Below are 60,064 nucleotides of genomic sequence, written 5' to 3' on the forward strand. Positions count from 1 at the left end.
TCCACCGTAGATTTGTAAGTGATCTAACGGCTAAAAAAATATCATTAAATGCTATTACTTTCCATCTCATTCATAATTAATACTAGTATTTTTTTTCTCTATCCTAATTTATTGTTTTTTGCTTGATAAAAGGGCACACTACCATTTTTAACCACTTGCATTTCTATACTTGAAAAAAAATAAAATAAAGTTATTAAAGGGCAGCAATGAATAGTTGCTGCCCCAGAAACTGATTCTGAAAAGTGATGCAAGATTGGCGCCTTTTGAATTCCAACCATTCGGGCTAGTTCTCTAGCAGTGGTAATGTAATAATCCTACAGAAAGGTGAAATGAACACCACAGTTTAGTGATGCACCATTGTAAGAAACATGAAATTTTTTAAAGATTAAAAGAAAATGATGCGTGCAGCATATATTTGTAAGAGTATTGTTAGATAAAACATGTATAGTCTTTTTCATTAAGAATTACATGAAGTGTGATGCTTTGGTACGTTTTCTTTCGAAACATATTTAGCTTTTATCATGGTGAAGCTGTCAAAATGCAAAATAAAATTTTAAAACAGGATTTGTTCTTCACTCGACCGATTTCTGTCTCTTCTTCTTGAGTTCTTGCTGTAAGTTTTCCATTATCGATGTTAGCTTCAAAATTTTCTTCTATAACTTCTATCTGATTTATCTTACAGGGTTTACTAGAAAAACAATAAATAAGGAGAGAGAGAAAATACTAGTATTAATTATAAATGAGATGGAAAGTAATAGCATTTAATGATATTTTTTTTAGCCGTTAGATTACTTACAAATCTACGGTGTAAAAAATGTGTAACTTAACAAGAGTTACACCAGGTGTAACTTGAACCCATCTCTATATATATATATTGAATATTGATTTGACATTTGCATAAATTACATGTTAACTAAAAATAAGTTCTGATGTTAGATAAACCACATAAAATTTTACTACATAATCTCTATAAACTTATATATATATATATATATATATATATACATATCAAATTTACTTATTTAGTTATTGACATGATATTCACTTCAATATGTCGTTTTTACCGAGCTCGATCTAGCGAGTGGGTTAGGCCAATTTTGGCATAGAATCAATTACTTTTTGAGTGAAAAGGCGTAGTTAACTTTTCACTCATTTTTTTTTAAAAAAAAAAAAAATTATATTATAAATATATAAAATAAATTGTAAAATAGTCGGCTTCCTTGTTTGGTATATATCGGCATTTAAAAAAGGAAAACTAATGTATGTCTTGGGAAATATGTTAGTAAAAAATTTTGAGAAATTTATAATGAAAAAAGAAAATATAACTTTTTTAATAATTTTTTCAATTTTTTATTAACAATTTATTAAAATAGACTATTAATGTAACCCCGTTAACCGAACTCTTAAAAAAATGCAATTGATGCCTTTTGAGGGTTATTTATTTATTTATTTATGTTTTAAGGTGGGAATTGATGCCTTTTGAGTTGGTCTTTAACAAACGACATCAACGGTCAACCACGTCATGAATTAGTATCTACTGTCGGTCAGTTAGGCTTGACGAGGTTCCTCCTGCAAAGCCCAACAATTGTCATATATAAAAAATAATAAATAAAAAACAATTGTCATATAAAACTTAATTAATATTAACTTTTACTAATAAAATAAAATTGATTGTACTTTTAGTATTCTCTCGTCCCCACATCATATATATCAATTTGTAAACTTGAAAAAAAAAAAAAAAAAAAAAAAATCAACAGTACAGTATTTATCTTGTGCCAACATGTAAAGACAAAGCCACTATGGGACACCCCCACCAATTTTTTTTCTTAATAACACATATACTAGCAAGGTTTCTTTTTAATTAATTAATTACTTTTATTATTTTAAAATAGAAACTAAAATATTAATTTTTAGCATACTTACTTAAACTTTAAGTTTAAATTGGTATGCTAAAAATTTGGTGGAGATCTCACCAGATTTGATGAGATTTCACAAGATTAAGTGAAACATCTATTGGATTTGAAGATATTTTTAGTTGTTTCTTCGCTGTTGACGGTTTTTACCAGTTTGATTTGATTCTCTCTCCGGCCGTTGGCATGTTTGAAGTTTCTCCACCCTATTTGGTCAAGTTGGTTGCAGGTTGGGCACAAATCTAACTTATGGACACCCTTAGTGTTAAGCATCCCAAGAAGTATAGTCAACTCATTCTTAAACCACTATACCTAGAGATCCTTAATGTTATTGATAATATTGGTTCCTCCTCCTCTCTCTCTCTCTCTTTTTGAAATTAATTTTTTAATAGAATGAAGAATATTTTTTGGATCACCCTTAGTAATATTTTTGTGTTCTTGATTTGATTGAAAACGCTTAAACTTTAGGATTTAAAAAAATAGACTAATCATGTTTATACATTATGGGTGTTGATATAACAAAGAGAATGGAGAACATATTATGTTTTGTAAATCATCTTTTCTTTTTCTTTTTTCGTATGCCTTTCTTTCATGTCAAATTGTTTGGTTTTTGCATCTTCTCAAAAGTTAGATTTTTTTTTTTTTTTCTTATAGTCATATTATTAATTTCTCTTTTTTTTTTTTTATGGTTCTTAAAGTTAATTTTTTTTTTTTTTATTTCTCAAAACTATTTTCTTTTTTATTTCTAAAAAAAAAAAAAATTGGTATATCATACGTATGAAATTATCGAAATACATTAAAAAGTATGTGAGAAAATTTGTTGAAAAATAAAATGCACTTTCTGGTTGATCCACCTTTCCCGCTATGCTTCGTACAAACTTCCCTCACCCTTAAAAGAATCCGGTTTTTCTTCGCCCCTAGGAAGCTATGATAGCAGTATTAATATGTATACGAGTCAAGATATGAACTCGACCTACCGAAAGGAAAAACTCTATTATGCACCCAAACCTTTATACGTGGAAGTTGCTTTTAGCTTTGCATTAATTTTTCTAGGAAATTTCTTTGCAAGTTCGAAGATGTCAACAAACAACTGTGATAACTTTAACTCTATAGTCTTGTTCCTCTCTCTTTTATGCTATTCTTTTCTTTTATTATGATCCATCCAGTCCATTTCTTTAGTCTTTGCAGTGAAGACTTATTAGTGGTACAGAAAAGTACTAGACTTGTTATACATAATATATTATTTATCAAAGACTTTGCCATGTTTATGTTTTCAGCTTTTCATTAGCAAAAGCTCAAGCTCAACATAGAAGGCCACACAGTCTTGTTTGAGAGAGAGAGAGAGAGAGAGAGAGAGAGAGAGCTCATCATGGAAGTGATCCATGAGAGCAGAAGAGAGAATTTGGTGCCACAAGATGTTGAATCAGCATCGAGAAGTGAAATGTCATCTGGGTCTTGGAGGCTGAGTGTGCGAGAGTTTCCAGCACTTAGTGAAAGTAGAGGTGGTGATCATCAGCATGGTTTCTTCACTCTCAGCAGTTTTCTTCATGCCCCAAGTAAGTATTCTTTCATGAACATACATATATTGCATATACACAATTCTTTACTCATATAATTTAGCTCAATCATGTGGTTGTTTTGACCAATTAGCCATATAATTGAATTTAATGGTACTTGAAAAAAGAAAAAAAAGATAAAGATAAAACCTTATCTATCAATGATTCAATATATATGTATGTACGGATGTAAGCATGAATTATATTATATAATATGATATTATGTTAAAGTTATATGCACCTACAGTTTAATAATGACCAGGAAATGCCAATACTAGAATGAATTTTTTTTTTTTAATTCCATAAATCTTTCTTTTCTTAGCAAGATTCAAGAACTATTTACCATAAAAATAAAAAAGGACAGATGTTCTTTGTTAATGTAAAATATGTAATCTGATTTTGCGCTTCATATCTGAGTTGACTCGCTCAGCTGAGTTACTACACAGACGTTGGCTTGATAACTGAGTTGACTCAGACGAGTTACTAATTTCTTTGTACAAAGTACAAACTTCAAAGATGTGCTTTTATTTTCGGTGTATAATTTGATTTTTAGCTTGGTAACTGAGTTGACTCGGCCAAGTTACTGATTTCTTTCTACAAATTTCAAAGCTTTTTTTTTTTTTATTATTTTTTTTTTTTTTCAAGCTTATAATCTGATTTTGGGCTTAACAACTAAGTTGACTCAACTGAGTTATTGATCCAATGGTTCGTTATTTTATTTTGTGAAAAAAAAGGGGCAATTATTGACATTCTATTGATGCATATGAATTGATTGTTGAATTTTGACATCCCAACTTTGTTACCGCAACAACCAAACAAGAAATAAATAGCTGGAGAAAAAATATAATCCATTGATCTTTTGGCATTGAATTTTGAAGAGAATTTATTCTTGTTAGATGCTTTTTGGAAACTTTCAATTACCAGCAAGGGGCATCTTATAATTCTTGCACTTAAAATTTGTGAATTATGGAGTCATAAGGCTTTAAGGAATAAACTCCTTTCACATTCTTTGCAGATGATACATAAAGGGAGTAACTATAGACTTCACATATATATGGCCTTTCATGTTATGCTTGGAGTTCTTATAGCATAATTATCCGACGGATTGTTACTCTTTTACATACTTGAATGATATTAGGTTCTTTTGGAAAATGAAACATCAATATTTGATGACTTTGAATGCTTTCAATTACCTTCTTATTCATGACTAGTGATGAACATAATGCGAAAGTTGGTACTTTTGACTGTATAGGGAAACGAAGAAAGGTTTCTGATTATTATAAGAAACAAGAAAGACTCCTTGAAGGGTTTACTGAGATTGAGACCATGGCTGAAAATGGTGGTATGCCTGGAAGTCTAACAGAGGTTGGTTGTGTTCAACTTGATGATTTTGAATGACAACTTGTGGAACAAAGTAGGAGAATAATTTCTCATTTTTGACCATATGAATAGTTAATGAAAAGTTCAATCTTCCATTATATACCACCTGGTGAACAAGCACCCCCCCCCCCCCCCAACATACACACAAACCAAAAAGAAAAAGAAAAAGAAAAACCCATACTATTTTCATTGTTAATCGTTTTGCAAATTATTATTCTCAGGATGAGATGCAGCAGCTTGCGAAGAGTGAGAGGATGGCTATCTATTTGTCAAACATAGCTAACATTGTGCTCTTTGCGACAAAACTCTATGTTTCTATTCAAAGCAGATCATTGGCGGTTATTGCCTCAACATTGGATTCACTCTTAGATCTCTTGTCAGGGTTTATATTGTGGTTCACAGCCCATGCCATGAGAAACCCAAACCAGTATCGTTATCCAATTGGAAAAAACCGTATGCAGCCAGTGGTAAGTCATCCAATCAAATAATTCTTTGAAAACTCAGATTCTGATGGATTGAAGTTGTTGAAGCTGATAATCAGCATTCATATGTGTACTTGGTTTGTGTTGCATCTGTGGATCATTTGGTTGCTCAGAAGTTGGTGGAGTGAAAATTATTCAACTTATACTAATTAAAAAAGTTAACCCCAAAGAAGTCCGGATTTTATGTTTTTACTTTCCATTTCATGATTTCATCAATCCTTTCTGCAATCAATGAGAGAAATGAACTGAAATGCTATTCCATCATTGCTTCTATTGGCTCAGCTATGTCTTATTCCACAAATGCTAGAGGCAAAGGCAATAGATAGACATTTCATGATGTCATGCCACAATTTATTCTATTACAAGAAGTTTGATGTTAATGCAATACAAGACTAAATATTTCATCAGGTCCATGCTTTAGGCTCTCATTTTGTTATCGAAATGTTGAGCTTAGGGTCTACTGAGTTTATAAACAAGTAGCATTGGTTTTGGGAAAAAAATTTTAATTAGAAACTGCATTGAATAGACACAATCTAGTCTTAGGAATAAAAAACTTCAGGGATCAAATGGAAAAGTAATCAAACAATCTACTCTTGGGAATAAATAGTATTGGTTTTGACTCTTGAGCATAGAATTTTGAGTGTAGTTTCAAGAGTGATTATGACTTACAGGGATGTGGACCCAACTTATTCTTTAATGCAACAAATGTTTTACTAATTTAGCTTGAGATTGCAGGGAATCATTGTTTTTGCTTCGGTAATGGCAACTCTTGGATTACAAATTCTGCTTGAGTCTGGTCGACAATTCATGGCGAAGGTATGCGGTTTTTATTTCACATGCTCCAATCTAAGTTAAGGATGTAGATGGCAGTGAGCGTGGCTAGACACAGACATATTTTAGTCAAATTTTGCTTTGAGAAGGATTTCAAATCAGCTCCCTTCTTAATGTCTGAGGTTCAGTGTGACCTTGGTTCTTGGTACTTCATGAAAAGCTACTACCTAAATGTATGAGATCCTTGTTAGATCACATTCTGAGTTGGTGGATGCAAAATTTGAAAATGACTGTTCTAAATTTTCATTTTCTGTAGTCATTTACCGTATCAGCGAGTCCTTTAATATTGTTTTTCGTTTTTTGTGTTGATTACAGATCCAGCCTGAAAGGGATCCTGAGAAGGAGAAATGGATGATTGGGATAATGGTCTGTGTAACCATAGTGAAGTTTATGCTGGTGGTCTATTGTCGAAGGTTTAAAAATGATATCATTAGAGCCTATGCTCAAGATCATTTTTTCGACGTTATTACTAATTCAATTGGTTTGGCAGCAGCCATCTTGGCCATTCGATATTATTGGTGGATTGATCCTACTGGAGCTGTTATGGTGAGTTCATAAGCAGCTCTTTTTTCTTCTTCTTGTTTACTATACTTTCGATAATTGGGTTCATTTGTTGTTTTTATCCATCCAAAAGTAATAATGATAATTGAATTCAGCTACTTTGCAAGTCATTAGTTTCCTTTCTTTTCCTAAAATTATCAAAATAACTAGCAGCCATGTTTTGCGTGTCCAAATATTGGCATTCACTCTATATCTCTCATGTTTTAAGTGAAATGCCCACTATTTGTGATTGGCTTCTTGGAGTTGGTCTTAATCTATCTTTTCATAATGATTTGTTGAACCTGTGATGCAGATAGCACTATATACAATGAATACATGGACGAAGATAGTCATTGAGAATGTCTGGGCACTGATTGGAAGGACAGCACCGCCTGAATTTTTGGCAAAGCTAACATATCTGATATGGAACCACCATGAAGATATCAAGCACATTGACACAGTAAGAGCATACACTTTTGGTTCAAATTATTTTGTGGAGGTTGATATAGTTTTGCCACAAGACATGCTTTTGAACAAAGCTCATGATATTGGTGAGTCGCTGCAAGAAAAACTTGAGCAACTCCCTGAAATTGAGCGAGCTTTTGTACATATAGATTTTGAGTATTCTCATAGGCCTGAACACAAGATTGGGGTTTGATGACAATGATGATGATGACAGTAGTAACGATCAGAGCAAAGCCTTTCCAGAGTAAAAGGGTGAGTTGCTGATTTAGTTAATATGTGATGTGATTCTATTGTAACCAGTTGCGAACCTGCGCAATGTGCGAGTAAGTACCAACTTAAAAAATAGATTTTAACAAACTTTATCTTTTGAAGTTTTCATTATCTTACCGGTTGTGTTAGTGAAACTCTCCTGTATTAAAACAAAAACAAAAAGAAATAAACATACCATTCTATTCAGAAAAAAAGGTAATCTTATTACTCTCAAGTTTTACAAATGAGACACTTCATCAAATACATGTTAAATAGTGATGACATAAGCACATTCAACAAATAAGTGAATATTTCCCAAAATTCACTTCCAAAAACACTCCTTGCTGTTTTTAGATGAAACATGCCTACAAGTATCATTATTGGTTTCTTCTTTCTAGAAGAAATTTCAAGAATCGGCAGATACATAACTTCCAATAGCAGCACGCAACTAATTATTCTATCCTCTTCTTGTTAAGTACCATTTGAGTGGATGCTCTTCTTACTCTATGCAATCGGTTTGAATCCAATATCTAATGGGTATTTGTGACCTGAAAAAGCATCAAAGTATGTTCAAGGTCACAATGTTGACATTATATTCGGCATATCAACAGACTAAAACTTGATGTCGCAATAGAACCCCCTAGATAAAGAAACTTCCAAGTTTCGAAAAAAAAATTTATTTATTATTTATAGTAACTTCAAGTTCGAAACATTGAGAATCAAATCATTATTATCTTCTTTTTCCAGAGAATCAAGAACAAATCCTTAAGATTGACAATTCAATATATATATATATGAATATTGAAATACAAAAAACTTTAGTACTACTACCATAAATATAAAGTTGTTGCAGGTCAATGTCACAAAATAATTCATATAAAAACTTTAGCTCAACCACGAAAGAACAGCAAACACCTGCAACCACATGATGTAAAACACGTGAAAGACCCACAAAAGCCTTATTTGATCTCCTAAGAACTTTTGGGGGAATAAAAATGAAGCTTTTCTTGAAAACTTCATATAAAGCAACTATTTGATCATACTTAAGCACCCTAGTCTTGGTCCTCTAGGATACTAACTCCAATGCATTTAGGAATGTGCAGCCAACCCGCTAAAACCGACCCGACCCGACCCGACCCAACCCACCGGGTTGGGTTGGGTTATAAAAAAAATTTGATGGCGGGTCGGGTTGGGTTCGGGTCATAAAATTCCAAACCCGTCAAACCCGACCTGACCTGACCCACCCATATATTTAATATATATTTAAAATATATTATATAATTAATAATTTTTAAAAAAAATAATTATCTCTTCCTATCCTATATAAAAGCCAATTAGTTCACACAAACCCTAGTAAATTACTATTGCTGTTTAGTCATTAGTGTTGTTTGCCTTTAACATGACTCATGTGGGTTGAGTTGGTTTGGATTGGACTTATGTGATGGGTTAGGTTGGGTTGAATTTTTTTTAACCCGCCATGGTGGATTGGGTCAAAAAATCCCCTTAATCCGTCCAACCCAACCCATACACACCCCTAAATGCATTTTACTATTCATTGAATTAAATTAAAACAAAAACAACCACTAAAGAAATGATTAGCAGAAGCACACCATCACCAAATTCATATGACCATCCAAAAATATAATTCAAATTCCTTTGTAGGGAAGGTGATTTGAGTGGCCGTGGACGGCATTGATGGAAGCAGCGGGAAAGCATGAGGCTTCTGAAGCAGATGGTGTGAGGATAGAGGAAGAATAACGTGAACAAATTGAAGAATGTTACTCAACCAATAGGTACAAAAGCGAAGAATTAATAAGCCTCTCCAACTAAACCAGAAAAGATATTGCAAGTTTAATTCCAGAAATACACTTTTTATAATAAGTATATCCCAAGAAATATATTAAGTATTATCTAAAATTTGAATTTCATTGCATTATTATTGTTAAATATTAGCATTGATACATCATGTTGAATATGCTAGTATAGATGCGGAAGCGAAAGCATAAAGTATAAAACACAATAACACATGAGGGTTACATGGTTCAGCCTAACGGCTTACATCCACGGAGGAAACCCTAAAGGGCTGCATCAATAATATATTATAGTGTAATACAAATTCTGTGTTACAATAAATTATAACATGTGTATATATAGTAGACTAAACCCTAGACTAATAGACTTCTAGTACAAGTAGGAAACTTGACTTGCACACAAAGTAGAATTAGGCTTGGGCTTATGCTAATGGGTTAATATATCTCTAACAATTATTATTATTATTATTATGTGCATGGCTCTAATGCAATACGTAGGATTATTATTGATAACTAAATTATACCATATAATAAAATGTAAAAAGTTAATAGTATTGATTTAATTGTTTGTTTAAATTGAATGATATGTAAAATTATATATATACCACGAAACTTTGTCAGTATTTTTCTGTATTAAATTATAGTTCAACAACTTTTAAAATATATAATTAAATAATATTTCTATATTTGATGACCTTCATATGACAGATTTTTTCAATACTTCTAAAATTCTTAAATCTGCAAAAGGAGCCCTTAAAAATTAGAGAGCAACTCTAAAATACTTCTAATTTTCTTTTGCATAATATCTAAAATTGAACATTAGGAAATTACATTCCAATTCAATATCTTAATCTATCAAATGTACATTAGAAAATATTAGACCATTCATTTACATATAGCTTCAACAAATTAACAATCCATGAAAAGGAAAGAACCATCTTATATTAAGTGGCCTCCCATATTGCTCTGAATAAAAATATTAATGTTGGCAGATTTTACCTGATCCCGGTGTGTATAAAAGATTAGTTGGCAGATTATTGTACCTCACAATCACTAGACTTGATATAGCTTCCTCAGTCCATAAGCTCAGCCAATATATGGATAAGCCAATGAAACCTCATCTAGGTGCAGCTCACAAAGTTCTACAGTACATAAAAGGCAATCCAGGTCAAGGTGTTTTACTATCTTCTAAGTCAGATCTTCATCTAAAGGCTTACACAGACTCAGATTGGGCAGCTTGTGTGGACACTAGAAGGTCCACTACTGGTTACTGCATTTTCTTGGGAGATTCATTGATCTCATTGAAGTCTAAGAAGCAGTCCATTGTATCAAGGTCATCTGCAGAGGCAGAATATAGAGCTATGGTAGCGACTGTGTGTGATGTGGTTTGGTTCCTAGCTATGCTCAAAGATTTAGAGGTTTCTCATTCTAGACCAGTGTTGTTTTCTGTGATAATCAAGCAGCAATGCACATAGGTGAAAATCTTATGTTTCATGAGAGAACTAAGCATATAGAGGTAGATTGTCATGTGGTTCAAGATCGAGTACAAGACAATACGATCAAACTATTCTACACATCAACACATTCACAACTAGCAGACTTGTTCACTAAGGCTCTTAGCTTTCACCAATTTTCTTCTTTACTTTCCAAGATGAGTGTTATTAACATACACAGATCTGGTCCTCATCTTGAGGGGGGTGTCAAAGCTCTAAACATTAGAATAAGAGAAGAGAAGAAGATCAGAAAAAAAGAACTGATGTTGAAGACTGTATCAGAGCCTAAACGACACACGCAGCAACTAAACAACAGGAGTAGTGCAGCAGCTGATGTAAACTACACCTAGCTTAGTGCTCGAGTATTTCACACATGTACATACAAGTGGAATGAGTTCACACGTGTTATAACTAATTGGTTTTTTTTTTTTTTGAGACACCAGTAAGAAAATTTATTAATGCAAATCAAACTGGAAAATATCCTTCAAATCACGTGGTAGCTCTTCTAACCACACATCAAAATCAGCAAATGCAACTGTTCTACGAGCGAGAGCATGAGCGAGTTTATTTCCCTCTCTCTTAACATGATAAAAACTACAATCAACATTAGAAACTAAACTATGTATATCAGCAATAACATTACCAAACATAGTCCTCGAAGGCCTATCATCAATTAAAGCTTGAATAACCCGTAAGGAATCACCCTCCACCACCATAGACTGAAGACACAGCTCCTTGGCAAAAACAACGGCCCGACTAGCAGCAAGAGCCTCCACCATGTCCACGGAACCTGGGTATCTAATTGGTTTAAGTTAGTTAGTTAGCTTTGTATAAATACCGTTAGTGTTAATGCATACATAATCAATTCAATACACAAGATTCAGATATTTTCTCCAATCAATTTCTCTCTCTGAAACCCTACAAATGAGAGATGTAACAAATCAAATCCTATTGTTCTATAAATATTCAAGTAAACGCTATTCTTTTTTTTTCTTTTCTTTTCTTTTAATGTTAAAATTTTGATGATTGAGTTGATTGGAACTCGCGATTGCATAAGTCAAATTATGTTCCTTTACTACCTACATTTCTTTGTTCCTATATATGTAGGTGCTGTGTATGATGAGTACTAGTGGTTGAACCTTTATATCTAGAATTATTTCGTCTTAGAATTATTCTAGAATTATTCTTAAGTCCCTTAACTTTCACGTCAATTGTCAAATTAATCCTTAATGGTTGATTTTTGTTAATTTAGTCCTTCACTTTGATTAAATTAAGCAGGTATGGTTCTTCTATCCAAATCATTTAGCAAATACAATTAATGTTTCAACTTTTTTTTAATAGAAATAATATTCATCACAGAAGAACCAGATTGACTTCATTTTGACTGAGGCTAAATTGATAAAAATTAAAATTTTGAAACGAATTTGAGAACTAAAGTAAAATTCAAGGGAGTGAATCAAATTTTAACCAAAAACTAAGCAAAAGACTTGTTGTAGCTAGTTACAAATATTACGTTCTTATCTGTGTATTGGAGGAGTACTATGAACAACAAAAGACAAGCCTTATGAGTAACCAAGTTTTGCTAGGAAATCAGTTGTTTGATTTTTTTCATGGTAGGAATGAAGTAGCCCTAGATAAGATATCAAGCTCATGAGAGATTTGCAATCTATAACAATAGAAGCATAGAAATCATAAGTAGACAAGATGCCTTTTCCATTTCACTTGAAATGGAAATAGTCTTTTTTTTTTTTTTTTTTTTCCTTACAATTAAAAACCGTACCAAATGTCACGTCATTTAAAATTTTAAATGATGTTAATCTTAAATAAGATGACACTGGATACACCATCTTATTTATAATAGTTAATCGATCTGAACCATGAAATGGATCCATTTCAAATTTAGAGGATCCTATAGACTGGCACTATTAGTCAAAAAGTGTATAACAAGTTTAGCATAGGTTCAACTAACAAATGGCGAGAAAGCTAATTGAAAATCATCTATAATTGCTCACAAGTCCATAATGCAACTAAAACACTGATTGCCCAAGTAATTGGGTCTGGAGAACCTACTACCAACGTCCATTGTGATCATGAATTAAGCTCCTCACTACTTGCTGACTCTGGAATTTGGATTAATTTCTTCAGGAAGAACCATCAATAATTAAATATTTAAGCATTTAACTAAGTTAACTTGGACATGACTCTAATTGATTTTAAAAAGTTTAACCTTCAGATATAAGGTTTGTGATAAATTAACCATTCCATTAGATTAAAAACAAAGGGTTTAATGGATATAATCACATGATATACGTATGATTTTTTGCTAAATGATTGATATTTTCTAAATTAACCCCTAGACATAAACGGTTTATTTATTTATTTATATATTTTAATATTGATAATTTTATTTTAAAATCAAAAAGTTTAAAAGAAGTTTTATGAAAAAAAAAAAAAAAAAGAGACGAAGATCTAATTATAATTGATAAAATCCTAATTAAAATAAAGTATGTTATAAGAAATATTAAGCGAATTAATAATGTTATGTATTGAAAGGAAGATGTAAGCCAAACTTAAATACAAAGAATAACTTGCTTTAAAGCTGTTGTCTTAAGCCTCAAATGATCTAATCGAGCTGGTGCTGCACGCTTTCTCTATCAATAGTGACTCAGATACGCAATAAGATGTTGAATTGCAGACTTTTTGTGTCTTCCCTATTAAAATTCGTCAGCAAAGCAAAAGGCATGATTTTCTTTTTTTGAGGAACATGCAAAAGGCATGATGATGAAGGTACTTATGTGATAATTCAACAATTATTGACGTGTTATGGGATGTTATTGACACCTCAATATTTGTTTTTTGTTTTTTGCTTTCGCTTTTGCCTTTTTTTTTTTTTTTTTTTTGAGTGGAAATATTTGTTGTTCCTTAGTACAAAAATGAATTTTTTATCAATTTTTACACAATTAGTTGGATTCCAACTTCAATACATACTTAGTACTTACTCTTTCAAAAATATGCTATCCTTGCAATTCAAACTCACACCCTTCCCAGCTCCCCCGCACGCTAAGGCTTGGAGAAGTATCAACTCATCCAAATGATATAGTGGTGTATTGAGTGCAGCAATTAATATCGGCACAGCTGATTATTATATTAATGATAAAATTCTAGACATAACAATAATTTCACAATATTTTTAAATTAGCCTATCACTTCACACATAATGGAGTCACTATAATCTGTAATTTAAAAAAATTTAATAGTCCATGTGTGATATAATAGGCTAATTTAGAATTATTGTGAATGTTTGTTGTATCACTAGAAAGACTATTTCTAATCAGATAATTTCTGGACATATTTTTAATCTCTTTTTTTTTCTTCTTCTTATATATATAGAGGCATCCCTCCAACCTCTACAACCCGGGGTTCCCTACTCTTTTCTATTAATGTAGTGATTAGGAACTTATATCTTGCGCTTAGTAATCCCAAACACTTGCATATATTTTGTTAGAAATAGTGGCTCATATGCAGTGATTAGGAACATATATCTTGAGCTTATTAATCCCAAGCACTTGCAAATATCTTGTTAGAGATAGTGTCTTAAATTAAAATCGTAGTTGCCTTTGTAAAAGCTACTTAATTATGTAACTTTTCTGATATATTTTATTTCCCTTTGCACCAAAACACTTTATTTTCTTATTTCTTATTACTTGGATACCTAATTGACTGCCTTAAGCTATCATCCTTGACTGGATAGGACTTTTGTCGTCCTCACTTTTCTTCATGAACAAGACTTAAAAGTTTAGCTAATTGTAGGATGTATCTGAAAGAGTAAAGCACTTGATTTGGTTAGAGATGCCTTGCATGCCACAATACATACCCCATCAAATCTTATTTACATTAATATATCCTCCAAGGCGACTAGTGGGTTGACCATGTTTGAGCAAGTATAAGTGAACAAACTGATATTTCTATAATTTAATCTTGTTTGAACGATTAAAAATTTAAAAGTGGCTTTTCCTGTCTTGTGATGTAGGTGAGATAAGGATCAAGGTATAGTATATTAGCTGCACTTTACTAAATCCCTACTTTTCCCTAAGGTGGAAGATTTCTTTGTTTATGAATATCTGTTGCATGATATTTCCATTTTAGCTTAGGCGACTGTCTTTATCATTATCAAAGTTTCATCCATGTCACATGGGTTCCAGTAGCTCAATTGGTAAAGTCTTTTAATAAAATACAATTATTATGTTGTAGACACCATAAGTTTGAATTACTATCGTATAATCAACAAAATTTTCCAGGACTTGGCTCTCTCATATGACCCAGTTTTTACTGTCGAAAACTTGAAATCTCCTGTATGTTTCTTTCATTTAGGTTTAGAACCATTAAGACATTAAATACCTAAATCGCTTCACTTTTAAACAATAAATAAAAGACTATTGGACTCTTAAATTATATAAAAAAACATGCCTCAGAGGTGCGGAATTGGTAAAAGGAAATTGTACACTCAGACTCAGATCAATATCCATGCGTCTCCAATGGAGTCACCATACAAAGTAGCATGCCTCAGCGAAACTAAAGCTCCATTCACTATTATGTCTTAAAATTGGTATATTTTGATGCATGCTTATATTGTATCACATCTAAACGCCTCCAACTTATACAGTTAATTTTATGCTTCATCTGAACCACAAAGTGTACCACCATACTTTCTTGTGTAGTATTGCCAAGATTTTCCCTAAAACTACAGCCATATGCCATGCCTAATAATTAGCTATTGTTGAAGTTTTTTTTCTTATTCAATACTACTCTTCTTCTTCTTCTTCTTCTTCTTCTTCTTCTTCTTTTTTTTTTTTTTCTCTTTCTTTAAGAATACTAAATATTTTTAACACACAAGGGGAAAGAGAAGAAAGTCTTACCTTTCTAGAATAAAGCGCATATGTAAGTAGCACATCCTCCAATCATGATTAATGGTATTAGAGTTAAGGTTCATGAGTCATGACACTAAAATATTACATTAACACAGGCTCTGGATTAAGAGCCTAGCTAGCTAATAATGCCATCATCTTTGAGTCAAAGCAATTTTGTTGCCATTGGAAACTTGTGAGAAACAACCTAATAAAGCCATTGTTGGAGTCGTGAGAACTTTGTTCCCATTGGAAATTACAAACAAATATAATAAACCTTTCCTGTTTTTGAATATTTGATTGAAGTTATTTAGGTAGTCGTTGGTTTCATCACCATTCGATGCTGTATGTACAAAGCGTGTAAGATAATGACTGACGTCCTGGTCATTTTTTCATAAAAATGATCGTGAGATGCCAACAATACAAGAACTATAGCTATTTTTTTATGACACAATCAAACTTCTACAAAATTGAGTATGATATACAAAGATGCTTTTCTTTAATCTTTAATATCTTATGTTGGTCCCTAGACAAAGGTTTCACTTTCACCCATTACTAAATCTAATGAAAAATCGACACAATCGGAGGAAGCATAAAATAAACAATAGTAAAAGGAATGTAAATTGCAAGAAAAAGGAGGCAGGCAGCTTCACATTAATAGCATATACAAATTCAAAGATGCTTAAAATATGTTGCAACAAGTTCTGGAATCAACCACTTACCCAAAACAAATATAAATAACAACAAAATTTAGCTACGAATTTAGCTAAACTTTGTCCCTGCTTATAGGATAAATATAAGTAATTAAAAAAAAACCATGACCATAAATAAATTTTTCAATAAAATCAATTCATTAGGTTTTTTTCTATATTAATTATCCAAAAAAAAGGTTTTTCTTTTAATGAGTGAGTAGAAATTTTTTTTTCTATATAAATAAATGGTAATTTGTGATTTTTTGTCCTTCGAATATAGGGTTTATTTGATTTTTGTCCCTCAATTGTAAATCGTTCAATTTTGATATTTCAAATTTTAAAATATAATAATTTAATATATTTGTATATTTTCGTCTATTTGCTACTTGTTTGTTTGTTTGTTTTTTTTTTTTTTTTGGTTTTAGTCCCATAAATATAGGGTCAGTTCAGTTTTGATCCCTCGAAGAGTTGAATGTTTGAAGCTTTATTGTTATGTTTAGAGTGTGGATTTTCAGAGATATAGTTGTTGAATCAATGTACGTACTTGCAGTGAGCTTGTGGCAATATACTGACTTCGAACTAGACATATCCTCTGGAACTCGCTTGGATTCTAGAGAATGTTTCAATAATATGTGAAAGTTTTAGACTTTTTTTTAAATAATAAGAAAGTTATAACTTTTATTAAGAAGATTCAATCGTATTAGGATTTTCCTCTATCTAAGTTACATGGTCAAAAACATCATTGGCATGTTGTGCCAAGTTGTGTGCTGGACGATTACCTTCCCGCTTGACATGGTTCACTTACATGCTTTTGAAGTCTTGTAGCTTTTGCTGAATCCCCTTAATGATATTGCAAATTGTAGTAAGTGCTTTTAGACTTTTTTTTTTTTTTAATAATAAGAAAGTTATAACTTTTATTAAGAAGATTCAATCATATTAGGATTTTCCTCTATCTAAGTTACATAGTCAAAAACATCATTGGCGTGTTGTGCCAAGTTGTGTGCTAGACAATTGCCTTCCCGCTTGACATATGGTTCACTTGCATGCTTTTGAAGTCTTGTAGCTTTTGCTAAATCCCCTTGATGATATTGCAAATTGTAGTAAGTGCTTCACTGACTTCCCATAAAGCATCAATGATTATCTTTGAGTCACTTTTAAAGACTACCTCCCTTACCCCCACAGCCCAAGCAAAGAGGACTCCCTCCTCTAATGCTTTGGCTTTGGATTCCAAAGTTCCCAAAGAAATAAGGAGCCTTTTAGACATAGCTGCTTCCACTTGACCTACAATGTCCCGAATAATAACCCCTTTCCGGATGACTGAGAATTAGTAAAAGTTGCACTATCGACACTAACCTTATACCTAGGACTAAGCGAAGCCACCTAGTGGGTCACCTCGTCGGACACAAAGTGAGGCATACTGAAGTTGGCTATTTGAAATTCTTCTAACAAAACTCGTGCTTTGTGTAATATTGGCCTGCTAAGTTGTCAAGCTTTGCCATGTCATACCTGGTTACGGTTATACCAAATATTCCATGCTATCATGAGTACTAATTCCAGAGTATCATCCCCCACACGTTGTGAAAATTTCAGGTGCCACAACTAGTCCACAAACTCATGGAAGACCAAAACATGGGTATCAAATATGAGTCCAAAAAGTTGCCAGACCTCATAAGCCTTATCACATTCCCAAAAGAGATGTGCACTATTTTCAATTCCAGTGTCACAGGCCTCACAAACTGGATTAACCAGAACTTTCCTTCAACATAGATTCGCCTTTGTAGGCAATATATTCTTACTTGCTTTCCATGCAAAGGACTTAACTTTGTTTGAGATATTTAGCCTCCATTTTGTCTTCCAAAATATTTTTCCATTCTCTTCATTCGATGCTCCCCCAAAGGTGTTACCTATTCTCGAAGCCACTACCAATCTATATGCTCTGCGAACTATGAAATTACCCTTTAGTGTATAGGCCCACACCAATCGGTCGCCAGGCAGTTTAGTACTTAAAGGGATGCTTAATATAGCTTTAGCGTCATCTGGGGAAAAAAATTGATGGATCATATCAAACTACCAAGCTCGAGTACATCGATCAATGAGAAGAGTGACCTTCGCATCTGTGGGTATTTCGGGATGTCTAGAAGTAAGTTTGAAAGTAGAGGGCTTGGGGATCCATTTATCCTTTACTATGGTGATGGCTTGGCCGTTCTCCACCTGCCACCGGTAGCCTTGTTGAACAATATGTTGTGCCGCCATGATCCTTCGCCATGCATAAGAAAGGCGATTGCCCATTTAAGCTGATAAGAAATCCCCATCTAGAAAATAATGAGCTTTGAAGACCCTGTGCACTAAAGAGTTTGATTCATTCTGAAGTCTCCACCCTTGCTTTGCTAATAATGCTAAGTTGAAAGCCTTTAAATCACGAAACCCCAAGCCTCCTTCCTCTTTAGGCATACACATCTTATCCCAGCTTAGCAATGCCATCTTTTTTTTTCATTAGCTTGACCCTACCAAAAGCAACGCACCATGCTCGTCATTTCATCGCAAAGAGTATTAGGTAATTTAAAAACACTTGTAGTGTATGTTGGAATTGCCTGTGCAACAGTCTTTATAAGAATCTCCTTTCCGACATTGGATAACAATTTTTCCTTCCATCTAGACAATTTATTGTTCAATCGCTCGAGTGATTTGTGGAAAGTATTATGTTTATTTTTTCCAACCAAAGATGGTAGTCTAAGACTCTTCTCGTGTTACTTTATTATTTCTGCTCCAAACCTAATTTTGACATCATCTTAAATAGCTTGAGGAGTATTTTAACTGAAGAAGAGGGAAATTTTCTCACGATTTAGTTGATGCCCAAAGGCTTGTTCATACTTCTCCAAAATTGTTATTAAAGTAGAACACTCTTCTTTTGTGGCTCCACAGAAAATAAGAATGTCATCATTAGCAAAAAATAAATGCGAAACTTTAGGTTTTAGACTTTTTTATTTTGTTAGTGTTCCTAGCTAGTATATGTATTAGAGCTAATTTAGCTTCTAAATAGAATGAGTAATTAAACCAATGTTTGGTTTAAAGAATGGTCCATCCTTTCTCTTTCTCTTTGTAAATCGTGACATTGAATAAAATTAATTCTCTATCGTACATTTTCATTTCAAAAAAAAAAAGAAAAAAAAAAGAGAGGATGCATCTATATTCTATTAGTCACATAAAAAAGGAAAAATAGACATGACTAAGTGGGTATATTTTAAATCATGAAGGGGCAAGAGAGTGAAAAATACATTTTTCCCTTATGAAGTTATTCAAGAAAGATAATACTATTGCCGTATGATCAAAAGGAATATATTACATAGAAGAAAAGAGGCAGGAGGGGCGGTTCCATTAATTCCATTCCATTAAACATAAAAATTCAAAGGTGCTAAAAATGCATTGCTGCAAGCTGTGGAATCTACCTACTTATTATTCTAGAAAAGAATAAAAGCTCTACAATCAACAACATATGGGGCATGTGGGTTAATATGTCACTTAAACAACCCATAAAATAAAATTAAAAACCAATGATCATAAAGCTTTTTTTAATAAAAATCAAGGAAAAAAAAATTGTATTTGACTTTCCAAATTAGCATGATTAAGTCATTAAAGGATAGAAGTCAATTAAGATTTAACTAAATCTTTGATTTGTAATAAACAATAACAATGGCTTTTGATGCTTTCTTTGGGTTCTTGGCTCTTTACTATCTTGTTCTTATATCTATTATGTAAAATTATTCAACACGGAGATATTTATTTTTTTATTTTTAGGGGATGAACTAGACTTTTTTCTATATGAATTGAATTATATAAATTAACTATTTGGGAAATTAAGGTAGTACCATAACCGCATGATCAAAAGGAATATTATTTACATGAAAGGAGGCAATAAGGAGGTCCACATTCAGAATATAAATCCAAAGATGCTCAAAATTCATTGTTGCAAACTCTGGAATCAGCCACCCCACCAAAAAAAAACAAAAAAAACAAAAAAAAAGGTGATTATAAAGCAATTATGGAATAAAAATCAAGAAAAAGAAATGTTATATAGTTTGTTAACTTTTTGCTAAAAAAATAAAATAACTGTACACTTTTTTTATTATTATTTTTTAAAATTTATGAATCAAAAAATGGTTCTATATGTGTAATATTATATTTACTAGTTACTATTCCTGAAAAGGTAGTATTATTGCCGTATGATTAAAAGCAAAGGTCAAATTTTAAAGAAAAAAAAAAAAAAAAAAACTGATGGTAAGACAACCATGCATAAAGAAAACAACCCCAAAAATAAAACTAAAAATAAATTGACTATTAGTTAGAAAAACATCGCTAAAAAAATTAATAGGTAATAGTTTTAACTTATAGTACTCATCTTAAATCTTAATATCAGTTGCTGACTGCTTCTACGACCTTGTAACCTTGTTGAATGAGGAGACAATATACACTTGTTCAAATCCAATATGAAACAAAGACGTTACTTGTTTTTATCGATTACAATTAATATAATGTGGCTAACATTTGTTGAACGTTAAACAACAATGGTATGAACACACCAAATCTCACGACGTTGATGTAGTCGATTGTAAGTAATTGACAAAAAGTGATGAGTTTGTGTAAACAGGAGTGGATGGAAAGTGTCATCCACTCAAATTCGACATGTTGTGAAATTTACTAATTTAGTGTGTATTTAGAATTCTTGATGTTCAAAAGAGCTATTCTAAGACCAAATTCTTTCCTGCAACTATCTTATATGGCATACTATAATTGGCTGTTTTAACACTATATGGACCCACCACTTTTTTTTTTTTTTTCACCAAGTTGAGGTAAAGTTGTGGCCAAAAAGGTTAGTTGTGGTCCTAGATTTTCTGTCCTAAACCACATAATGCCATGCAAAATGGTATAAGTATATACAGTGATTCATCTGTCTCTGTCCCTCCACATATTAAGCAAGGGCAGTTACAAACTTTGCAGCAGTAGTTGTAGTAGTTGCTTGTGCTCTATATATAAGGAAACTTTGCAAGGCATTATTGGTTCAGAAAATGCTCAAATACAAATAAGAGAGTTTTTGAGAGAGATTTAATGGGTGAGAGTGGAACTGTGATAGGTGAAAATGGCAGAATTGAGCCTTTTTGGTCATCAGAAGTTGACACAAGTACCAAAGTGTCAAGCCAGACAACATCTTCATGGAGACTCAATATTAAGGAGTTTTGTCTGCCACAGCAAAACGTAGATGATGATGACCATCATCATAGTACTTTCCCACAGCTTTTTCGTGCTAGTAAGCCTTCTCTTCTTCATTCTCATCGCCTTGTGTTTTTGTTTCTATCTCAAACAAACTCTTTCTAACTTAGTTCCTTGTTATCATTGGCTGTAGAGCTATTAATATGTTTATCACTAAATGAAACAAACTTTTGGTAATCGGATATAGCAAATTGAAGACCAAAGAATGTGAGGATGAAACTCATATTATACATATACACTATAGAGGACTATCACCATGATTGTCAAAACTCAGATATAGCAGAACCCTTATGAAAACATGGCTTGTGTGACCAGAAATATAAAGTGAACAATTGTATAAAATTAACTAGGATTAATTTAGAGGGGCTTTCCACTGTATACAAAATCACTGGAAATTTATTATAGGGGTGAGGCATAAAAGAATTGAAGTAAGAAAATTAACAAAGTGATAAGCTTTCTATGATGCAGATGATATATTTGAAAGACTTATAGACTGTTTGATACAGCTTAATTTTCAGCTTTTTTGAAAACTAGGTAGCTTGAAAAATTGTACCTTGGAAAAAATCGAATTTAAAAAATTGTACTTTGAAAAAGTGTGGTTTGAAACCGTTTCACCAAACGGGTAAGGGACACACAGAAAACAGCTTCACAATTAAAGGAAGTGACTGTGTTCATGTAAATTGTTATGCTTTACAAAAAGACTTGTATCAATAACTACTAACATTGCCATGGCATTTTTGTTTCCCCTGAAAAACTCCCACCCCTGCCTCCTAGTCCCAAAGAAAAGTTGTACCATCAACAATAACCTCTGGTCCCAAATATTAGAGTTTGCTAAATGATGTCATTATTTGTTATTCATTATTTTTAGGTCCTTTAAATGCTTCCCTTTAATGGAAATTTCAAATAAGGGAGTGCTAGATAGATTTTGCACATATAATTGCTGGTATAATTTTAGCTATTTTCACTTTTTAATTCATTTGTCAATGATATTTGTATAGACATGATTCTTCTTTTTTTGTCCTTTCCATGGCTGGTACCGTATCATTCAATGTGATTTTGATTTTAGCTCAGGTGACTTAGTTTGACATCAACAAGTATGTTCCCAGAAATGCTTTCCATTTTTTGTAATTTTTTTTTAAACAATTGGATTTGAACTCTAGCATCTGGTCCATAGTGGCTAAAACTATCCATTCGGTCCAGGCTTTAAAATATCTAAGGTGAGTTTTAAATATCCATAGATGAGGTCATTAACAAGATTCCCTTGGAATTTGAGTTGGGTTTGATTCAGCTGTGTAAAAGTTGATTACAAAATAAACACATATTAGGAATGGAAAGTGCATACATGAACATATACCCTTCCAGAAAAAATTATTATTATTATTATTATTATTATTATTTTATTTATTATTATATGATCAAAAGTTAAGAAAGAGGGTATACAATTTTAGAGTGATGCACTTTCTACTCATATTTGGTAAAGATGGAATAATGAGAAGAAAGAGTAGTGATGCAAGGCCTGTTATGAGTTATGACAAGGTTTTTCTAGTCAAGCTTTTTGTTTATCTCAGAAAATGAGAAATGCCAGTTGTTAAAAGTTTTTGTCTTTGAATTTTTTGTCACAAAGTTCAACTTGGTGAACAATCTTCAAGGTTGTTTACATCTAGTATTCTAATCTATTTTCCTTTGATCCGAAATGGTCTAAGAATGGAATTGTGTCTCATCTACCACAGAAGCATACAAAATTGGTAGTTTATTTAATTTAATGAAGAAACTCTCGGTGACATTATTGCCATTAAGATTGCTGTAAAAAGAAGTATGATTTCCATTGTATCCAATGCTTTCAGCCTTGAATGGCTAGCGTGATCCTGAGGTAGCAGAGCCTTAAATGAAAAACTGATTGGATATTCATTATTTTATTGCTAGAAGAAAGATCATTTCCAACTTGTTTTGTATTGCATATATCAGTTGGATCACTATAGTCTATATGCTTGCATTGCTCTTCTGCCCTTAAGAGAATATTTTCTTCTTAAGACAGCAGTTTGAAATTAATTTGTTAATGCTCTTAATTTTTCCTAATGCTTTTCTTGCCTGATGTTTAATTTATTTATAAAAATGGCTTCATAAATGATAATTTGGGTCATTTCCATCTGTCTGTGAGCCTTGCTGAAGAATCTCCCAACTAATCTCGTTCATTGATTTACTTATTTTTTCATTTATTCTTGATCTCAGGGAAACGATCCAGGGTTACAGAGTACTATAAGAAGCAAAAAGAGCTCTTTGAAGGGTTCAGCGAAATGGAGGCCATGACTGAAACAGGTGGTTGTCCTGGAAGTCTCACAGAGGTTGGTTGACACGGTTGTTTTGTTTATTCTCCATAACTTTGTATGAAGTTTCAATGTTCGATGTGTTTTGGACAATCTTAATATAAACATGGTTGGCTTCCTAATTGGGCAAAAAGTTAGTTCTGAACTAGCTCAAGTTTAAGAGGGCATATTTACAAGTAGTTCCTGCTCAGATTTTAACTTGTGGGAAAACAAAGGAATGCATTTTTTTTAATTCAATTATGCAAAATAAAGGCAATATTTTTTGAATTACTACTATTCTAGTCAAAGTGTTTTGTATCAGTAGTGACTTAGAACCAAGTATTAACATGATCAATAAAAAGGTTCAAGAACTTATGTTTACCAAAAGTATGATACTTCTGACTACTACATACCTTTCTTAACTGAATACTTGTGTGGCATTGAACACTGCTTTATCAGAATGAAATGAAGCAGCTTGCTCGGAGTGAGAGGATGGCAATTCATGCATCAAATATAGCTAATTTGGTGCTTTTTGGAACAAAGGTTTTTGCTTCTATTGAGAGCAGATCATTGGCAGTTATTGCATCTACCTTGGATTCCCTCTTGGATCTCTTGTCAGGGTTTATTTTGTGGTTCACCACATATTCCATGAGAAACCCAAACCAGTATCACTATCCAATTGGAAAAAGACGGATGCAGCCAGTGGTAAGGCATCAAACTTTCATTTTTTGGATGAGTGAATTTCAGTCCCAGCACTATGTCTAAGAAGTGATTCAAACCAGAGACCTACTCTTCATAAGGCATGATCTCCAACCTATTGTGCTACCCTCCCCCCCCGCCCCTTGGGGTTTAAGGCATCAAACTTCCTAGTTGTTTCAATCCAATATTTCGTGCATGTGTTACAAAACAGTCAAACACTTAAAGGTTCATCTGAGTTAGATCAATGACAGCTTAGTTTTGGAACTGTAAGTTCAAGAATGAACATGTTTTTTGTTATGTAGACCTAAGGCTTGCCAGCAATCCTCATAACACAGGCAAACCTGCGACTGAAAAGTCATACCATCTGTCTTGGCCTTTTAAATTTTTCCTTAAAGTTTGCTTTTGTTTTAATTACTACAAGCCTTTACTAACCAAGCTTGAGTATGCAGGGTATCATTGTTTTTGCATCGGTAATGGCAACTCTTGGATTGCAAATCTTGCTAGAGTCTGTTCAACAATTATTGAGTAAGGTATGCAATTTCAATCTTATTGGCCGTTCACCGTTAAAGGCTGCCTAGACAGTCTACAACTGGTTTCAGGCACCAAGTAAATGTATCACTTCTTCGTAATAGCCCAAGCATGGTTTTTTTTTCTCTTCAATCTCATATGAGTAAGTGGATGCAACATGTGAGCATGTATGGCTATTGTCCTCTCTATAATTAGGCAGATGTTCATGTCTAACAAAGAAAGAAAAAAATCATTTAGTAGTTTTATAGAAATTTTCTTAGAGAGGAGGGGGGAGGGGAAGAGAGTTTGGTAGAAATTCCAGGATAGTTTCTCAATTTATTCCTATGTTATATGGATTCCTTTTAATGATTTTACATGCTACGCTATATGGTAGGTCACTTCAATTAAATGGTGTAGACATTTTTTGACACTTCAACAATTCATACCTGTTTTCCTCACTAATTTTTGGAGTGATTTACACATCCATTTGATACATGTAGCCTACTCCCTCTAATGTAGTGATGCTGTCTGACGTGGATGTTGTCAACTATGACCATCAGTAATAAAAAATAATGTTCATTTACTGACAGTATTTAGTCAGTTTTCTCAGGAATCAATAGATTTTAGATTTGAACCTCTTTTTTTCAGTTCAAAATTCCACTTTATGAGAGAATAGTTGTCTCCTGTCATTTATATATTGGATGTAGGAAACTGTTTTTGTCTAGATACAGTTAAGTTTGTTTAACTTGATGCCTGTTTAATTACTAATATTGCTTTCATCTTTTATATGACAATCTTGATTACAGTCCCACCCTGAAATGGATGAAGAACAGGAGAAATGGGTAATTGGGATTATGGTTTCTGTTACAGTTGTGAAGTTTGTGCTCATGGTTTACTGTCGAAGATTTAAAAACAAAATTGTTAGAGCATATGCACAAGATCATTTTTTTGATGTTATTACTAATTCAATTGGTTTAGCAGCAGCTGTTTTAGCCAACAAATATTACTGGTGGATTGATCCCACTGGAGCTATTATGGTGAGTTCAAAATAAGACAAACTTTTTTTTTTCCTCCCAAAGCTTTTCACTACCCCACATTAAAGCTTTCAAAAAATCTAGTCATAACATATTTTATAACTGTCAAGATGGAAAATTGTTAATGGTTGTTAATAAAGTGATATCAGTAGTGAATTATAATGAGGATAAATAACAATTTTCCAACTCAACAGTTGTAAAAATGTTGTGGTAATTGCATTATTCTAAAGCTTGAATATTCCTACAATTTTACACTTATCGGCAAACATGACCTGCGAAAGAAAAGAAGGAAACTTTGAGGTTTTATGCTTCAAATGCCTTTATGTGCCTTGAAATAACACACTATTAAATTGGAGACACGATCGAATTTCCAATCTTCCAGCGAGCTAACCTTAGTTTATCCACTAATGATGAGTTCTTGAACTAATAATGCAGATAGCATTATATACAATAAATACATGGGCAAAGACAGTCATTGAGAATGTATGTTCCCTAATTGGAAGAACCGCACCTCCTGATTTCTTGGCGAAGATAACATATCTGATATGGAACCACCATGAAGAAATCAAGCACATTGACACAGTTAGAGCATACACTTTTGGTTCTCACTACTTTGTGGAGGTTGACATAGTATTGCCAGAAGACATGTTTCTGAACAAAGCTCATAATATTGGTGAGACACTCCAAGAGAAGCTTGAGCTACTCCCTGAAGTTGAACGAGCTTTTGTACATATAGATTTTGAGTTTACACACAGGCCTGAACACAAGGCCAAGCTATAATATCACCAAATTCCCTAGGATGATAACAAGTTGTCATAAGCTAAGAGTTCAGTCTTCATTTTTTGAAAAGACTTTTAAGAACTAACAATCTTCAAGTTGTTGAATCTCCTATGTAAATCTCCTACCTACATTATTATTTTGGCTGTGCCTTGCAAGTGAAACAATTCTAGCACTGTGCTTGAGTTTCTCCATGCATTAATCAGGGTTCTGGTTTCACTGTACTACAAATTATTTGATGATAGCCATCTTGATTTTCCTTGTCATAACAAAATAATCCATTTTGTTTCTTCAGTGATTTTAAGCATTCTTACTTTCTGGTCTTGACACAATTAAATGAACTAGACATCAGAATGGTCAGGGAGTGAGTAATTGAGATTTTGCAAACTATATATATAGACCTGACTTTTCTTGTTTGGGTGTTCTGCATCTCCAAATTGCACCTATAGGACATAACAAAATGTTACAACAATCTTGTTTTTTAGCTGTGGTTGGTCCAGTATAATAAATGTTACAACAATCTTGTTTTTTAGCTGTGGTTAGTCCAGTATAATATTTTATTATTTTATTTCAACTTATGATGGGCTGACACTTCAGTTGTTGTGAAAATGTTGTGAGACTTTGTTGCGGCTGTAAAACAAATCTTTGCGTTATTGATCTTCAACCAATCGAATGAAAAGGTACGATATGAGTTGCAAGTTGAAAGATATATGCATAAGATAACACCCTGAAGGTCCTTCAATACAAAAGGTAGTCACTTTGCTATCTCAGGCCAACAGAGATATAGTCTTATAGACGCCATTAATCTCTATTATGGGTTGGGAGAGTTGGTTATCTGAGGGCAGTATATTATGACAATCGTCAGGTGCCTTGAAGGATTGGTTTTGGTTTAATTTAAAGCTTAAAATTCTGTTACAGCTAAAAGTTTGTCACTTGGAAACCAAGGATGACTTTCGAGATAAAGAAGAAGAAAAAGATAATAGAATTACTGAACGCTTGAAATAACAATACATATCCTTCAATTATCCCACACTGACAAAATACAAGCAAATTTTTTTATTTATAATTTGTTCCGATAGGCTTTACAAGTGCCGAGCTTAGTAACGTAAGCTTATAACTCAATGGGGCATTAAAATAGTTGAATGTATGTTGGAATTGCTAGGTGGATTTGGTGAAGTGTTGGTTTGTTATTTCTAGCATGCCCCCCTAATCCTTGGGTTAAAGGACCTCCCCTAACCACCATGGTTGGGTAGCAATCTAACTTTGTTGAAATCGATGATTGGACATCTCACAAATACAACTCAACACAGCCCTTCCTAGCATGCTACCCTAGGTTCTTCCCCATACAAACAACCACTTTTTATAATTACCTTTATCTACTTTTCTTTTAATCAATCTTGGTAAATAAACTAAAAATTCATTGTTTTTTTTTTTTAACGTTTTCCAATGATGTGTATTAATCTGTGTTTACTTTTTTTAATTATTCTCTTCTCAAACACGGTAAAAAAAAATTTATTTTTTATTATTTTTAATCACTCTGTTTTTACTTTTTTTTAAAAATAAAATTGTTTTGCCATTTTCTTTTAATAAACTTTTTAATTACCTTTATCTACTTTTTTTAAATCGATTTTGGTAAAAAATTTAAAATTTGTTGTTGTTTTTTATTTTAACTTTTTCCAATGACATGCATCAATCTGGGTTTACTTCTTTTAATTATTATTTTCTCAAACATGGTAAATTTAAAAAAAAAAAAAATTATCAAATTGTTTTTACTTTAAAAAAAAAAAAAAATTGTTTTCCCTTTTTCTTTTAATTACCTTTATCTTCTTCTTTTCTTATAATCAATTTTGGTATAAAAAAACTAAAAATTCGTTGAATTTCTGTTTTGTTTTTGTGTTTTTGTGTGTGTGTGTTTTTTTTTTTTTAATAACTTTCTTCAATGACATGTATCAACCTGTGTTTACCTTTTTCTAATTATTATTTTCTCAAACATGGTAAAAATTTGTATTTTAGAAAGATGTAAAATGAAAAAAAAAAAAAAAATGTTAAACTGGAATGGAATTGGTAGTTGAGGCGGTATAAAAAATAGAATTTTAATATTAATGTTAGTTATGTTAGTTTTTTCTATTCGAAGAATTATTTTATCACAATATCAAAAATATTGGGGAACTAAATAGACGCATTTGAAACATTAGATACCGTCTTAACATAATATTATGGACCAAGTGGTAATTAGCAAAAATTATTTGGTGATGAAAGAATATTGCCTAAACAAATTAAATTATATTTATAAAGTAAAGAGTTATTGTTTTGCATTTATAAATATACAAATAATAGGTGTGTGTATATATATATACATACCAATATCAGTTCAATTAAGCAGAGGAGAACACACAAATTTTAAAATATTAACTTCGATACTTAAAAATCTAAAGTATATTGAACAAAGGCAATAACCATCACACGATAGTAAAAAGTTATAGCAAGTCTTGTAGCTACTTGTACTGAAAAGGGAAGAACAGTTCTAAAATTTTCAAACCTTCTTAAAAGTAGAGGAAAAAAAAGTACACCTCATCCTTTTTTTAAAAAAAAAAATATGTATTACCCCTTTTGGGGGCTTTTCTCGGATCCTAGGTCATGGCCTAAGTGACCTAAACCTAAAGCCGGACCTATATTTTAGATGTTGTGAAAATGTAGTGATATTTTGTTGTAGCCTTAGACCAACTCTTTGCGCTATTGATCTTCAACCAATCCAATGTAAAGGTAATTCTATAACTTGCAAGTTGGAAGATAAATGCAATTGATAACAACTTGAAAAATCCTAAAATCCTAAATACAAAAAATAGTCACTTGGCTATCTCGGGCCAACATAATTAATAGACTCAGTGAATATCTATTTTGGGCTGTGTGAGTTTTGGGGCAGTATCTTATAATAATTATCAGGCCAGGTGATTCGAAGGATCAGTTTTTGTTTAATTTTCCGCCAACACATGCACGAATTTGTCACTTGCAAACCATGGTGACTTTCAAGATATGGACAAAGAAAAAGGTAAGCGAAGTATTGAACACTTAAAATAACAAGACATATCCCTCATTATCCCACGCTGACAAAATACAAGTAAATTGTTTTATTTATAATTTGCTGCAATGTTTTATGAGTGCTGAGCTTAGTAACGCATGCTTATAGTAAGGAGAGGGCATTAAGATGTTGAATGTACGTTGGAATTGCTAGGGTGGAATATGGCCTCTAGTGTGCCCCCTCCTTTGGGTTACAGGACTTCCCTAGCCCTTAGGTATGATAACCCTGCTACCACACTCACCAACTCTCAGATTCTCTCCAATCGTGGCCACATCTCTTCAAGAAACCTGAAATCTCCCTCATCTACTCTTTCTTCACCTTCTTCTCAATGTGGGGGGATGTGAGAATTGAGATTATTGAGATTTGTGCTAACATAAAAACAGTGCCATGGAAACAAAGCAAAACCATATTTATGTTCAATTTATGATTTCTTGAAGCTTACACAATATCTTTATCAAATTCGGACTTTATTGAAATTTATAGATATCCCAATAAACAAATGACTACATACAAAATTTAAAATTTTAATTTAGATGCTTAAAAATCTAAAGTATATTATACAGAGGCAAAAGCCTTAATAATCGTGGCAGTTATTTGATTTTTAAATGACACATGTCTTACATCTAAATAAAAATTAGATGTGATCTTATCCTGTACTAAAAAAACAAGTGTAATTTTGCCTAAAAAATAAAGTATGTTAACACGAGGAGGGACGTATTTGCCAATTATATCATTGAAAATTGCTTGAATCTCAAGACATTTTTATAACGAATTATAAACTTCATAAAAATATAACTCCCCACCTCCCCCCCCCCCCCACGCGGGGGCCGAGGATCGCATATGAGGATTTTATCTTGTTCAGTTCAAACATAATCAACCAAATATTTGCTAGAACTAACTCAATTAGAAATCAACTCCAACAAATCTAAAGCATGTTGTAACATTCGTAGCATTTATAATAAGCTCCCCTGTTTAGTGGCATACCTTTCAATTGCATATACTAATCTAGATGCTAGTGGACTCATCGAGTAACCGATGAAGTGAATAGAAGTATAAATATAGGCAAAGGTGGGACTTGGGACGGATGAGAGAGCAAGCAAAAGTGGGGGCAAAGGCATTAACATTCCACCAAAGCAAGCCTTAGAAACTTGTAGGGTATGAATTTGTCTATTTCGGTATAGACTATCCAAATTTGTCTATTTCGGTATAGACTATCCTATCTCATTGGGTCCCAATAATCTTATATGAAATTTGTTAATCCAAACAATCAGAATTAATATTAGAATCCTGTCAAAAGAAGTCCATGGGGAAATAGGCCACCTTATCCAGGGAATCATCAATCTCCTCGAGTCTTTTAGAAGCTGGAACTTCAGATATCTAAAAAGGGAATATAACATGGTTGCGCATGAGCTTGCTCACTTTGCTAGATGTAATGAGACATATAAGGTATGGAAAGGAGTGTCTCCTCCAACGGTGAGACACCTCATCCACCCTGATGGTCTATAATGCTGTATACATTCTCTTAACCTTGTTGTACTCCAATTTCAGCTAATATATTTCAACCTTCCCATCAAAAAATAAATAATAATAAGAATATTAGAATCCAATAATTAACTCCCAAATCTAACACACGCATCATCTCCCTCCCAATGTAGGACTAATCATATATATATCAAATCATATATAAAGTCAAAGCTAAGAGAAAATACAATAAAGTTTTCAATTGGAGTCTATTTTTGCCACGTGTCTCATCTAATTTTTAAATTTTTTGTACCAAGTGAGTTAATCTAGTAAAAAAATATACAAAGAGTTCAATATAAAATTTCAATGAAAAATTTAATCATGATCTCTTTTTTTTTTTTTTTTTATCGAAAGGAATTTCATTAAAAGACTAACGAGAAAACAAAGGATCAGGACAACGCCTATTTACAACCATCCCCTGGCAATCAACCGCAACAAGAGGCAGCAAGTCCACAGGCGGACAAGAATAAGAAATGAAATCAACTGCTTGACAGCTACCTAAATAAGCTAAGTGATCAGCACATCTATTAGCTTCACGATAGATATGCTTAATACAAAGATGAGGAATCTAAGCAACTAGATGTCTGCAATCATCAAAAAGCGAGGAGACTATAGTATTAGCATAAGAAGGATTCTGAAGAGCATCGACCAGAGCTTTGGCATCAAGTTCAACCATGACAGCATTAAGATTAAGCAGATTACACAGGAGGAGACCATCATGCAAAGCCCAAGTTTCAGCTAGGAAGCTGTCCGTTTTACCAATTTTTCTAGTGAAACCCATGATCCAGCTGCCTCGATCATCTCTAATTAACCCTCCTCCTCCAGCAGTCCCTGCTGTAATATCCGCAGACCCATCGGTATTGAGCTTGACCCATCCCGTGTTTGGCTTTTCCCATTTGATTTGTCTGATAATCATTCGACTACTGCATCTTGGCTAGATAACACAATGAACAAATTCCATTGCTTGTCTAAGAATCAGAATGGAGATATTTGGGTTGACTTTTTTGTTATTGAAGACAGCTTGATTCCTCTGCTTCCATAGAGACCATATGGCAAAAGAGAAAAGGGAGTGCTAGGGAATTCCTTTGACAAGGTGAGAAGACTTATAGTTAGAAGACAGCCAAAGATTTAAATCTTGAGAGAAGAAATTAGGATTGCAGCTATGAGACCCCAGCTGTTGCCACACCGGTTTCACAAGGCGACAGTCACGAAGGGCATGGGAGATAGATTCAGGTTGCTCTAAGCATAAGGGACATGAAATGTCTAAAGAGATACCTCTTTTTGCTAAGCACTCCTTAACACCAATGTTGTTGTGCATACACCTCCAAATGAACATTTGGATTCTAGGCAAGGCCTTGAGATTCCAAATCCAAGAACCCGAGAAGGAGTCAGCTTCCATTTGATCTGTGGCAAGCAGATAAGCACTCTTCATATCAAAACTTCCTTTAGCAAAGAACTTCCATGCCAGTTTATCACTACTTCTAGCAACTATCGGCATAGGAACCGCTTGAATGTCAGCTTTAATTTCTGGGGGAATGTCAAAAGGGATGGCAGCCCAATTCCACCCATAAGAAGCACGAAGATCCTTTAAAGTAAGACTGGCCGAACCTTGAGGGAGGGGGCCTTGAATGTTAGATCTGATGGTACCGCTATTAAGCCAACAATCCTCCCAAAAATTGATATTACTCTCATAGCCTGGCACCCATTTAACCCTTCTTTTGAAGATAGCTTCCCCTTTTTTCAACCCCTTCCAAGTAGAGGAGCTAGGAAGCCTTGACTCATTTCTAGAATTTATCTGCTGCCTAGAGCCATACTTGAATCTAAGAACTTTGGCCCATTGCGCTTCCTTCTCAATATGAAATCTCCAGTTGAGTTTAGCTAGGAGAGCCGTGTTTCTCCCTCTTGCAGATTGAAGCCCCAAACCACCTAACTCTTTGGCCTTAGTTACTGTGTTCCAGTTAACCCAATGCATTTTCTTTTTGTGTTCTGAAGACCCCCACAGGAAATTTCTATTGACTCTGTCTATCTCGCTAAGAATTTTGTTGGGTAACAAATTACTTTGTAGAACATAGCTCGGGATAGCTGAAGTTGAAGCTTGAATAAGAACCATTCTTCCTGCCATAAAGAGCATGTTGGCCTTCCAACCAGCAAGCTACTTTTTAATCCTGTCCAAAATGGCTCCAAAATCATGCCTTTGTCTCCCTGGATGCTTTAAAGGAAACCCCAAATATTTGCCGAGATTGGTGGTTGCACTGAAGCCCAACAAGCTAGATAAAGCATCTCTTTGATCCATGTCAACATTGGGAGAAAAGAAAACACGGCACTTTGCTTCACTAACTTTTTGCCCAGATTTAATACAAAATTCTTGGAGCACAGAACTGATAATAGTACAGTTTTCTGGAGTTGCACTGGCAAAAAGAACCAAATCATCTGCAAAGAAGAGATGGGAGAAAGCCAGACCACTTCGGGAAGCTTTAACAGGGGTCCATAACTTAGCAGCACATTTTTCCTCAATTAGGTGGCCTAGAAACTCCATGCACAATATGAAAAGGTAGGGAGAGAGGGGGTCGCCTTGCCTAATACCTCTTGAGGGTAGGAAAGGTTCGAGACTGCCACCATTCAAGAGAAGGGAAGTGGACATTGAGGAAACACAGCTCATGATAAGCTTAATGAGGTTCTCCGAGAAATTAAATAAAGTGAGCATTTCTCTGATAAAGCTCCATTCAATTCTGTCATAGGCTTTTTCTAGATCAATCTTGATGGCCATGGTCCCTTTACTACCTTTGGTTTTGCCAATGGTGTGAATTAATTCTTGGATAATGATTGCATTATCAACACCTCTCCTGCCTGGAACGAAAGCAGTTTGGTAAGGGGAGACAAGCTTGTCCAAGTGAGGTCTGATCCTGGAAACTAAAATCTTGGTGATGATTTTGTAAACTGAATTACATAAGCTGATTGGTCGGTAGTTCCCAATAGTTTCTAGGCCTTGAATCTTGGGAATGAGAACAATATGAGTGTTATTGAGATACTCGGGAGCTTTCCTATCTAAGAAAACTTTTTCGACCTCTTTCATCACTGAGTCCCCAACTATGAGCCAAAACCTTTGAAAGAACCTAGCATGTAACCCATCCGGAAAATAAATTTATTACTTAACAAGAACAAAATTAAGTTAAAAATAAATTTTTTTTTTTTTTAAATCTAAAACAAAACTATCAAGAATGGACATTTTTTTATAGGTCAAATCAAGAATTAATAATTAGAATAAAAATAATCATAAGTAATATTAAACTTAGGCAAACATGTTAATATGCATCTAATTACATTTATTTTTTAATAATTCAATTAGTTATGTATAATTTTATGATAAAAAATTGTATTTATTTTTAAATACAACTATGCGTATATATAAATTACAAGCTAGTAAGAAATAAGTATTTAAGTCCTACATAAGAACTTTTTTCTTTTGAAAGCAAATCCTACATAAGAACTTATAATGTAAGATTCACGCGATATGAAAAAAAATAATGTCTATACATATACATCCTCCTTCTCATATTATGTGGATCTACATTGATGTATTTTCGATCCACACCATGTGAAAGTGATGCTGCAAATATTGAACCCTAGAATGGTCTCACTGCAACCATATAAATATTAAGGGCATATCAATGCAATTTTTTTTTTTAAATAATAATAATAATGATTTCAACTTTGAGGGTAGTTTGGTAAATTCAAATCACGAGTAAGATTAGGGTTTCATCTGCATCACCACTCTACTATATAAACCCCTCTAAGACCAAAACCTCTTCGACAACCCTCACCCAAAACCTCAAAATTTTCATTCGGCTTCTCTCTCTCTCTCTCTCTCTCTCTCTCTCTCTCTCTCTCTCTCTGTGTTTGTGTTCATTGTAAATATCGTATAGTGTGTGGCCTGTGAAGCACCAATATTGTCCGTACCATCTGAGATACCCTCTTTGATGTATACAACTTTTTCAATTCTGAGGCCTCGGATAAATTTTTTTTTTTTTTTTCCATTTTTCACAGCTTTTGAATTCTGGGTTTCGTTTTATTTTATATATTATGTTGCAATATAGGCTATGAAGACTTAATTTTATACCATCAAACTATGAAAGCTCTATGAGGCTTGTTGATGTTACTATAAATCATTGCTGAGCCTTTTATTTCATATACATTGCTAATTAGTGTTTTTATTGAATTTTCTTTGAGTTTTCCTTGATGGGTATTTTTTGTTTTGGGTGTATTTGATGTTATGTAAGAGATTATGTGAAAAAAAGGCAACAAATTAGAGTCTCTGATGCGCTTTCTTGATAGCGTTTTTAGCGCTGTACGTTGCCGACAGTGATCTGGGAGCTGAGATTCTGGCAATTGCTTCATGTTTTCTGTAAGGCTTTTGCATTCAGATGTTCCTACATTTATTAATATGATCTGTTTCTATTGATAAAGTGTCAAGTATTAGCTCAATCATGAATAGGATTGTTACCCAATTGTTAAAACTAAAACTACACCACACTTTAGTTTGTAGAAATAATTTTATGTAATTAGTTTGAGGTAATGTTCTACTTACATATGAATTGTAGTTATGTAGAGTTTTATGGATGTACTTTTTATTGAAAGTTCACCTGCGTAGTTGTTGAAGTTTAAGGTAAACTTACACAGACCGTGTTTAAAATGTGAGTCATTTTGCACATGGTATGTATGGAATGTGGAGATTCTTGATGTGTGACAATCATGGTCCTAAAATTCGTTTGTCAAAAAAATTCACTCTCACTCATACACCCTTCCTTTTGGAAATTAGACTTAAATAATAATGCTTGGACTACAACTAAAGCCACAACTTTGCCACAAGCTGTGCCAAAAAATTGTATCTTTTGTTGTGGTTCTAGCATTTTTGTTGTATAAAAAGCTGTACATGTGCATAAAAAGTGATGTTAAGTAGATACTCATTTTCACAAATAAATACCATTACTCATTATATGGATTTGTTATTTTGTTTAATATATTACTTGCAATATTTTCCCACATGGGTTGGACCTCACAAATGTCCTCTATCCATGTGAGGTGATGTTGCATGTAACATGTTTCACATCATATCACTTCTATTGTATGAGTTTTAGTAGATTAATATACTAAAATATGACTAATGGCTTGGTAAGGTTGTTATGTATGTTGATTTATTCATGCTTAACAATGGGGTAGTAGTTATACACGTTGATTTATTAATGCTTAACATGTGATTCAGTTAATTTTGTGGTTTTAGTGTCATGTCCATTGATCTACTGATGGTAGAATTCAAATTGAATTTAAGTAGTTATTAGTTTTTTTGTTTTTCCTAGATTGGGTCAATTTCAATTTTGAGTTCCACCTTATTTTGTTATATAGCTAGGCGAGCTTCTCCTGAAAACTCAAGTAAAAGGCAACTGCAAATAGAAGTTGTGCTTTTTAAATTTCTTTGCCTCTCATCTTCTCATTCTTGTTTTTTTGAGGTGTGGAAGATGTAATCTGAGCGTGTGGTTTAAAGGAATTATACTTGTTTTGTAATATTGTTATTAACCTTCATGCTATATCGTTCTTTAATTAGATTTAGTAGAATTTTGTTTAGGCTGAGAATGCTTGGCAAGAAATAAAATTCTTTAATCTTTAGTGTATGCTCTTAAATTTACCCATTTATCTTTCTTAAAAAATAAGTTGTTTAAAGTAAGCTGTACCCCAAAAAAGTCCTGCTTTAAAATGCTGTACATAAAAATAGGCCTAGTGAGTGGCTAATGGACTATAAACATATTGTTTATATTGAAATTGTGTGCTAAATGTGATCTCTTCATCATCTGGCTTTTACTGCTGTGTTGATATCTTATATAATTCTTTTCTGATAGTGGCCTGTGATGATTCAAATTGTCCGTACCATCTGAGATACATTATCTTTGATGTATTAAACTTTCGCCTTTTCTGAGGCCTTAGGCACTTCTCTATGTTGCTTTATAAGCCTTTTTTTTAATGAGGTTTGTATATTAGTTTTTTGTACCTATAGTTTTGATATTGTTATGGTTTATTTGTTTGCTTGGTTGAAAACTATAAGATCGTGTTATGTGTTTAGTAACGTGGAAGGCAACAAATTAGAGTCTCTGATGCACTTTTTTGATAGTGTTTTCGGTGCTGTACGTTGCCAATAGTGAAACTGGAGCTGAGAATTTTGCATTTGCTTTTTTCCAAAAAGGCTCATGCTTTCCGATGTTCCAACATAAGTTTATTGTTATTATCTTTTTGCTTAAATATATTATTGCTGAATTTGTGGACATGATTTATGATGAAGATCTATTACAATACTTTTGAGTGCAAATGGTATGTGGCATTTGGGAACAGACTTCTTAATACCTTGATGCATGAATGTGAGTTATAGAATGCTAGTCTATTGAGACATCGTGATGTCATGTGCACATGTTGTTATGTGTTGTTTGGTCCATGTATAACAGAGTGGTGTTGCTTGCTTGTAACCTGGCTAGTGTAAGTGGCTTCTTTTCTGTCTTGTGCTGATTGAATGATATGGCTGTTGGCAATGCATGTTGATTGTTGTAGTGATATCTTTTGAGTTTTTTTGCATCTGAATTTGTAGTTAGTTTCCACCGAGTATACCTTTAGCATGTCTTTTTTAAGACATTTTTTGTTGGAATTTATCGTGATAGCCAATTAATTCAATAAGATTTGGTGGAAAGCTTAATTGTTTATATGATCGTATCTTTGGTAACAATTCTTTGTTGTCACTATTCTGATACGGAGTGGTAATCATTTTTACTTCTCCACCACTCACAGTTGACCACAACAGAGTTGTGGTAAAAGTTGTGGCACGATAATTGTCTCTACAATCCTTCTTCTGTAAGAAGAATTCTAGTATGACCTTTTGTGTCACAGCTTTGCTACAACTTTGATGTGATAAATTGTGAATAGTGAAGAAAAAATGATTAGTTATTTTGTAATGGTTGCTGCAACACTTATTTCACATGAGGTTGGATCTCATGCTTGTGAGGAGGTTTTTTGTATGTACAAACACAACTTTTGAAATTCCAGCCGCAACTTTTGACTTTTTGAGTTTATTTTTGGATCTCATGCTTGTGAGGTTCACATCAATATTTGGTTTTTTTTTTTTTCATCATCATCACTTATCACTCATCATTGAAAATATCCCAATTTCACCAATTGCCACCATTCATCACTCAGTTTTGACTTTGTTTCTAAAAAAAAGACTCAAAAAGTCAAAAATTGTGGCTGGATTTTCAAAAATTGTGTATTTACAAAAATGTCATCATAACTCTGTTTCCATAACTTTAAAATACCTAAAGTGTGTTTTCAATTTCCATAATTTATCACTCAGTGATGGAAACAAAATCTGAAAACATCCCTAAATAAACCATTTAGCCATGGGACTCGTATCTTGAGTTATGGGTGATAGAAACTGGAAATCCAAATAGCCCAAATCTCCATTGTAGAAGCAACCATGATACATATAGTCACACCTCTTACATGGGATGCTCCCATGTGAGAGAGATGTTATGCATCCATCATAGGTTTTTCACAAGGTTCCCAAGGCCTTACTCCATTTAAGTCATTATAATGATGTAGCATTTTGGAACATGCTTGTTCCTTGATGCATTTGTGAGATTATTGTAGTGAATTTTTGATAGAATGAAGTGGTTGTTGGCAGCATATATTGGTTCTTGTGATTTTTTTTCTTGAAGTTTTTTGCAACTGAAAACACATTTTTTTGGTTTTCTTGCTACACCTTCTGTTCATATATATTGTAATAGACTATAAATTCAATAAGACCCGGTAACCCCTTCTCTTGAATGAGATGGTTTTTTTTTGTACTGGTTGCTACAACATTTCTTTCACACAGAGTTTGATCTCGTGTTCGTGAGGTTCAAATCAATGTGAGAGGGATGTTGTATACTATTGTTACCCAAGATAGGGCTTGTTTGGTAGAGAAGTTTGAGTAATATTGTTTGTAGTTTTGGAATACGTGTGGGTGAAAAAGTGTATGGAAATGTGTATAATATTGTTTAAAAACTGAAAATAAGTTGTTTAACAACTCTACCAAACGGAATCTTCTTGAGGTGGTATCATGCATAACCATAATATGTGACATACCTCTTACATGGGAAGAACTTAACATTCATCCCAATGTGAGAGGGGTGTTATATATCACGGTTATAAAACTTTACCTCTTCCATGATTTTATTGAATTTATTTCCATTGTAACTAGGTTCCAACATCTATCAACATTTAAGTCATTGTAACAATCGCAAGAAGTTTAGTCCGTTATGATTTGTCATCTATTTGTTTTTAGGTTTTTTTCCCCTTGTATTAACGCATGAGTTAATGCTGCTACTTGTTAGGTATTCCTTAAATGTATTTTGCCTCATAATTTAATTTCTGACGATGACAAGCAATAATCATGATGTTTTGATTTTGCTTGTGTTTAAAATACTATTGTATGAGCACTCGTTGAAAAATGTAAACTATTCACGCTTTGCTTGGCATGTTATGAGGAAAAGTATTTTATTTTCCTTTTGTCCGATTTTACTGTAGGTTTTATATTTGAGATCCTTCTTTCCCTAGGAAAGATTATCTTTGTATACATTTTGTAATCTCCTTGTTCTTTTGCACCCCATCTTTTGATGACCATGGTTTTTTTTTTTTTTTTTTTTAAGTAAAATTTTCTACATAGATGGTTTGAGTTGCTTTAAAAAGAAAAAGATGTTTAGAGTTTTTTCTTTGTTGAGGTTGTTGTTGAGATGATGATAAATGTTTAATCCCAGCTCATTATGAGACCTTTCGAGGTCTGGGAATGTAACTATCCACATGTACCTGATCCTCTATTTCATTTATCTTATGTCCTTAATCATGGCTCCTCTTATTTACACTTGTTTGTCAAAGTTAGTCTCAAATTTGTTTTTGAGATTTTCTCAAACGAGATAGTGTGCTTTCAGTTATAATGTTCTATTTAGTGGTTCATTTTGTTGGGTCTATTGTTGTAAGCGGTAAAAAAAAAAAAAAAAAATGCAAAAATCAATCTGTTCATCTTATTGTGAAATCATTTCATATGAGAGCTTTATTTTTGGTCCGTATCAGACATCTAATTTTCAGTGGGAATCTGACTCTTTTGGCTCCATCAGGAAATTATTGAGGAGTTTTTACTATGGGAAACCTTAACTGGTTGTTAAGGTGCAAAAAAAAAAAAGACAAACAAAAGTCAGAAAAAAAAAGTTAAAAAAAAAGATACTAAGCGGTACTTGTAAAATTGAAGAGAATGTAGATGATGATTTTTATATATCACAAAGGTCAGATGGGACAGTGGCTATTTCCTTTCAACGAAAATCAGATTCTCACATTTCAAGTTCTTCATCCTCTAGGCAGTTAGAACTTAGAAGATAGACAGTTAAATAATGGAATAACGATAGACAGCTAACTCAGCATCCACTTTTGCTTAGCCAATCTCATCCTCTCCAAAATCAGTCAAAATCTCAGTTTCCCTTGGGAATTAGTTTCAAAAATGTTTCCCTTGAATTGGCATTTACTTTTCCCAGAAAACTTGCACCAGAAAAAGAATTTCAGTTCTCCTTACTCATACAAAATGCAAAATTTACAATAATAGAATGGCTTTCTCTAATGGGATAACATTTCAGTTCTCCCTCAGTTCTCACCAAATTCCAAAGATTATTACTCTTCCTTGTCCATTATAAGTTACCTTAAGTATGTTGCGAGAAAGACATCAGTTTGTTGTACATAAAGTATGAACTATGCTAAGTGCCCGTTTGTTTTCACATTTTGAGCCTAAAAGCGCTTTTTGAAAAAAGTTAGATATAAAATTGCGTTTGGTTAAGCCAAAACGCAACTTTTATCAAAAAGTTGCATTTTGGGCACAGGCCAAAAACGTGGACAAAACGTGAAAATTTTATGGACCTCTGAGGGTCCATAAATGAAAACGCGCGTTTTCATGGTTACCGTTGCTAATGATGAAATTTCAGAAATACCCATAAACAAACACAGAACAAACACTATAAATCATAACAATAAACAATCTTTCTCTCAAACATCTCTAAACTCAAACATAATCAGATTACCAGAATACAAACTCGAAAACACAGTTTTAAAATTAATCAAATCATAACAATAAAAGCCAAAAAAAAAAAAAAAAAAAAAAAAGGACAGAAGCCTGCTGACCCATCTGGACTGGGTTGGGGACGAAGATGAGCAATAGCACGAAGATGAGAGTTCCTTGGAATGTTCTTGAATGAGGGAGAAAAAGAAAATTTTCTTATAAGAGAGAGTTTTGGAATCAAGTTAAAAAAAAGAAAAAAAAAGAAAAAGAAGAAGAAGAAGAAGAGAGACGGAGGTGGAGAAAGAAGGAGCTCTTGGAATGTTCTGATGAATGAGGGAGAAAAGGAGAGTTAAAAAGAGGGGTAGAGATAGTGGAGAACGTGTGGAGGAGAAAAAAAAGAAAAAAAAAAGAAAAAGAAATAAAACTAAACGTATGGTTGAGCGTGAAATGGAAAAAGAAAAAATAATATAAAAAATAAAAAATCCAAATTGAAGAATGTTACTATAATATTTTCATAATATTTTCACAATAAATTTCAAGTAACAGATTGTTATTAGTTAATATTGGTTAGTAAAAAAATAATTTCAGTTGTGGGTTCAAATTAGAACCAGTAACAACTTTCCACATAAATTTTATTGTGAAAATATTGCGAAAAATGTTGTAAACGTAACACTTCTAATAATAAATTTTACACAGTAATTTGTTATTGGTTCTCATTTGAACCTACTAATGACATTATTATTTTTCTTATCTACCATTAACAACTTGTCATATGGACTTTATTGTGAAATTTTTGTAAAAATGTTGTGTCCATAATTTGCATTAAGAGAGATAATTAAAACAAAAAATTCACTTATATATATATATATATATATATCTTGTCATTTTTGGTAATTTATAACTCAAACCTCCACTTTTATAAGTGCTAGCCAACACTTTTTAACCGTTTTTACCAAACACTCAGCTCTTTAAAAATGCACTTTTTCATTATGCACTTTTTGAAAACTTCACTTTTTCATTATACACTTTTACAAAAAGTTGAACCAAACTCACCCTAAGTCTGCTTAAGTAGAATAAGGAAAAAAAATGGAGAACAGAAAAACGTTGGAAGCAGCAACTCAAATATCAGATGAAGACCAAAGTGATTCTCCTCTTCCAGATTACTTTCAAGATGCTCAAGGCTTGTATGGGATAACATTTCAGTTGAATTATTGCACCACATCAGTGTATAAGATTTTCAGCATTTTTTGTATCAGAATAAATTAGAGGATTTTACTTTTGGTATTATTAGACAAATTACTTTCGGTGAATTAGACAGTTCTGGCAGCTCGTATCAGACCTTTCACTGTTCATTTGCAATCTGCAGTATCATTTGAATTTTGGTGGTATCAGGAATTATTGAAGACTTTTCTCTATTCATCTACCGTACTCTTTTGGCAGTATCGGCAATTATTGGAGACTTTTTTTTTTTGGTTAAACTTATTGGAGACTTTTCACTATTGGTGAATATTGTTGTTCATTTTACTTTCCATTGTATTATTGCAATTTTATTATTTACTTTTGTAGGCTATATAAGACACCTTGTATTGGGGCACTTAATTTCAGCTCCATGTTCTCCTCAGTTTCCAAACTTTCCTTTGCAACCTTCTTTTGTATCCCAAATCTTCATTTGTATTCCTAACCTCAATCTTCCCTTGTAATATTATAAAATATTTAAATGAATTTTAGAGTTTCAAGTACTACTTATATTTTGCAACTTTCGTTTAACCTTCCTCCAAAGGAAAAAATAATCATCTTAGACTATAAGAAAAATCATAATTTTTTTTCAGTTTAATTTTTCAAAACCATGTTTACTGTGCCCAAATTGGACAATCAAATTAAAATATATGACTATATCAAGTTTTAACAGTCAAAATGCATTTGCATAGCTAAGGTGAATCACATGTGGTTACTACTAATTAATTATGATTGATCTATTAAAAGAAGTAATATAATTATTGTGGGAGGAGTAGATTCAATTCTGGGCCAAGGCCCAAAGGGCCTTAAAGCTCGCACTAAAAAGGACGGCCTAGGCCCACTACTATGAATCATAAAGGAAAGTGTCCCCCCCGGATGATTCTCGAGGAGTTCAGGATATGCTACCAACACTAAAACTCTCATCTGAGGAAACAAACATGGGTGACCTCAGATAATACAAAGGAGTAATCCTGGAAAACCAGTTTCCTTTTCGTAATCCGAGGTACCATTCTCCTTAAGCATATCATGGGAAACTCCCTGAGGGGATAAGCATCACAAAGAATGTCACCTCCGCATTAATGAGATGTTCTCCACCTAATCCCTGCCACATTAAATGCATGTGAGACAATTTGAAGTCTTGAACAGTACTGATATCCCCAAAAGTTCTATTTCAGGATAAGAACGGGGGGAAACCAATAGGAGGAAAAATATCTAGAAAAGATCTAGTTAAAGGTAAGCCCGCCGGAGGGATAAGGGAAGGAAAAAGCCTATAAGAAAAGAGGGGTATGAGAAAAAGGGATCAAAAAAAGAAAAAAAAGAAGAAGAAGAAGAGTGGAGAGATTTTTTCTTATCTCCGAATCCCATCACCAGGAAAAGTGTGTAATGATTGTTGCTAATAATATTAATACAATCTTGCTTTCAAAAATTAGTTGTTTGTGTTTTCCACTGTGGAGTTTTCATCTCGTACATTAGATAAATAAATTATGTTATTCGAATATCCAGGCTGAAATATATCTTTAAGCGCTTTTTGGCCTTTTTAGATTGTTTTTGACCTCCACAATTATTTAGATATATATATTTTTTGGGTTGTCTTCTATATATATATAACTCAAAGAAAATCCAATTATATTTTATTTGGATTCTCAATTTTGCACCACATATCCCATCTAATTTTTAATTTTTGTGTTAAGTGAATTATTAAGTGTAAAAATCGATGAGTCCAAATTCAATTAGATTTTAAATTGGAGTCCAATTTTGTGGCACGTATCTATCTAATTTTTTAATTTTTGTGGCAAGTGACTTATTAGGTGCAAAAACCGAATAGGATAAATCCAATTAAATTCTAAATTATATATGTATAATGAGAAATAATTATATATTTTAGAAATGCATAGTTTAAAAAAAAGTTTAAGCTAATACCATGTATAATTTGAACATCTTCTAACAAAAATGTATTATTTGAAATGTATAATTGTGATTATTTTTAATTATACATGTGCAAATGCACGAAATTATACACTAGTAATAATAATGATAAAGATCTATGCGTTTTAGACATTCTAAGAGATTGGATTATCTATCCTCAAAAAAAGAGATTGGATTATCAGAAAGTTCATAAGTTTTAAACAATTAATTTATTTTAAGTCATTAAGTGTCTAAAAATGATAAATATTATGGAAAAAAAAAAAAGAAGCAAATCTAGACGGTTAGGATAGTAAATTAGGACTCTGAAGTCAGAACAAGTACTAAAAATTAATTCAGAAGAGTCAAAACACCCAAAACTTAAAACAAAGCACCAAAAAAAAAAAATTGTGATTTTTCAGATTCCAGCTCAACTCTTAAGCCCAAGGCTTTTACCTTTTTATAAATAGAGGAAATCCCTTCATTTACAAAGCACACAAAAATCCTTTGAAAGGGTTTTTGAGAAAAGAGACATAAGGTGGTTGCTAATCGTTTTTGTCATCTATTTGCTTGTAGGTTTTTTTTCCCCTTGTATTGACACAAGTTAATGCTATTTGTTGTTAGGTATTCCTTAATTGCATCCAGCCTCATAATTTAAGTTCTGATGACAAGCAATAATCATGATGTTTGATTCTGCTTCTATTGAAATACTTTTGTAAAATGTAAACTATTCATGCTTGTTAGGCATGTTGTGAACAAAAGTATTTTATCTGCTTTTTGTCATATTTTACTTTAGATTTTCTCATTAAGATCCTTGTTTCCCTAGGAAGATTATTTTTGTAAAAATTTTGTAATCTCCTAGGAAGATTATCTTCATATGCTATTGGCATTCTGTCGGGGGCGAAAAAGTTTTCCTTTCGACAATTAAGATTTATATTGGGTTGGGGGCCTAAACCGAAACTTGATGATGGGCTTGATGCACGGCCCAAAGGATATTGGCGAAGATCCAAAGACTTCAATGTATTTTATGCCTTTGGTCTAGATTGAGACTGACAAGAATGACCCATAAACAATCCCTACAGCAGACACGTCAGCATGGTTAAAAAACATACTGTAAGAAATAGCCCAGCAGTAAAATGTTTCTGCAAAAAATAGCCCAGCGGTAAAATGTTTCTGCTGAAGATAGCCTAGTGGTAAAATGTCCCCAGCCGGTAAGTAAGACCAAACAGAATAAACTTCCAGCTGTTAGCTATTTCACAGATTAAGGTAAGTATCCACATTTTCAAACTCATCATCCATTGGCTCCGGAGAAGAGTCTTCTAACACAATAATATGAGAGAAAAATTCTACAGTGATAGTTACATCATAACCTTTAATAGTAAATGAGTAAATGAATATTATGAGTTTCATTATAACAAATAATGAGAAAAACTTAATGTGAGGTGAAGGGAGAGAGAGATCTTAGCTAGCGCAGCAAGATCATTATGGTGCCAAGGCATGCTCGTGGATATAGTGTAGGTAGTGAGTAGAGAGAGTCATTTATGAGTATTATGAGTAATGAGTGAGAGTGTATAGTAAAGCTGCTGGAGTTTTCTGCTGGGGGTAGATAAGTGTTTATGAGTAGAGCTATGAGGAGTGTTTGCGATCTAGGAGCTAGGGAATTTAGTTTCTAAGCTTGAAGCTAAGAAACTTAGTGCCTTAGAACTTTGCTAGAGCTTGGGGAAGGCTAAAACAGAGAGGTTAAGGAAGAACCTCTTTCTCTTAGTGTGTCTCTTAGTATATCTTGGTCCCCCCCCAAGTGTTAATGGAGAGTTTCCATTTATAGTTGAGTTTTAGGGGGTAATTAGCAAATAATCTCTACTAAATCTTTCTCAATCTTCAGAAAATCCTTAAAAAATCATTCCTAGGATTTTAGCTAAGAGTGGTAAGCTCAACTTTTAGAAGGTTCTTGCTGTTTTGGGTAATAACAGCTAAGATTCTGACTTAGCATTGAATGTTGATTGGCCTTGGCTGATGGGATTAGAGCATGCATTAGGCTAATGATCTTGGTTATGCTGTTGCTAGAATCAGAGTTCCTTAGGGCAGATTGTATCACCCCAAGCCAAGTGTCAATCTTGGAGCCCTTGTTGGAAACTCTGCTGGGATCCCCTTGGTGCCCTTCAAACCACATTTCTCTAAGTTTCTCCATTTGAGGTTCATGTGCTTGGTCCATGAACTAGAGAATACACATTTTTAGTATGAAAATGAATTGATTTCAAGTTGTTTCAAGAGCTTTAATGGCCTGGTCATGACTACTCTTGGTTCTTGACCAGATGGGTTGGAAAAGAAAGAAGGGACAGCTGGCTGAAGCTTCCCAGCTTTCTGTCATGTCACTTTCAGCTTTATGTCACATGAAAAATGATGGAATTTCAGCTTGTGAAGAAAGGGTTTAGCCCCCTAATAGACATGTGTCCTCCTCTGATCTAATTGGACAAGTTGGGACTTGATGGGAATGGGCTCCAGCTGTTGAGTTGTGCTAAAATTTGGTTGGTTAACTCATGTAAGCTTTAGCTGCTGGGATTTGTGTATAAGCTGGGCTGGCTCAGCTGGGCTTTGTAGTTGAGCTTCTTTGGGCTTGGTTATCCCTACAAAATGAAGAGTTTTGCCATGAGTGATATACATGGGCTTTTATAAATTTTGTAAGAGATGTATTTCTTGAGGGATGAGTAGTTATATTTCCCATGAGTGAAGGATTTAGTATATGTAAAACAATTGTCAAAATGACATTTGAGTTTTGTAAATATATGCCAAAATAGCATTTGGGCTTTTATGAAATAGTGCCAAATTAGTATTTGGGCTTTGTAAAATAGTACCAAATTAGTATTTGGGTTTTAGGGGTGCCGTGTCGTAACGAACTTTTAGAGGTGTTGTATCGTAACGAGCTTTAGAGGTGGTTTTGTTGGGCTTTTTTCAGATTTTGCCCACAAGTTAAATGATATTGGGTTTCTTTATTTATTTATTTTTTTTTTTTTTTGTGGAGCTAGCATAATTTTGTGGCCCAATTTTGGCAGCAATATGGTGAGTATTTTTGTGAAAACCCAAGTTGGATAATATGTAGGATATAGTGGGTAGTATTTGTGAGAGGGCTCAAGGCAATTTATGGGACTTGTGTGGGGATTTTTTAGGGAGTGGGCTAATGAAATTAGGACCCGAAAATTCGTACCTCAACACATTCTTATTTACACTAGTTTGGCAAGTTTGTCTCAAATTTGTTTATGAGATTTTCGCAAACTTTAGTGTGCTTTCAGTTAAAATGTTCTTTTTAGTGGTTTGTTTTGTGGGTTGGCTCTTCTATGTTAAGGTTAATACTAATAGAAGTGATTGCTCCATCTAAGTGCCCGTTAGGTTCAGCTTTTTGGGGCCAAAAAGCACAAAACCAAATTGTAATTTTTTTGCCATGTTTTCACGTTGGATCCCAAGCAATTTTAGATTTTGCACTTTCGGCCCTAAAACGTGAAAAAACACATTTTCATGTTAGACCCTTAGTGTGAGTTTGCGTATAGATAAAAAAATGAAAATTATTTCACTATTCAGCTTATTTTTGCTATTATTCATGGGGTCCACTATACTATTTCAACTAACTTTTACCTTTATTTACAGTACTTTCAGTAATAATTTTTCAGTTTCAGCAAAATAAGCGATATCCAAATACACTCTTAGAGGTACAATACTGTAATGCAAAAACGCAGTACAAATCGGGAACCGTTAGAAACTTTCTCCCATATTCTTTAATAACCTTTACAATTTTTTCAAAAACCCACCAATTTTACCCTTTTACCTAACCACAAAACAAAACCCATTCTCATAAAATCACCATGTTGCTAGACTCACCTTGCTGGTACATTTTTCCTTTATGTTTTCTTGCGTTTTCTTGTGCATTTTTCATCTAGTACATTTTTCTTCTACATTTTCATCACAATGCAACTTCAAGTGACCTTGTGAGATGGGCAGCCACAGTTGTTGATGAGAAATTGGGAGTGAGTGAGAACTAAAGAGAACTTTAGGTGTTTACTAAAGAGAAGTGACAACAAATCTCTCTGGTCATGTGTCCTTGGATGCTTGTCACTTCACTCAGGCTACCACCTTCATCTGTTCCTGCAAACAAGGTTTCAGCAAATACTAAGAAATCAGCAAATACTAAGAAATTCTATTTTACGTACATATTGTTATTTTTGGTAATTTATAATTTAAACTACAATTTTGATAAAATTTAGTCAAACACTCACAATTTTCAAAAAACATTTTTTAACTTTTACGAAATACTTTTTTTTTAAATAGAAAAATCTTAAACAACATAACACATATTTTTATAACACTTTTTCATCTACATGTATTTTCACAATACTTAAACAGCATTATTAGAATAACATTACCAAACGGCTCTAATATCATACCTCAATTTTAAAAAATGCCTTAGAAAAAAAAACACTGTTACAAAAAATTGAACTAAACTGACTCTAATTTGTGCTGGATTGAGATTAGGTACATTAGTGAGATTTTAAAGTGAAAAAGAAAAAGAAACAGTAAAAAAAAGTTGAAAAAAAGCAAAAGAGAAAGTAAAAAAAAGTAAAAGTTAACCACGAAATCATTTCATATCATGGATTTGTGTCCGAATCAGACACTTTTGGCTCCACCAGGAAATTATTGAGTACTATTTGAGAATATTACTATACACATTTTACTTTTTACTTTTATTGTTCATCGAATTATTGTAATATTGCTATTTACTTTTGTACTCTATATAGTTAGGCGAAAATAGCCAAATGACACATTTTTTACTTTTGTCCGATTTTACTGTAGATTTTCTATTTGAGATCCTTGTTTCCCTGTGAAAGATTATCTTTGTATACATTTTGTAATCTCCTTATTTTTTTGCACCCCCTTTTTTGATGGCCATGTTTTTTTTTTTTTTTTTTTTTTTTTTTTTTTTTTTTTTTTTAAGTAAAATTTTCTACATTAATGGTTTGAGTTGCTTTTAAAAAAAAGATGTTTGAGTTTTTTCTTTGTTGAGGTTGTTGTTGAGATGATGATAAATGTTTAATCCCAGCTCATTATGAGACCTTTCTGAGGTCTGGGAATGTAACTATCCTCTATTTCATTTATCTTATGTCTTTAATCATGGCACCTCTCATTTACACTTGTTTGTCAAAGTTTGTCTCAAATTTGTTTATGAGATTTTCTCAAACGAGATAGTGTGCTTTTAGTTAAAATGTTCTATTTAGTGGTTCATTTTGTGGGTCTATTGTGTTTGGATACCGTTTATTTTGTTGAAATTAAAAAATTATTGCTGAAAGTACTGTAGATAAAGGTAAAAATTAGTTGAAATAGTACAATAGGGTCCATAAATAGTATCAAAAAGTGCAGTGAAGCCCATAAATAGTAGCAAAAATAAGCCGAACAGTGAAATAATTTTCATTTACAATCTCAATCCTCATCTTATTGTGAAATTATTTCATATGACAGCTCTATTTTTGGTCCGTATTAGACATTTAGGATCCGTTTGGTATATGTATTTAAACACATGTTTTTAGTTTTTAAATAATATTACATATATTTTTACACATTTTTTTACTTATATATATTCTAAAAAATATAAACAACATTAGGAGAAAAACATTATCAAACGGCCCTCTAATTTTCAGTGGAAACCTGACTCTTTTGGGCTTTGGCTCCGTCAGGAAATTATTGAGTTTTTAGTACTATGGGAAACCTTAATTGGTTGTTCAGGTGTCAAAAAAAAGACAAAAAAATAGTCAGAAAAAAAAAAAGTTAAAAAAAAAGACGGTACCTATAAAATTGAAAAAAATTGAAATGAAGCTGTAAAAAAGGTAAGGTGTTGTGTTAACAGACATCTTGTCTGTAGCAATCTTTTTGTCTTTTTTCAGATGTCATTTTTTTCAACTTGTATTTTTATGTATTTTTCTTTTATTCATCTCATGTGTTTTATGGTTGTGAACGGGTACCACCAACAACTTTCTTGAAATTTGTCATACAATTTTTTTTTTTTTGAAAAGTGTTAATAAGCACCGAAAGACACAATAATTAACAAGCACCGAAAGGCAAAATAATTGTCAGAGTTGTAAACGGCCCCACATCACCCTTTAATTTGGGAATATTTGTACACATTTACTGTTCATCAAATTAATTTATTGTAATATTACTATTTACTTTTGTACTCTATATAAGGATCTTCCCTTGGTTGTATTGCATCAGTCATCAGCCATAGCTCTTAAGTTTTCTCCAAGCTTTCTACACCCTTTTGTAATCCAGAAAATCAATAGTAGAATCAAGTACCATCTTCCATCAGAAATCTTTCCTTTGTAATACGTGAAGAATTGAAATCAGTTTCAACACTTGATCTATTATTCAAAATAGGTTCAAGTAAGTCTTCAATTTGCTTTCTTGTATAAGTCATTCTGTCCTGCAAATCTTCATCACTCTTGTTTCATTGTTGCTCACTTGTTCTCTTCTTAGTAGTAAGTGTTGGGTTTATTTGTTCTAAATTGTTGATTTAGTTGATTCTTCTTCTTCTGGGTCTGACATGTCGAACCAAAGTGATACAGTAAATAATGAGGAGATGAACATAGGAAAAAATCTAAAAGGTTGGAAAATGCCTTCAGTACCTGTTAATCAAATTTATAAGCAATCTATTTTTTCAAAATTTTCAATTAAGTCAGACTATAAAATAAAAACTTTTGAAAGAACCTTCTCTTTAAAAAATGAGAATGAGTCAATGCAATTATTCGATGAGGAATTAATGGATATGCAATGGAAGTATTCATTTATTCATATTGGATTAGTTCAAGTAGCAGTTAAGCCACTAATAAGACAGGGATTAAATACAAGCGTATCATTATGTTTAAGAGATGGTAGACTCCTTAAATTTGATGACTCTCTATTAGGAATGATTGAAACATCTTTATATGAAGATCCAATTTATTTTAATTGTTTTCCAAATTATTGTTTAGCTATGTCTGACCCACACTTATTGCGTGGATTAGAATTGGATATTAAAATTAATAATAATATGAGTACAGGATCACAACCTTTAACAATAGTGTATAGGATTTGTTGTAAATTAATGAAATCTAGATTAGAACCACAAGCATTTGATAGAAGCCCAAAAGGTTACACTGCGTTAATACAAACAAATGCTAGGAAGTATAGTGTTCAAATTCCTAAGAGACCTGAATCGAATCAAAATACACTTCCAAATCAATCCATACCTGAAACGGTTGAACCTGCACCTAAAATTGAAGAGAATGTAGATGATGATTGTTATACATCACAAAGGTCAGATGGTAAAGTGGCTATTTCCTTTCAACGAAAATCAGATTCTCACATTTCAAGTTCTTCATCCTCTAGGCAGTTTGAAGATAGACAGTTAAATAAGGGAAAAACAATAGACAATTAACTCATCAACAAAATTCTAATAAAACCTTTTTCTCAAGTCATATCAGCATCCACTGTTGCTTTAGCCAATCTCATCTTCTCCAAAATCAGTCAAAATCTCAGTTTCCCTTGTGAATTAGTTTCAAAAATGTTTCCCCTGAATTTGCATTTACTCTTTTCCCTGAAAACTTGCACCAGAAAAAGAATTTCAGTTCTCCTTCCTCATACAAAATGCAAAATTTACAATAATAGAATGGCTTTCTCTAATGGGGTATGAGACAATTTTTTCAACCCTTCCAACCTCCCTCTTACAGTTATTATGATTATCAAGAAGCATGGTTTGATGCTTTCTCTTTCAGAAAAATCAGTATCATTCTCCCTCAGTTCTTTCCAGATTCCAAAGATTATTACTCTTCTTTTGTCCATTATAAGTTACCTTGGATCATGTAAAGGGATTATGAATTCTTGTTACCTTAAGGATTAATTATGTTGTCAGAAAGACCTCGGTTGTGACAATATTGTATGAACTATGCTAAGTTTGCTTCAGAAGAATAAGGAAAAAAATGGAGAATAGAAAAATGTTGGAAGCAGCAACTCAAATATCAGATGAAGACCAAAGCGATTCTTCACCTTCTAGATTACTTTCAAGATGCTCAAGACTTGTATGGGATAACATTTCAGTTGAATTATTGCACCAGATAATTATATAAGATTTTCAGCATTTTTTGTATCAAAATAAATCAGAGGATTTTACTTTTGGTATTATTAGACAAATTACTTTTGGTGAATTAGACAGTTCTGGCAGCTCGTATCAGACCTTTCACTATTCATTTGCAATCTGCAGTATCATTTGAATTTTGGTGGTATCAGGAATTGTTGAAGACTTTTCTCTATTCATCTACCATACTCTTTTGGCAGTATCGGCAATTATTGGAGACTTTTCACTATTGGTGAATATTGTTGTTCATTTTACTTTCCGTTGTATTATTGCAATTTTATTATTTACTTTTGTAGGCTATATAAGACACCCTTGTATTGGGGCACTTAATTTCAGCTCTATGTTTTCCTCAGTTTCCAAACTTTCCTTTGCAACCTTCTTTTGTACCCCAAATCTTCATTTATATTCCTAACCTCAATCTTCCCTTGTAATATTATAAAATATTTAAATGAATTTTAGAGTTTCAAGTATTAAGACTTAAGAAAATATCATAATTTTGTAACTTTCGTTTCATTTATATTTTGCAACTTCCCTTGTAACCTCAATCTTCCCTCAATCTTCCCTTCATTTATATTTTGCAACTTTCGTTTAACCTTCCTCCAAAGGAAAAAATAATCATCTTAGACTATAAGAAAAATCATAATTTTTTTACGTTTAATTTTTCAAAACCATGTTTGTTTACTGTGCTCAAATTGGACAATCAAATTAAAAGATATGACTAGATCAAGTTTTAACAGTCAAAATGCATTTGCATAGCTAAGGCGAATCACATGTGGTTACTACTAATTAATTATGATTAATCTATTAAAAGAAGGATAAAGTTTAGCTACAAAATTGATTGTAGCCTTAGACCACAAACTCACTCAATATCTTTTTATTGGAGGTGGATTTTGACAAATCTATCATTGGATTACATATTTTTCTTATATACTCCATGTTTGCAAAATTTCAAGAAAATTACAGATCAATAGTTATGTCATCAATAAAATTTTAAATTGTAAATTTTTGTAATTTAAAATTATTCATGAAATATAAGATTATAGATTATATAGTAAATAATATCCGATTAACACAAAAATTGACATGTATATTAAGAGCATAAAGAACATATAATTCAACGGTTAGATTTTCAAAATATGCAGTAATATTTATTTTATTGAATGACTTTGTAGCCTAAAGCTACAACTAATTTTGTAGTTAAACTTAATCCAAATTAATATAATCATTGTGAGAGGAGTAGATTCAATTCTGGGTCTTAAAGCTTGCATTAAAAAGGGCCTTAAAGCTTGCACTAAAAAGGACGGGCTAGGCCCACTACTATAAATCATAAAGGAAAGTGTCCCCCAGATGATTCTCGAGGAGTTCAAGATATGCTACTAACACTAAAACTCCCATCCGAGGAAACAAACATGGGTGACCTCAGATAATACAAAGGAGTAATCCCGGAAAACTAGTTTCCTTTTCGTAATCCGAGGAACCATTCTCCTTAAGCATATCATGGGAAACTCCTTGAGGGGATAAACATCATAGAGATTGCCACCTCCGCATTAATGAGAGGTTCTCCACCTAAACCCTGCCACATTAAATGCATGTGAGACAATCTAAAGTCCTGAACAGTACTAATATCTCCAAAGATCCTGTTTTAGGATAAGAACGGGGGGAAACCAATAGGAGGAAAAATATACAAAAAAGATCTAGTTAAGGGTAAGCTAGTTGGAGGGATAAGGGAAGGAAAAAGCCTATAAGAAAAGAAGGGGGTATGAGAAAAAGGGATCCAAAAAAAAAAAGAAAAAAGAGAAGAGTGGAGAGATTTTTTCTTATCTCTGGATCCCATCACCACGGAAAAGTGTGTAATGATTGTTGCTAATAATATTAATACAATATTGCTTTCATAAGTTAGTTGTTTGAGTTTTCCATTGTGAAGTTTTCACCACGTACATTAGATAAATAAATTATGTTATTCGGATATCCAGGCTGAAATATATCTTTAAGGGCTTTTCGGCCTTTTTAGATTGTTTTTGACCCCCACAATTATTTAGATATATATTTTTTGGGTTGTCTTCTATATATATAACTCAAAGAAAATCCAATTATATTTTAATTGGATTCTCAATTTTGCACCATGTGTCCCATCTAATTTTTTAATTTTTGTGCTAAGTGAATTATTGAGTGTAAAAATCGATGAGTCCAAATTCAATTAGATTTTAAATTGGATTTTAATTGGAGTCCAATTTTGTGGCACGTATCTATCTAATTTTTTAATTTTTGTGGCAAGTGACTTATTAGGTGCAAAAACCGAATAGGATAAATCCAATTAAATTCTAAATTATATATGTATAATGAGAAATAATTATATATTTTAGAAATGCATAGTTTAAAAAAAAGTTTAAGCTAATATCATGTATAATTTGAACATTTTCTAACAAAAATGTATTATTTGAAATGTATAATTGTGATTATTTTTAATTATACTTGTGCATATGCATGAAATTATACACTGGTAATAATAATGATAAAGATCTATGCGTTTTAGACATTCTAAGAGATTGGATTATCAGAAAGTTCATAAGTTTTAAACAATTAATTTATTTTAAGTCATTAAGTGTCTAAAAATGATAAATGTAAGGACTCGATTTGTAACGACCCAAAAAGGATATTGGGTTCGCACGTAAACAGGCCCAAACAATATAATTTGTAGAGCGTGGGTATTAAGAACTAGATTAACTTTCGTAAAATGAAAAGATTTACCCTCACGTATATTGAAGGCTTAGAGCTGGCACAACAATCGGTTTTTTTCTTGTAATAGATACAGTTCTTTTGCTTTTCCCGTTTTTCTTCTTCAGTCTTTGCTTTTTTTTTTTTTTTTTTTTTTTTTTTTTTTTTTATGTTCTGATCCCCCCTTCTGCATGTTCTTCTTTTAGTTTATATACCACCCTCTGTGTTCCATCCTCACCACACACGTGTAGGTTGGGTTCGGGGGATTTCTTTCTGTCTCATCTAGTGCCTCCTGGAACTTCCTATGGGCAGCTGTAAGGCTGCCTCATTACTGTTCAGGTATCACCTCCACATTAATGCGGCCAGAGAGTTGGTTGAGAGGCAATTAATGCGGAGGCAGCTGTAGTTATAGATATTTGTTTGTCTTTTCTTTCTTACCCTTGGTCTGTTATCCCATCTTCAGTGGTGACATAATTTCGAGGTCCAATTGTAACAAGACCGCGTCCTGATCGTCCTCGGACGCATACTGCCAACGAGTATGGTGTCCTCGGACGAATACGGAACTCTACTTTCGTGATATTGACTACCCCCCCCCCCTCGGTAGTTACCCTTACGACCTGACTTGGGCCTCCTCGGACGGATATCCATCCTCGGATGGGCCACAGGCCCAACGATCCTGACCTTAATGGGACTGTTGATTGACTGGCCCCCACAATAAATATTATGAAAAAAAAAAAAAAAAGTAAATCTAGACGGTTAGGATAGTAAATTAGGATTCTGAAGTAAGAACAAGTTCTAAAAATTAATTCAGAAGAGTCAAAACACCCAAAACTTAAAACAAAGCACCAAAAAAAAAATTTTGTAATTTTTCAGATTCCAGCTCAACTCTTAAGCCCAAAGCTTTTACCTTTTTATAAATATAGGAAATCCCTTCATTTACAAAGCACACAAAAATCCTTTGAAAGGGTTTTTGAGAAAAGAGACAGAAGGTGGTTGCTAATCGTTTTTGTCATCTATTTGCTTGTAGGTTTTTCCCCCCTTGTATTAACACAAGTTAATGCTATTTGTTGTTAGATATTCCTTAATTGCATCCAGCCTCATAATTTAAGTTCTTATGACAAGCAATAATCATGATGTTTGATTCGCTTCTGTTGAAATACTTTTGTAAAATGTAAACTATTCATGCTTGTTAGGCATGTTATGAGTACAAAAGTATTTTTATCTGCTTTTTGTCAGATTTTACTTTAGATTTTCTCATTGAGATCCTTGTTTCCCTAGGAAGATTATCTTTGTAAAAATTTTGTAATCTCCTTATTTTTTTTGCAACCCCTTCTTTGATGGTCTTTCATTTTTTTTTCCTTAAATAAAAAAAATTAAAAAAAAAACTTTTTTGAAGTTTTTGAGTTGCTTTTTTTTTTTAAATGTTAATTTTTTCTTTGCCTAGAATGTTGTTGAGACAATGATAAATGTTTAATCCCAACTAATTATATTTATGAGACCTTTCGAGGTCTGGGAATGAAACTATCCACATGTATGATGCATCTGATCCTCTATATCATTTATCTTATTTTCAGTTTCTATGAATCATTTTTTACCAATTATTTCCTTAATTATGGAACCTTTTCTTTGTATGCTATTGGTATTCTTATTTACACTTGTTTGACAAGTGTGCTTTCAGTTAAATATTTCTTTTTAGTGGTTCATTTTGTAGGTTGGCTCTTCTATTTTAAGGTTAATAGAAATAGAAGTGATTGCTCCATCTTAGCGCCCATTTGGTTCAGTTTTTTGGGGTCAAAAAGCACAAAACCAAATTGTAACTTTTTTGCCACGTTTTCACATTGGACCCCAAACAATTTTAGATTTTGCGTTTTCAGCCCTAAAACATGAAAAAACACATTTTCATGTTACACCCTTAGAGGTACAATATTGCAATGCAAAAACGTAGTACAAATTGGGAACCATTAGAAACTTTCTCCCATGTCCTTTAATAACCTTCACCACCGACGAACCCACATTAGGGCAGAGGGGGGCCATTACCCACATTAGTTTTGATTTTCATAAACATTTTTGTGTTTATACTTTGCCCCCCCCCCCCTCCCCCCTCGCCCCTCCACTTCGAATCCTGGTTCCATCCTTGACCTTCACAATTTTTTCAAAAACCCACAAATTTTACCCTTTTATCTAACCACAAAACAAAACCCATTCTTAGAAAATCACCATGTTGCTGGACTCACCTTACTAGTACATTTTTCCTTTATGTTTTCTTGCGTTTTCTTATGCATTTTTCTTCTAGTACATTTTTCTTCGACATTTTCATCACAAAGCAACTTCAAGTGACCATGTGAGATGGGCAGCCACAGTTGTTGATGAGAAATTGGGAATGAGTGAGAACTAAAGAGAACTTTAGGTGTTTACTAAAGAGAAGTGGCAACAAATCTCTCTGGTCATGTGTCCTTAGATGCTTGTCACTTCTCTAAAACTACCACCTAAACCTATACGTTGCAAACAAGGTTTCAATAAATACTACTCCATTTGTCCCACTTTGTTTGTCATGTTTGAAAAATCAAACTTTTTAAGGGAACATCATTTATTATCTTGTCTACTTTTTAAAAATGTATAAGTTTCCAAAACTATCCTTAAATAAATTTATCAAAAAATTGAATTAGTAAATTAATAGGGCTATAATAGGAACATTAGTAAATTAATGACTTTTATTTTTAGAAACAGGACAATATTTTGGGACATTCCAAAATGGAATAGAGGATGGAAGGAGCAAAAAATTCTATTTTATGTATATATTGTCATTTTTAATAATTTATAATTCAAATTACAATTTTGATAAAATTTAGTCAAACACTCACCATTTTCAAAAAGCACATTTTAACTTTTAAGAAACACTTTTCTTTTAAATAGAAAAATCTAGGGGCTGTTTGGCTGTGTTGTTTAAACAGCACAACACAGATTTTCACAATACTTTTTCACCATACGTATTTCCACAACACTTAAACAACGTTATCAGAACAACATTATCAAACAGCCCTAATATCATACCTCAATTTTAAAAAATGCCTTAAAAAAAAAAAGAAAAAAAAAAAAAACACAATTACAAAAAGTTGAACTAACTCTAATTTGCGCTGGATTGAGATTAGGTACATTAGTGAGATTTTAAAGTGAAAAAGAAAAAGTAAAAGTAAAAACAAGTTGAAAAAAGCAAAAGAGAAAGTAAAAAAAAAAAAAAGAAGTTGACCTCTAAATCATTTCATATCATGGCTTTACGTCCGAATCAGAGACTTTTGGCTCCACCAGGAAATTATTGAGTACTATTTGAGAATATTACTATACACATTTTGCTTTTTATTTTTTACTTTTACTTTTATTGTTCAACGAATTATTGTAATATTACTATTTACTTTTGTACTCTATATAATTATGTGCCCGTTTGGTTTGGCTTTTTGAGGCCAAAAAGCACCAAACCAAATTGTAACTTTTTTGCCACGTTTTCACGTTGGAACCCAAGCAATTTTAGATTTTGCGTTTTCGGCCCTAGAACATGAAAAAACACATTTTCACGTTAGACCCTTAGAGAGAGGTACAATACTGCAATGCAAAAATGCAGTACAAATCGGGAACCGTTAGAAACTTTCTCCCATATCCTTTAATAACCTTTACAATTTTTTCAAAAATCCACCAATTTTACCCTTTTACCTAACCACAAAACAAAACCCATTCTTAGAAAGTCACCATGTTGCTGGACTCACCTTGCCAGTACATTTTTCCTTTAAGTTTTCTTGCGTTTTCTTGTGCATTTTTCATCTAGTACATTTTTCTTCTACATTTTCATCACAAAGCAACTTCAGGTAACCTTGTGAGATGGGCAGCCACAGTTGTTGATGAGAAATTGGGAATGAGTGAGAACTAAAGAGAACTTTAGGGGTTTACTAAAGAGAAGTGGCGACAAATCTCTCTAGTCATGTGTCCTTGGATGCTTGTCACTTCTCTCAGGCTACCACCTAAACCTGTACACTGCAAACAAGGTTTCAGCAAATACTAAGAAATTATATTTTATGTACATATTGTCATTTTTGATAATTTATAATTCAAATTACAATTTTGATAAAATTTAATCAAACACTCACAATTTTCTAAAAGCACCTTTTAACTTTTAAGAAACATTTTTCTTTTAAATAGAAAAATTTAAGGGTGTTGTTTGGTTGTATTATTTAAATAACAGTTTTCGTTGTTTAAACAGCACAACACATATTTTCACAACACTTTTTCACCCACATATATTTCTACAACACTTAAACAATATTACTAGAACAACATTATCAAACAAACCCTAATATCATATCTCAATTTTAAAAAACGCCTTAAAAAAAACACACACACACACACAATTACAAAAAATTGAACTAAACTGACTCTAATTTGTGCTGGATTGAGAATCTGAGAT

At 32.8% G+C, this 60,064-nt stretch overlaps 2 protein-coding genes and 5 non-coding genes across 9 annotated transcripts; all 7 read left to right on the forward strand.

Moving 5' to 3' along the window:
* The first annotated feature begins 3,079 nt into the window (after nt 1-3,079).
* LOC115983508 (metal tolerance protein 10-like) lies at nt 3,080-7,526 on the forward strand. The gene is made up of 6 exons (XM_031106215.1): nt 3,080-3,466; nt 4,719-4,831; nt 5,068-5,313; nt 6,064-6,144; nt 6,475-6,705; nt 7,013-7,526. Exons 1-6 carry the CDS (start codon nt 3,280-3,282, stop codon nt 7,355-7,357), a joined length of 1,203 nt encoding a protein of 400 aa, XP_030962075.1. The 5' UTR covers nt 3,080-3,279; the 3' UTR covers nt 7,358-7,526.
* A 13,638-nt stretch (nt 7,527-21,164) lies between these two features.
* On the forward strand, nt 21,165-27,211 carry LOC115983780 (metal tolerance protein 10-like). 3 transcript variants are annotated; one of them, XM_031106552.1, is made up of 6 exons: nt 21,165-21,615; nt 23,808-23,920; nt 24,341-24,586; nt 25,030-25,110; nt 25,894-26,124; nt 26,557-27,211. In XM_031106552.1, the coding sequence occupies exons 1-6, from the start codon at nt 21,417-21,419 to the stop codon at nt 26,899-26,901; spliced, it is 1,215 nt and encodes a 404-aa protein (XP_030962412.1). In that variant the 5' UTR covers nt 21,165-21,416; the 3' UTR covers nt 26,902-27,211. The 3 variants fall into 3 exon arrangements, with proteins under 3 accessions (XP_030962412.1, XP_030962413.1, XP_030962415.1); XM_031106553.1 differs by lacking the exon at nt 21,165-21,615 and adding an exon at nt 22,315-22,795; XM_031106555.1 differs by lacking the exon at nt 21,165-21,615 and adding an exon at nt 22,315-22,521.
* An 8,215-nt stretch (nt 27,212-35,426) lies between these two features.
* Nucleotides 35,427-35,505, forward strand: LOC115988221. Its single transcript, XR_004091396.1, has one exon. It is a non-coding gene; the product is annotated as a small nucleolar RNA snoR117 (small nucleolar RNA).
* An 85-nt stretch (nt 35,506-35,590) lies between these two features.
* LOC115988214 lies at nt 35,591-35,675 on the forward strand. Its single transcript, XR_004091389.1, has one exon. It is a non-coding gene; the product is annotated as a small nucleolar RNA snoR116 (small nucleolar RNA).
* A 1,715-nt stretch (nt 35,676-37,390) lies between these two features.
* On the forward strand, nt 37,391-37,471 carry LOC115988218. The gene has a single exon (XR_004091393.1). It is a non-coding gene; the product is annotated as a small nucleolar RNA snoR117 (small nucleolar RNA).
* Nucleotides 37,472-40,292: 2,821 nt separating this feature from the next.
* On the forward strand, nt 40,293-40,388 carry LOC115988199. The gene has a single exon (XR_004091374.1). It is a non-coding gene; the product is annotated as a small nucleolar RNA snoR69Y (small nucleolar RNA).
* Nucleotides 40,389-49,799: 9,411 nt separating this feature from the next.
* On the forward strand, nt 49,800-49,904 carry LOC115988201. Its single transcript, XR_004091376.1, has one exon. It is a non-coding gene; the product is annotated as a small nucleolar RNA snoR69Y (small nucleolar RNA).
* The last annotated feature ends 10,160 nt before the right edge of the window (nt 49,905-60,064 follow it).

Source organism: Quercus lobata, chromosome 4 (genome assembly GCF_001633185.2).
Source record: "Quercus lobata isolate SW786 chromosome 4, ValleyOak3.0 Primary Assembly, whole genome shotgun sequence".
Lineage (NCBI taxonomy): Eukaryota > Viridiplantae > Streptophyta > Magnoliopsida > Fagales > Fagaceae > Quercus > Quercus lobata.

Coding starts and splice junctions, on each gene's coding strand:
- LOC115983508 (XM_031106215.1), top strand. CDS start 3,280: ATGGAAGTGATCCATGAGAGCAGAAGAGAGAATTTGGTGCCACAAGAT. Junction 3,467..4,718: donor CAGTTTTCTTCATGCCCCAA/GTAAGTATTCTT, acceptor TTGACTGTATAG/GGAAACGAAGAAAGGTTTCT. Junction 6,145..6,474: donor GTCGACAATTCATGGCGAAG/GTATGCGGTTTT, acceptor TGTTGATTACAG/ATCCAGCCTGAAAGGGATCC.
- LOC115983780 (XM_031106552.1), top strand. CDS start 21,417: ATGGGTGAGAGTGGAACTGTGATAGGTGAAAATGGCAGAATTGAGCCT. Junction 21,616..23,807: donor CCCACAGCTTTTTCGTGCTA/GTAAGCCTTCTC, acceptor TCTTGATCTCAG/GGAAACGATCCAGGGTTACA. Junction 24,587..25,029: donor AAAGACGGATGCAGCCAGTG/GTAAGGCATCAA, acceptor TTGAGTATGCAG/GGTATCATTGTTTTTGCATC.